A 62,242-nucleotide genomic window follows, 5' to 3' on the forward strand; every position below is an offset into this window, starting at 1 on the left:
CTATGATGAAGGCAGAACAACATGTCCTGTAAAATATGCAGCAATGCCCATCCAAGTGGGAGGGCTATAGGAGCAGGTAGTGTTCTTCATTGTATACAGATATAAAGATTTTTTTTTAAAAGAAGAGTATATTATCTTCCCTCTGCTTAAAATCCATTATGTGCTCTTATATTTTTCAGTCCATTTACTTGTGGTTATGGTTGTCTTTACACAGGGTAAGCCAATAAGTGCCTTCTCAGCACGCATTTCCTCATGATTATCAAAATTCTCTACTGGCTTGTACAGTGAAATCCTCTTTAATGTATACATGCAGAAAAGTTCTTGAAAGAGGGAATGGCCTGCTAGGAAAAAAAAAGTGTGTTTTATAATTTGACCTCCTGTAGTTTTGAGGTTAAAATGCTGGAACTCAAGGGATGTATATTACTAATTCTGCCAGAAGCTGCCTGGATGACTTTAGCCAAGATATGTGACGTTTTTATTCTTCACACTTTAGCCTGTGCAATAGGGCTGACAGTACTGTTCTCCCTTCCTGCACTTGAACTACTGACATTTTTCAGAGCAGAAGGGTCTTCTACAATGTACTTGAAAAGTAGTGGAGCCCCAATTTTGACTGGAGCTGCCACAGTATACATACTTAGTGAGAGAGAGCTGCTGAGATTGATTGCCACTGCAGCATAGCACTGCTATTTGTCACTCACTCACCTTTATGCATTGCATCTAACAACACTGAGAAAACCTAACTTATCTTCAGGCACAAGGTTCTCTTTTCTTGCTTATAATAGGGAGATGAAGACTATGCTCTTTGTTATCAAATGCCTTTTTGCTGAATACCTTAAAGAGAAGATTTCAAGAAAGATGTTTCCTTCCCTTGACTGGCATCTGAGAAATGAGCTATGCCATCCCTAAAATGTTAAAATGCAATAATAAATGTGTATCTAATTCCACTTCATCTCTGCTCCCCAACCAAACTCTGAATATATGCATACACAAACTGGAAAGACAAAGGCAGGCAGTGATTGATGGAGGGAGCTAGTTAGCTGGTATTTTTATAGTGCAGCAAGCTCTTTCATTGTCTGTTCTACTAATGCCCATGTAGGTCGAAGGAGAAGCCCAGTGAGCACTGGGAGTACCTTAAAAATAGCAGAGTTTTCGGTCAGGAAGTACAAGGCTTGAGTAGTGTATGGACCGTTTCTAGCTTTAAAATAGGGAGTAATGTTGCATGTTACTGAAAAGGGTTCAGACCAAGTGCCTGAGACTTTACCCAGCTCTTTCTATTTCTCTGCACTTCCTGATTTCCTCCAATACAATTCATGTCTGTGTAATATATAGTGTGAGTTTTGTACAGCAATTTGTACTGTGGCAGGATGGGGGCTATTTTGGTTGTTGATGTTACTGTAGTAAAAAGAGATGGTAACAGTCAATTTAGATGGACATTATTAGAGATTAATTTGTAAAATCTGACTAAAATCTTGCCCCCCCAAAAATCCTCAAAAATCTATTTTGTTGCTCACAGATCTATGAAGTCATTTGCATTGTAAAATAGCACTTAAGGTTCCACATTACTGTTTACCACTGACTTCTAGTCCTTTTGAGTAAGTGATGCTTTCAGAGACCACTTGCCACTTCTTCAGTTGGCAGGATCGAAGGGTACTACATATTTAGCCAGAACTCTGTGCACAATTTATTCAGCTGGGATAGTATTCTGAAATGGCACATCTTGTGTGGAAAGAGTGTGGGCTCCTCCTGCTCCCGTCAGTTCTGGCACCAGATTGCTTTGTCACTGGAGCCCAGTCTAATACGGTATAGGACAACTTAGAAGCTTTGTGACTCATCACCTTCTCTCCCACCCTTAGTGACTGAGTCACAGCCAGATCTGAACAGTGAATCAGTGATAGGAGCAATCCTAGGCCCTAGTATATGCTATATATTTTTTTATGTGTATACATACACATATATATATTGCTGCAAACGCAGCAGGAGATGGATATATTGCAGCTAATAATTGATTCCCCATTAGACTAGCTGTAGAGAGGATAGGGCTGGCCTCTTAATCGTGTTTCAGTTCAGTTGCTATTTTCCTTTCCTTATGGAAATCAATATTTGAGAATACACAGCAAAATCAACCTCTGTGACTAAAGGAAGAGCCTGGGAACTGAACCAAGCCCACTACACAGTATAACAGTTCAGCTCTTCTGCAGTTGCTTGGCTTTCCATGAACTGCTCTGGAGGAAGAAATAGAAATCCATTTATATTATTTGTCTGCAAAATCCTTATAATCTCATTCTGAGTTATTATTCTAGATGACATATCCCAAAGGCCAAGACAGGTAAAATGAGGCCAAAAAAGCCCATCAGTGCCATTTGTCACACATGTGTTTTCATTCTCATACTAAGAAAGCTCAGTCAATTTCCTGATGCACTTTCTGCTTCTCAGTGTGGCTGAAAATTAAATTAGTCACTTTACCACAAGTATGTGATCTGGTTACAGTATTGGCTCCTGTTTACTTTAACAAGCAAATCACAGAGACAGTCTAATCCTTTAGTGCTTCCATCAACATTTTTCATGTCAGAAAAAAAAAGAATCTACAGACTTTTTTAATGGGTAAATATACATAGTGCACAACTTGTGCTGTTCCAGAAGGTTGAAAGCCATATGACTGATAGATAATACTGTTCTTTTCCTGTTCCAGTTCTGTACTAAGAAAAACTAAATAAATGTTTGGAAGAGATGTATTCCTATTTTTATTGTGGTAGCATGGGGGAACTCCAGTGTTTGTTAAACTTAGCTTTCTGCATGTACCTAAGCTGTCTTTATTCAGCAAAGCACTTATATATATGCTTGACTTCGACTTGCACGTACTTAAAATCAATTTCACATTTGAACTTTTGCCAGAACTAGGGCCCAAATGAATAAATTTAAGATGATCATCAGAGTTCATTGGCAGGGAAATGTGCCCTCATTTTTGATTTGCTGAAAACGACTTGTTAGAGGTAGATGAGAACATCTTTCCTCTCTAAGAGTATTGGACTTTAGGGAAAGAATCATGACCAAAATCAAAATGAGAAAATGGAATCTTGACAAAGTGAACAACTCTAGAGCAAATAATACAGATCAATCAAAGCATGTTTGTTTTCTACATATATTTAACTATTATTTACCTTGCATCTCCAGAGGAAATAATAGCACTTTAGAACTAAATTTTCTCATTTCGTAATAAGACAGTGAAGCCATGTAGAATTTTTCTTCTGAAAGAAATTTAGAAGTGAGAAATTTAGTAAAGCCTCTTATCATTTTTGCAGACTATTGTAATATATCATTTTTCTGACACATATGCTTGTGCTGAAATATTCAAGACAATGCCTTTTGTTTTGCAAATACAGAGGAATTTGCTATGCACTGATGGGAATTTCTGTGTTTTCTTCCATTTTCTGCCTGTAGTCTGTGTGTCTGCTGGTGAAGAGCAAAGTGAAATCTTTCTTGCTACAGTGCACACTCAAAATTAGAAAGTGAAGCATGTCTTAGGGAACTGAAGAATCAATGCAATCTATAGAGGAGACTGCACTCAGTGAAGTCAGTTGTGCCACAGATATCAAATCGAAATTCATCCCACTTAATTTAATTCAGATGGCGTATTGTCTTCCTTACAGCAACATAGCGTTTTCATCACTGCCTTTCTTTTTCTTTCTTTTGTCCATTTGGCCCTTCAAAAGTGTTAAAAATGAGCCAAAGATACCTATATTTCTTAATTCCCTTATCTTTCCTTAAAGTCATCAATTTAGCTATATAACAAAGGAAATAATAGCTGGCTAAGTATGAGTATAAGTATATGGTTTGTATTCAGCAGTAACATTGCCATTCTCTGTGACAAAGTCCTGCCAGCCACACTAATGCTCTAATTGATTTTATTCTATAGGAAGCCAAATTATCTTCAGGAGCACTTTGAAGGAGTCTGCTGCTCTTCACTCTGAGCTGAGAGTAAAATCTGGGAGCATATGTTCCTAAGGGGAAAAAAAGATAGTACAAATTGTCAGTAAGACCAAAATAACATCTTTTCCATGCTGTGTTTCTGGAGTGGTTTCTCTATGACTGTATCCATTTGGAGAGGGCAGATTCATAATAAAGCAGGCAGTCTTCCATGGCCTGACAGAGGATTTTAGCACTGTAGAATAAAGTAGAAATTGGTATAATAAATATCCTCTGCTCTTACATCTCTCTGTAGATCTGAGACTTTACAAAGGAGGGCAGAATCATTATTTTCTTTTTATACACAGGAAGGAAGAACAGGCTGAGGTGTGATGGCTTGTGAATGCCACCACGACAGCCTAAGCTGGATGTTGGGTTCTTCTGCAGGAGCTATTTGCTTAATCGGGACTTCATACAATACTCTGCTATATAAAACTGATGCCCAGCCAAAAATGACTGGCAGCAATATGATTGCAAAACCCAGTAACATCACTCTTGTGGGCTAGATTATGCTTTCAGGATCTCTCTTGTGGTGTTTGTGGAATGAGTTTTGTTGATACTTATGCTGTTGGAATGGGGCCCACAGAACATATACTGGGTATAGTTACAGAAGGCACATCTTGGAGGTTTTCTCATGGAATGGTTTTCCGTTGGAAAATACCAGCTTCTCAAAACCCAAACTTTTCGTTGGAACGCGTGTACCACAGGCAGCAAAAACGATATTCCTGGTCGCAGTGGGAGAAAAAGAAAATGAAGAAAAACAAAGAAAGAAGAGGGGAAAAAAATCTTCACTATCCCAGAATTAGAAAAATCAATGATAATGGTATGTACATGATATGCTGAAGTCCTGTTTCAGTAATAAAAACCAGTCAGCAAATAGGGAAAATCATCTGCACAGGTCCTTGACTTTTCTAGTTGAGGTAACCTAATATGAGCACAAAAATGTTCATAACATGACAAAAATGAAACATAAGTGGAACAGAATTCAAGTGATCTTGACTACTTAAAATCAATCCATTTCTCCCATAAACAATAAGAAGCAGGAGAACATTTTTTGCCTTTTTTTTTTAATGCTCCATATATTTATGATAATTAAATCAATAGGAATGGCTGGAAAGTTATGATAACAGAATGGTCTTATTCCCAGAGAAGAAAAATGGAAAAAAGTAACACCAAAGTCCCCATTTTTGCAATTGATATGAGAGATTTAGTTTTAAATTTGCAGTTTTTCAATTGGACTTCCTAAGTGTCTGAAGAGTCACCCAAATTCTTGTAGGTCTCATTTGGAAAATAGCCTAAGTGACAATGTTGAAGGCAGTAATTTGTCAAGTAACAGCAAAATAAACTGAAATAGGAACAAATGAAAATAACCTTTATCTGTAGAATGCTTTTTGATTAAACAGTATTGTTTATATGCTGTCTGGGACATAAAAGAATTAACCTGGATAAAAACTAAAGCAAGTTAAAAAATTAGAGAAGAATGTTTGGGTAAATTTCTGGCATTCAGAGTATTTGAGGAAATTTAATTTAGCTTTTTATATATCTTTGAGGGACCCTTACGCCCTAAAATTCAGATTTAGGTTGTGAAAACTGTCAGTGAGTTCCCTGGAGGGCCAAACAAATCAAGAAAAAGCAAAAAGGCAAAATCTATTTTGGAAGTCTTTTTAATACTTAAAATTCAAAGAAGAAAATGTCAACAGTCTTCAAGATTATCATCAATAATGCCTTTAAGATGAGCGAGCATGGATTTACACCATTACTAGATCAAGCTTACTGAAATCAGTGAAAGATCCCCATTGACTTTGTTGGCTTTGGGATGTGTTTCTGGATCAGGTGAAAATGAATACATTTCTTCACATAAAATAAAAGATTAATTTAGCTGACAACAAGGTCCAGAATTTTATATAATGCCTATATGATAGGCTGTTGCTGCACTGCAACTCACTATAGTCTCAGCCCCCCTTTCCACCCACTCACGACATTTAACAAGAATTTTCCCAGCATTAGTTTTTTTATACTTACCCACAGCCAAAAGTTAAATAATTTTGGAACACCAAATCGCTGGAATTAAACAAACTAAACAAACTATTTTCATTTAGCTTAATCTAAGTTCATCTTTACCCCCATAATCATCAATCTGGATTCTTCCAGTGGGTGCATAAATCTAGTTTCTGAATGCCTGCCACTGAAAAAGCACCATGGCATACTTAAACAATCATTTGTCAAACCCTCTGTTTTCTATTTCATCCCACGATTCATCTTTTAGTGAAAGCTGGCTCTCCTGCTTACTTAGTAGCAGAGAGAAGAATTAGCCTGTTAGAGACATAGGAAGAAACCGCTGAATGACAGGTGCCATCACCTACGGCACTTAGGCTTTCCTGTGAAGTCTCAGCTCTCAAGTCTGGATGTGGTTTGATCTATAAATGACAAAAGCCCACTTAGGATTTTCCAAATTCCTCAGGATGTGCACTGGCTAACGTATACCTGCTTTCATGTATTGACTGACTGTCTAATGCCCGGGGCCATAAAGGTGATTAGAACCTTAATTCCTGGCAAATTCTAGGCATTTCACTGCTACTAAAATGAGTAGAGCTTGGGTCATTAAATACTTGCAGATTTGAGCTTAATTTGCTTAGTTTTGATTGAAAATCTCAACGTAAAGTATTAAGTGACTTGGTTACAACATAAACAAGGTGGCATAGGAATGAAATGATCACAGGTTCTTGACAGACGTGCAAGAACATCTGTGTGTAATTTCATACAGCCATTAATGTCATAGGACAACAAAGCTCAAATTGCCTGAAACAAGGGCTCCCCTTAGTGAGGTGAGGATACCCATATGTCAGCTGTGCATTTAGGTGATGGAGTGAGCAATTTCAGAAAGGTATTTAAAGGTTACTAGATATTGTATATTGCCAGAAACAAACTGTTTTGAGGAATACTCAGAGCTCAGAAAAGGCCATCTGGTGGTAGAGCTCCCTGGGGTTTTAAAAATAGCACAGTTCCCTTACAGACACAGTTCCTGATGCATTTGCATGCTGATTAACCATCTGATTTGTTAGGCATTTAATTCTGACAGCTGCTTTGCAAAATTTAAGTGTGTGTGTTAAGCACTCATAAAAACACTTATGGACATTATTGTACATCACACACTGTACGCGCCAGGCAAAAAATTAGCATAACTGGATTGTTATTGTCTCCAAGCAAAAAGTATTATTAGCACCACTGGAACATCTCCAGTTCTCTAGCCAATCACATTCAGTTCCCACTGCTAATAGGATCTTTCTCATTTTAGAATGAGAAGCAAGACGTATCAGCATGACGAGAGCATACACATAGATCTCATAAATGCTGAGAAAACTGTTTAGCTATATAAATGCTAGATATCAGATCCCTATGATCATAGCAGGATTTGCTAAGAAGTCTTCATCTTCAGTATGACAGAATAACTGAGGTAACCAAGACTATCTTGGTGATGTTATCATCCTCCTCATTATGCGTGCTTGTGAAATCTCAGAGCACTATTAGCAAGATTTAATCAATTCATTCTTCTGGAATATGGGCTTACTTTCCCATATCCCATCGGAGTAGTATATGAGGAATTCATAAAGCAGAGACTGACTTTGCTTTTGGCTTTCTAACATCATTGAGGTCAGTTCTTGCTTTCATGGCCTCTTGCAGAATCTGGCAGTGAGAGAGAACATCCATTAATGGCAGTGAGGAAAGTTGCACAGTTCTATGCTTCTGAGCAGCTTGGCGCCATGCATTGCAAATGTGCGTGTGTCTGAGAGTGCTGTTAAAAGACTTCAGAGTGCAGTATTACTGGTTTTGGAACTATACTTTTTTGTCTGATCCTGGAAATTCCCCAAAATGTACACGTGTTTGACAGCACTGAAAAGCATGGTTTGCCTGCTTTATATTCCTGGCAAAGATAGGCCAGTTGAGCATGTGGTAAAATGTCCTTTAGATTGGTACATACCATTCAGAATGTTCCAATGCATAGGGTGCACAACCAGTGCGGTTTTGTCTGCAGCTGAAGAATCAGTCTCAAAAAGCTTTTCCTCTTCAATCAAAAACAGCAAGGTCAGAACACCATTTTATTGCAACCTTTACAAAACCATTGCAACCTTTATAAAACCATAGAGGTCAGAAAATACTACTGGAGACAGTCAATGCTACTGCTTGCATTGCAGTCACAAGGGATTAGTTTTCATGTCTGGATCCATGGTATATTGTTCATAGTTTTCATTGTCTTGAGCTACCATAAATTAGAAGTAGTATTGATGGGAGAAACATATTCAGTGGAAGTTTGAGCAAATAATGAATAGAAATTGGGGGGAGGGGGATCAATACACCTTTACCAAACAGCTTTTTCATAGTCTTGGCCAGTTTTTCCAATTTCTCCTCTTTCTCTTCTGCCATCTTTCTCAGCACATTTAGACATTAAACCTGTGTTGAAGAATGATATGGAGAATTCTTTCTTTTACAGTAACAACTGTGATCAAAGCATCTCTATCTCCACATGCAGATTGAAAGATGGTAGTATCAATGACCATGACACCAATCTCTATCCTTGCTTCTCTTAAAGCCCTTACAGCCTCCAGAAAGGCTGTGTAACTTTCATCTCTGCTAATAGCATCTAAATTTCTTTTTTGCTTTTGTTGTTGTTGTTTTTTTGTTTGGGTTTTTTTTTTTTTTTTTTTTTTTTTTTTTTTTGCTTTTTCTCTTGAATGGTATGATGAGAAGTTTTGTCTTATCGAATGATTTTATTCCTTACCTATTGCCAAGCTCTAGCAGTAAGCAGGTGACAACCATCAGATGTTTGAATGCTTTAGACAAATCGTTAACTAATACTGCATAGTGGCTGTGAGTCAACTAAAATACCAGACGAACACAGTGGTCAACCAGTCATGGTTAGTTAAAAGGAATTCCAGAACAATTTTGAAGCTGCTTGTAGTGGGGATATTGGACACTTTCTTTCTTTCTCTGATTTAATCAAACAACAGAAAATCAGCAAACAATAAAGTTGGCAATTCCCAGCAATTGCAGTTACAATACACTGGGAGGATAATAAAATATGGTTAATATAGTATAGTTCAGAGATAAGCATAATTGTAATTCAAAAGACAAAATTCTCCATTTTACAGACTGTTATTTATAGGGAGCCAAACTGCTAGACTGTGTTTCAATTATCACTCAGTGCTAGTGAGAGGGGAAATAATGAGACTTTATCTTAGCAATACAGAGTAACAGCATCATCCATTCCATTGAAATTACTGCTGCAGAAGACTACAAGCCAGATACTGCGAATGGTGGAGAGCCGAATATATGAGACAGGGCAGAGGAGCTAACCTAGACTTTGGGAAACAGTAGGACGAGGGGTTCCTGGCTATTCCTCTGTAACTATAACATGTGCATACATTTTTTGTCTCTCATTTTCTCAAGATTATCTGGGTTGAAGAAGATGAGAAATTCTGCTTAATCCAGGTTAAAATAAAACAGTATCAACGTGTTAATTTTAGAGAACACAGCACATTGTACCTAACTCATTAGAGCCAGTCCTAAATGTGTGTTTGATTCTTAGCCTAACCTGTTTTATTGAGAAACACAGAAATAATTGTCTTTTCACCTGTAGTTGAATCCAACAGACTCACATCTAGCAGGCTATTGAACAAAGTAAATGGAAAACATCCCTAGAGAAGCTGAAAGTTTTGCCTTTTCCATCAATTCATATCTAACAGTCAGGTTTGTTTTTCCCTTTGTTATGTTGTTGCCTCCAAATTATTTGCAAGCTGCAAGTTAATGCTGTAAAATACAAGTCATGAACTCATGAAATTTCAGTCAGGCCTGGGGCAGGAGGGATTTGGGAATGCTGTCTGTAAGGTTGCAGATGCTTTCAGCTAAAGTCTGGGCTAGCTGGAACAGATGCTTGTTTGGCCACACAGCTGTTAGGGTACTGGCATAAAGTTAACATTAGGCGAATGGGACAAGAAGTCCCATCTTCGAAGATAGTTGCATGAAGTGACTTCTCATCTTACTGAAGTCCATGGGAATTTTGCCATGGACTTCTATGAAGTCATGGTTTTCTCCATGAAATCAGAGCTTAGTCAGTGGCTTTATGTGCTGCATAAGCAGTCCAGTGAATTTATTCACTTTCTATAGAATTTTTATTTAATATAGCAAATGCAGCCAAATATTTATGATGATTTCACAATAGTAGTTGCATATACTGCTCCTCTGAGGCCTAGGAGTCTGCCAAAATATCATTACTGTTAATTAATCAAGTCTATTTGAGCCAACTTCTGTTCCTGCTGAAATCAATTGCAAAGCTTCTCTACATTTCAGTGAATTCAAATTCTTTATAATTTAGCCTTTTTACTACTAGGCTCTGAATTTCTTTTGTTCCATTAAGCAAGGCTGCCTTTCCAGCAATTCCTGTAATTTCTGCTTTATTTTAACAAGTTTCTTCAAATCAATTTCAAAAGTATTTTAGCTAATATATTACCAAATATAACATTATATATATTATACAAGACAGCATTTCATTTGCATTCTAGCCTACAGGCCCTGATTGTGAGATCGCTGTGGCCCCAGGTTCTGAGTCTATTCCCTTTGCTAATGTCCTATGCCTTGTCTGAGGCTAAGTTCAGTAAAGCAGGTTGCGGTTACTTTTGTGTATTGGATCTAAGGAGTTTCTAGAACAGAGCTTTGTTTCACCCATTTCTAACTTTCTAAGGAAAAATACATCTTTCATGCAAAATCTGTGGTATATACTATGTATCTGGGTACCACTAGGTAATAATGTTAGGCGTGTTTCTGAATTAGAATAGACTTTGTGTTATAGAGGTAAATGCTTTGCTCCATGGAGGCCTTTGAGCTTTTGCTGAGTATATTGGTCAAACACCCTCAGTGTCACTACTGAAGAATGTTATCTAAGCTTTGTAAGTGCCACACTGTACCTTTTTTTGTAGACAACCAGAGCATTTTCAGTCTCAAAACTCTGCCAGCACAGCTCTTCTTTGTACATATAAGTACAAACAGAAGAAGAGATAAATGAGGAAATCGTAGATTTGTTTGAAAATTTTTTCATGACAAACATTAAACACTCTAGGGCAGTATTGTTTAAGAGAATTTTAGAAAATATAGAAGGACACAGTGTTTTGTGTTCCTCATCTTCTTGCTGGCATGAGATCATGTCTAATCAGGCCATGCACAAGCTTTCATGGCATCTGATCAAAAATAGACCCAGAAAAAACTGCACAAGTTCTGTTTCTAGGTACAAATGTGTTGTCTCAGGTTAAGATTGAAACCCATAGGAATCTGTTTCCCATCCTTTATGTGCTGTCTTCTCAGGGTGGAATTTACCCTTGATATGGACTGACTGTGCATCAGTTAAGACAAATCCAAGGACTTACTTTGAAAATTAAAGTGCAGAGGACTTGTACTGGTCTTCTGTGCAGTGGTGAATTTCACCTACAGCAGGTAAGAAGGCCAGCACAAATTGCTGAGTCAAGCAGGTCAGTATATAGCCCAAACCTGCAGTAACGAGAATGCCACCAGAGAAGTAGGTGAAGGAAGCAGCAGTGGTCAGTTGTGGAAAACATATTTCCGGGGGAAAATAAGTATTTCCTAAACTGATGAGTTTCGATCTCCAGTTGTTTATTGTTTTGTTTATTTTTAACAACTCATGATTATAATATAGAATGCTTATTTCTCTAAATGCCTACTTCTTCTTCCTCAGTCCTCCCAAATGACCTTGGTGATCTTTTGTGATGAGGACTTAAATTCTCTTCTGAAAACCTCCAATGGGTCATGAATGTTTTTCCTCCCTTCTAGACTAGAAATAGCTATTGCATTCTTATGATTAATTTACTTACGTATCACTTCTTAGATGACTTGATTATTCATCTACAGTAGCTATAACTTTGGAAAAAGTGAGCCATTTTCATTTGTGTGCTTTCTTCCTGTGTGAGAATGAAGGAAAGGGAACAGTAGAATATTCTCAGCTATTTTTGGATGATGCACTTCAGTAGTTTTGTATAAGCTGAAGTCTCCTCTCCTCTTCTACATCTATTTCACATCTACATCTTCTACATCTAATCACCCAGTTAAATGGTTTGAGTTATCCAAGCTAATTTCTTGCCTAAAAGGAATACTCACATAGTTCTGTCTGCCAGTTGGCAGAGAGAAACCTTTGCTGAACGTGTGTGTAACTTTCTGTCAGCAGAAATCAAATATTCCTCCAGAGTTGAGCATATTTACGCTTCCTCTGCAGTCACTGCAATATTACTGAGCCAGCCTGAGTCTGCTCGGGTGTTGATGGTGGTTAAGGTCAGAGAGCAGCAAGAGCAGGGCTGCTCCACAACAGAGGATGAGCCCGGAGCCAAGGGTGCTCTCACCAACCAGGGTGCAGTCCCTCAGCAGCTGAAGGCTGTGGGCAAAGCAGAGGGCTGGTAACAGGCTCTATCCTGAGACAGGTGAGACCTCAGACAGGTCAGATGGTGGAGTTCATTCATCCCCATAGGAAGATTTTAAAGGAGTGTAGTGGGAGACCGTCTTCTCTGTAAATTTGTCTTAACTAAAACTCTGACCCAGTGAACCTTTGTTTTGCTGTTGGTGCTTGGATGAAGAGTGAAAAAGCACTACCATTTAGGATGATAAATTAAGCAAGGACAGATTGTATATAGTCCACAGGCACACCTGCTGCATACAGCGTACTTCATGCTGACTTGTGTTCCCAGGATTACTCCCCTATAGAGACACCAACAGAAACCAGAATACAACAGTACCTGGTAGATTAATAGAAGTGCATCTTACTGCTCAAAAATAGGATGTTAAAAGATCATCTTACGCTACATAAGATATATGCAATCTACAGATATCCAGTTTAAGAAGGGAATATTTTAATGTAGATTCTTTTTAGAGCCATGGAAAACTAATATTGCTGCTTACTTAAAAAACAGTGGTAATATCAATAACACTGTATTTCCATGGAAGTTTGAACTCTGAGCACAATGCTACTACTTACCTCGATTTATTTTTATTTTATTCTTTAATACTGTATATCAATTATCAGCTTTTTATGCTCTTTTGCCTAATCTTGCTCAAGTTACCTGCCAGAAGTTTTCACCTTTTCATAAAAGTAGTAAATGATGGAGTTTTGAGGAGCAGACAGTATCTTCATTAGCCAGCAGGGGGGTATATGCAGCCTCTCTGTAAGGAAAGCATGGGCAGCAGACTGCAAGCAGCTGCTTTATTCATGCATGGGATGAGAGAGCCTTAACCAGGCATCACTTAGTTCACAGAAAGCAGGCAATGTCACTTGCAAGATACCAATTTCATATATCTGAGCTAGAGAAACTGGGTTTATTTGCACTTGGTACTTACGCTGACCTCTTTAAAAATAATAATAAAAAAAAACTTTGCAAATTGAGTCTAAAAGAAGCATCTAATTTCTGGTGCTCTGTGTAAGAGGAGCTCACTGTTGATTTTATCATCACAGGCAAGTTATATGTGCAAGTTAGGTGCACTTAAACAGAACTAAGCATGAAGTGTAAACTGCAGTGTTTGTTCAGTATATTCACATATTTTCATACAGTATATTCAGTATATATATATTATATAGAGAATATATACTTTTTTAATGTGATCTTCAAATTGTGGTGGAAGGGGTCTCATTCAGACCTCATAAAAATAGTCAGGAGGCTTTCTATTGACCACCATAAGCTGAGAATCAAGCGCTGTGACTTAATGATTATTGGCTCTACTAGACCTGCTTCTAAAACCCTGCAGTGATGATTGCTGAAAGTGCTACAGTAATTGTAGCATTACTATTGGAATTGTTGTGGTGGTTATGCAATTATTTTCATTGCAGTAGAATCCAGAGGCACGGAATTAAATCAGGGTCTGTTGCTAGGTCATGTGAGAAAACCACAAGACTCCTTCCTAAGAATTTGTAATTAAAAGGGCATTTCAATTTTGGCAATATACATTATCAGTATGACACAGAAACCTAAAACAAGGTAGAATTGGAGAAGAATGCTGTTTATAAAGGTCGCTATTAACAAATTATTAAGAAGCAGTCTCATAAGCCTGTATTTTATGGTATCTGTTTATTCCACATACATTAAAATCTTGCATACTGGTAAAAAAAACTAAGAATTGTAAGCCTCCTTGGACAATGCAGAAATACAACAAGGTGTCTGCACCTCAGGTTCATGGAGGCAGTGAGCTGTGGGTTAGTGCACTGACACTACTTTATTCACTTACTTCATTTCACTGGCATACGCATAATTAAACAATTTGCTCTTGCAGGCAGAGAAGAGATCTGTCACTGTCAGTGTGGAACAGATTGGCTCAATCACTGTCAACAAAATTATTTGGTTCGTGTAACAATGTGAAAATTTTCACAACCTCTGCTAAACTTTGTATAGTTGGGAGTTAAGACCAGGAGTGCTAATAGATAGGTAGAGTGTACTCCCAGTATATGATTCTGTCTCCCTCAAGAGTCTAACGGGTTTGAGAGAGTTTGAGCTAAAACAGCTCAATCTTTTACTGCAGACATAAAGCTTTGTTCAAGTTAACAAAAAACAGGGTTCAATCCCTTCTACCAAAAGTTCCCAGTATAATTCCAAATGGATTCACCCCATTGCTTGAATCGGCTGGAACTGAACAGGGAAATCTGTTGCAGCGAGAGTGTTCTGCGTTGGTATTGGTAGACCAGCATGTTGCTTTTGTGCTCTCTTCTCTGTCCTGCACATACATAACAAGGACAAATCTTTTCAGTGCCAAGCTCTTCCCTTTATCCAGCTGTATAACAAGGGAAAGGCTAGATACCTTGCAAACTGAAAGAGCTGCTTGCCAAGAACAGTTGGCTCTATATAGCTTGCTTATCTGTTTTTAAATGACCATGTACAGGCTTTGGTTTTTAGGATTTTAGCTGTTGTGAAATTTGTATCCATAATCCATTCCCTGGATATGTCAGCCCTGTTGACTTGCTGTTCACAAACCATTTACTGTAGCCATTACTTTGAGGCCTTGCTATTCATATCTCATGCTTCAGCTCAGAGATCTCCATGGATTCTCTCTGTTGCCTGGATGACCCACGTCCTCATGATGATAATAGCACAGAGTAGAAATATATTCTATATTTACCGCTCGCTCCTTTTTACTGTCTTTCTTGGCAAAACACTTTTGTGCAAATATGTTTGAAAAGCAAATAAAAGCCATTAACAGTGCCATCCAGCAGACTGGCATTTTTCTATGTAAGTTCATGATAATATATTAATTTTCTTCAGTATTCATTTTGTTCACACTGCTAGCCTCACAAAAGCAGGACATACTTAACTGCCACAGACTGAGACAGATGTATGAGGCACATGCAGAAAAAAAAACATTAAAATTAATAGAGGACTAGAGTAGTGGATACATTTGGAGCTTTAGGAGAAGCATGTTTACAGAAGACAGGGGTCTTCAGAGGTGTTTAAATGCCTAGAGATGATGTTCAGTGGGAATCAGGCACCTCATATGCTCTTGAAAATCCTTGAGATGTTGATCTATATCTTTAAAAGTTTCCATCTCTCTCTCACTAGCTAGGCATCTAAACAGTAACCATGTTTTTTAGCATACACTGCACCCTGTTGCTCCTCTTCATTATTTTTACATGCTGCTTTTCCTTTGGAAGGAGATCTGTCATACCATCCATTCTGAAAGAAAATGTTCTTTCCTCAGTATTAACACTTCTGCTGTTTGGTGCCTCCCTTGGGAGCAGGGAAACCTCTGAACCTGTATTTGCCACTGAAGGAATAGAAACATGGAACCAGAGGTCTACAAGGTTTTATGCAGCCATAATACTGAGCTCTTTTGAAATAGATATCCCTTTATATTTATAAAGCGCCTTTCATCCTGAGAACAGAAAGTTCAGGGAATTACTATTAAATCTTAAACTGTAATGCCAAGGCATTCCTAGATTGTACTGAATTATCTTCACGTTTTAGTAATTTCTTGAAGAAGTTAATTCTTGAGGATTTTGCTGTCAAGCAGCCGATAGGACTCATAATTAATCCATAGTTTCCTTGATGCCAAGCAGCCAGAGGAACCAGGGGTATTAGGTATACTTTTGTTCTCTTTTTATGGTAAATAATAGCAGCTCTCGTTCTCATAAGAATTCAGACGGATCTGGCTGACTAATAAAATACTCTGAAAAAACAACAAGGAAAGGCCTGAATACAAAGGCACTGCAGTTTTGCATTATTAGAAAAGAGAGTTTGAAACTCTGTTAAAACACACACACACACACACACACACACACACACACACACAAATAGAAACAAGTTTGCCCATGGTCTCTTGGCTCCAGTGAGCATCCTGCAATGCCAAAGACTTGTCATCAGAACCACCAACGGGACATGGGAAGAGCATGCTGCTCCCCTGCTCTTGCTGCTGCTCAAACTCCTGCTGCTGTTGTTTGTTTGTGTCACTAACTTCTGGAATTTCTACCGCTGGCTCAGAGTTCATGAAAGTTGAATAAAATACCCGTTGGTGAAATAAAGAGTAGATTTTCTTCATATAAAAAATCACATCAGTAAGATTTCTCTTAAAGAATCACAGCTGAATGTGGTTAAATCATTCAAAAAGTGATAAGTAAATATTTTCAGTTCTCTGCTGCTCATGCAGTCACGGGAACCAGTGCCTGAAAGCAGTGGGACTACTGCTGGCTAGTTTATTTAACTTGTTTCCTGTATGCCTTGCTTTTTGTGAGAATATTTGCATAGCCCCCAGCTTAAGTGAACTTTGACACCAAACTTTATTTTTTCAGTTTCATCATTTGTCACTGAAGCCTTGATTTAGCTCTTATTCTACAATGGCGTAGTTATCAAAACACTACTGAAGTCAATGAATTTATATCAAGGCAAAGCCAGTAGGACTGAGATCAGGACTGTATTTTAAAGACCCCACATAGCAGCTGCTGAAGTCAATGGCAAAACGTGTTTGTTAGCTTTGATTTATTTAAGATCAGACTCTAAAAGAACAGATGAGACCTGCCCAAAAAGGAGTTTGGAAGTAGCTAGAGAAGCAATACACTGAAGTGTAAGGCAGAACAAAAAAGAAAGTTAGATCAGAATGGATGACTGACCTTTGTCTGAAAAGGTAGGAAAAAAGAGCTGACATCTATATATTCTGCTGTTCTCTGTCTCTCCATCCAACTCTTCCACTTCTTATATTAACACCTTCTAAGACACCGAAGAGGGTTTATTCTCATCCTGGCAGTACAGAAGAATTGTAAAGTGGCTTTATGTTTACTAAATCTCTTCACACTAAAAATGCTTTAGTGCAACATAAATGTCTCTTCAATAGCTTTTTCTTCTAGTCTTTCAAGTAGGCATATTCTAGTCTTTCATCTTATCTAGTCACCCACTGTAGACTCTTAACTCTATTTCATTCAAAGTTACTCTGCTTAGGAGTTTGAGAGAAACCAGGACTCTGATTAACAAATTTGATGTCAGTGCTTCATACCCAATATAGCTTTTTATGGGGATATATCATCCTGCTGCTGGCAGCTGCCACTCCTACAGCTATTACCTGCTCCTGAAATTTAGTCAGGGCTTGTTTTGTTGGGTAGCAAGTAAATTCTCTGTGAACAATTCTATGAACTACAGCTGAAGAAGAGTAGGGAAGATGCTTTGCATGACTAATTCATCTTCTTTTGGTGCTTTCACTCTATCTTTTACTCGTCCTCCCTCTTGTCTGTTTTAGGTTGCAGTCTTTTCTAAGCAGCACTGTACCACTCCTCTGTAGAACATCTGGTGCAGAGGTAGTATATCTCAAATGATGGTATATTGCCATATTGAGAACATACAGGTTTTACATATTTCCACAAAAATAAAAGCAAATTCATACAAACTGATGCACTGTCTTTAATCCCTTGTCAGTGCTAATAAAAAATAGGGGATTTTTTTTTTAGCATTTGCTTTTTGCTATAGGAGCAATCAGCAGTGAAACTCCAGGTTCCATTATTCAGCTAACAGAGCATAAGAATCTTTGAGAACACTTCACAATTTAGTTATATTAATGGTTCATGCTGTGATGTAGATTGTGAAATATTGGAGATTAAAATAGCTTCTATGATTGTCTTTTTTGATGCCTAGAAATTACTTTGCCATAAACTTACACCTGCTCAAATACTATTGGAATAGATTACTGCTGGTTGTCTCTTATTATCTGCAAAGCTTGCATGTTTTAGAGAGAAGAGCTTCCATTTTATTCCCTTTGCAACTGCAAGAATTTCTCAGTATTGTGTCACTTAATTCTGCAGATAAATTATCCCATTTTCAGGTTCAGTCTTCTTCCATTTTGCCATGACTCTTAAAGATGACAGAAATCTCTTAGACTCAGGTGCCAAAGTGCAGGGGCAGAAGAATGAAGTGAGATAACCAGCTAGTTTTGAGCCTCCTGATGAATTTCTTAAGCCTTCATTTTCATCAAGTTGACAACTCTTCCCAAATGACAAAAAAATTTCTCTGGGAGTTTTCTGTATGAGGTGGTGTAATCTTCTATACACTGCAATTCACAAAGATCAATAGAAATAAACTATGAAATAATTGGTTCCACTATTTCTCTTGAAATGGGTTTCCCACATCTCACTAGAACAGGATACGCTGTCAGGTGTCTTGGAAAAGATGATTAAAGCATCTTCATATAAAACATTTGTATTTAAACTTACCACAGAATTTGTAGAAGGGAAGAAAGGTTGCATATGTTCTGGGAGAGATGCAATAGTTAATCTACATATTCTTCGACTGTATAGATACACAGATGGAAATAGTTAAGTGAGTTACATCAGTGGTTTTCCCCACATTTACAGATGCTGCTAACAAAATTAAAAAAAAAAAAAAAAAAAAAAAAAAAAGATGCACAATTTCTACTGGTGCAGCCTGTCCAGAAGACTGGACAATATGATGGGAATCTAGTTAGCTTCTCTCATACTTTCTCTGCCTTGTCTGTTTTAGGTTGCACCCTCTTCAGAGCAAGAAATCCTGTATCATTTGTCTATAAAATATCTAATGCAGAGATAGTACATCCCAAATAATGTTATACTGCTATATTGAGAATCTCCATTGGTTGCAGTCCACGTGTCAAGACTGCCAGGCTCTCTTTCTGCAAGATATGCTTCTGTACCTCATCCGGTACTGCATGATGACCACAGCCTCTCTGGGCACACACCGGAAGGGTAAGCACTGCTTATTTTAGAACTGCACACTCTTGAGACCAAGTAACTCCTACGAAGGCAGCAAAATAGGGTGTTAATTTTGTATGAAACCTCAGATCCTGCCCCTGTTAGGCTTTGAATATTTAGCATCAAAAGACAGCTTATCTAAATACAAGGAGAATAACTTACATTGTGTTAAGAGACAGTTAACCTGGATACAATGTGTCCCGTCTGTGTCCTACTCTAATTATGGCAGATGTCTCTTTGCCTCCAAAGAAAACCTCTTTGTTGGTTCTGCCTGCTCTTAGGGCAGCACTGTTTGTTCTGTGAAGCTCAGAGGATATGAATCATTTGGTGTCTACAGCTTGTGGCTCTGCTAGTTTATTAGAATCTAACCCTCCCAGGTCACACTTCTAATCTAGCACAGCCAGCTGTTCACAGCGTGGTATTAGCCGATCAATAGCAAGTGACCCAGGAGAGTTGTGGACATTCAGTACTTTACACAGTGGTTGGAAGCGTCTGCTGATCCTATACGAATCATTGTGAAAGCTTTTTCTATAAATAAAATAGGCAAGCATTGTTACGTCTCATTGTGAGCGGCAGCAAAATAAATGAACAGCTCCATCTGGGTTTTAGCATCCTCTCATATAATCAGAAGAGCTGGTCCCAAAGAAGGCCCCAAAATACTCCAGAGGGTCTCAAGGAACGACGTACTGTGGAAATTAAAATGTGGCAGTGGGTATGAAGTTGAATTTTATTGCTGCGTTGCTGCAGAAAGCCTGTGATTGATTGTGCACAAGTCTCTGAGTGATTTTTCCCATGCTCAGAGAGAGTTACCTGTTTCACAACTTATCCATCATACTCAAACATTTTTGTTACTTATGTCTGAAATAGCCCTTCTCATGTTTGTGGCTTCTTGAAGGTCTTGTACCACACAGTGTTTACTAGCCTGTAAATACCAACTCAGATGTACATACCTGCTGTCAGCTGTTTGTAAGAGGCATTCATTTTAAGATCAAGACATACATTATTATTATTAAATGGGATTCAAATATGTGCAGAGCAATGTAAAGCTCTTCAGTAAATCGGTGTAAGCTCTTCGGTAAATCAACTCAAACTTTTGTTGTTTTATTTATATTGTATATGGACAGGTGTACATTTACCTGGCCATTAACCAAATTCCATTGTAAGAGGAGGGGTTATATTTATAATTTTAAATGACCACTGACATAGAATTAGATGTAGTTACTTCATTGATATACTCTGACTTCAAAGGAGAAGTGTACATAAACATGGAAATAGAAGACAATTAGTCAAATGCGACTGTAAGTGCTAAGAATAAAACAAAAGCTCCTCTGAGTCCAAGTAGCGGACAATTAAACAGAAGAGAATATCATTGCATTTTTCATAAATAAACAAAAACTTGTGTTAAAGGTCAAATCATTTGATAAAAAATTTTATATGATTAAATTTGAAAGAATTTAAATATTCCTTTTATGATCTTTACTTTCAGTATTTCACTAAGTGCAAATAATTGCAGTAGGCTGAACAATTTATGTTTGCTTTCGGTTAAACTAACTTTCCAGTTACTAAGAAATAGTGCAGCACTGTATAATATAGAAAACTATTGTTGGTATTTCAAAGTATATTTTTATTTGACTAACGGTATTATGTGGCAGAGCATCTTTTTGCTGAAAACTGTTTATAGCACATGTGATGTCTCTTTCCTTTTAAAAATAACAGACTTCTTATAGTAAAGGCTTGAAATTCCCACATAGCTATTGTAAAGGTGCCATGGCAGGACCTAAAAGCTTTCTAAATACTTTCCAAGAGCAGTAGTGTGTGATAGAAGGGCTATCTTTACTACGAACACAGATCAGAACTACTCATGTGAGTTCGGCATGCTAAGAAATATCTCATTTTTATTAGCCGAACCGCACTGGCATGGTAACAACAACCAGGCTGTGTCTTGTGGCACGGTAGGTTCACACACTGCATACATAAGCTCGGTAAAACATGCCGGTTTTCATTGTCGGCGCAGTGTGACTGGATGGAACGCTGTGGCCTGCTGCCTCATAAAATGTTGAAACAGAAGTTTAGAAAGTACAAAAGAAAATACTAGTTGATTTCCCGTGGTTTCTTGAGCTTTCTTGCCAGAGAAAGAGAATCAAATTGAATGTCAGCTGCTAGCAAAATCTATACTCTTTTATCTGATGCTTCAGGCGAGGCCATTATATTCAACTAATTAGTTTAAAGAAGATGAGGCCAACAAACTTTCTTAGAAAGTTGGCACTGATGTTGCAAACTAGCGCAACAGAGTTAGCAATACAAGAAGACATTCAGCTATCCTTTTCAATAATCTCTGTGTTACTGGAAGCTCTTTTGCTAGCACAATAAACAAGAAAAGCAATGCCTCTTCTTATTTAGATAATGAATACAAATTTAAAAAATCATTTCACGGTGGCTGAACAGCCAACCTATTTATAGCTGTGCTATCATAAAGACATGGTAAGCCTTGAATCAAAATGGGAAAAAAATAAAAGGAAAGTTTGGGCAGCTTGTACTTTTGTATTTTTTACTTTCTTCCACGATCTTTTGCATTAATTTGGAAGCTCCCTGTAATAAATGTGAAGGTTTCTCTTCCAGTTTAGTTAATGTGACCAATAAAGGCCAAAGTTAATGCATTGTATTTCAGGTTGGTTTCCGATGGGTTTAACCTTTTGGGAGTATAATTGTCTGCATATCTCTTTCTCTACCTGTCTTTAAACCTTGATGGAAGTGGTTTTGCTAAGAGTAGGCTGTCAAAGATAACCTGTCCCTAATTATAATAACTTTGCAGACACAACTATATTTATAGCTGGCATTAAAGTGGAATTGAATAATGAATTCTGGTATGTGCATCCTTTTACCTCTTCTGGTATAACAATGGTATTTTCAACAGATACTATGAGAATTAGATACCCAAATCCCACTTAACAAGAAACTACGAGTCAAGTATCGGCTGCTTAACACTGCCTCGGGAAATATTTTAATCAACATTAAATCTAGTGGTTTTGAAGCTGCCTGGTCTCAGCACTGCAATGAGTTCATTTCATTGAATGGGTTTAATTATTAAAGCCCGGAGGGAGAACTGTACAAGCTTCTGAGTAACGTCTTTGTATCCAAACTGATAGAGCAGCAAAGGGAAAAATACCACAGATGAAAATCATTCAAATCTGTAATATGTTAGCACAGAATACAAAAGATCATCTTTGGGATTTAGCTATAAAGAGCTGAAATTTTCTTTATTACTTGTCTATTTACTAGCCTTAGTATCTCTGTGCTTTTGTGCTTTGTTACCTAATGCATTCATTCTTGCCTGGCTGCTTGGGGTTCTTTACTGAAGTCTACCTATTCATTTCTACTCAGTTTATGAGTAGAAATATAGTTGTGATGATTTAGTTTGGAGTGATAAAATGCAAGACAGCTGCCTGAGACAGTTTCCAGGTCTGAAGTGTGCCTGAAATAGGCTCGTCATTGCTAACAAGGTAGTTTAAAGCTCAAATAGTGTAGGGTATACTTACTTATTCAGCCTTCTGGTCTTTGTAAATCAAATACAATCTACCTAAAATCTGCTCTGTCAAAATATGTGTCCTGATTTAATATATTGTATTAATAAATGCTGTGACATGGTCCAGTTATTTTAAATTCATCAAGATCATTTTACGTAGAGAAATACCATCCTTCTCATAGCTGAGTACTGCTGGCTCTGTTCATGCTGAAGGTTATAAGCACACACTATCATAGAGATTGGCATTTGGGATAATTGGATGGTTGGGACCATGCCATGGGAGGAAGTGACTGGAAGCAAGGCTATAAAACACGGTGGCTATGACAACCTCAGTGAATGATTAGAGAGGACTGGAATGGCTTCATTTCAGTCTCTAGTCCAAACTTAGTCACTGTAGCCATCTACCAGACTCAGTGCTGATAAATGAAATAATTAATTTCTAGCTTGTAGAATAAAGGTCTTAATGATGCATATCTGTCTTATAGCTGGGAACTGTCCTGTGTGATTTGGGATTTAGTTGTGGTTACCAAAGGCTTCTTTTATAGGCAATGGAGAGAGCAAGATACTTCCAGACACTGATTTATCTCACCGAATCTGGAGGTGTCTGTGTGTCTCTATGATGTCCAGGAGTCCAGGGTGACAGCGCTTCTAACCGAGTCAGCTCAGGTTAGATGAGAGGAATCACTCCGAGGTGTGGAAGTCTTTCACGTCTGTAATAGCGCCATACATACAGCTAGGTGTGTAACTTTTACAGGCCAGAGGGCAGCAGTGCCAAGGAGGTGTCAGAGCAAAGGAGGATTTCTGTTGTCTCAAATAGCATTAAAGTAACGCAACCTTGTTTTTTAAAAGAAATGCAACAGCAAATATGTTGCGTTTAGGTAAGTGCACATGGTACAATCTTCCAAGATAAGACTGATGTGTTATGACTTGTGAGGCTGGTAAACACTGATGATGTGTAACTGCAATACATCAACCATAAATACTTATAAAGACGCAGATGCCTGAAAACCAATGTCACACTTTGTTATTAGTGGAAAGTAACTTATTAATATGTATGTCATGCACTTATGAGTCAATGCAGACTAGAGCTATTAAGCTCTAAACACAGTTTACCATTAATAATACGAGACTGACCCACATCACTGTCTCCATTATAGCTACACTTTAATGTCCTTTTCTGGTGGTATATTACCATTCTGTGTTGACAGCAGCAGGTCTGTGACTGATGGATTAAATTGAATGGCTGTAATTTCTCTAGAAATATTAATGAGCTGATTAATATAGTGAAATGGCAGGTAAGAGACTCAAGGTGAAAAACGAAAATGAATGAATGTGGATTTGCTAGTATCAAATAGTTTTCCTCAAATTTATTAGCTTCTACTACTGCTGAGCAAGCAAGAATACCATTTTATGTAACTGATTGCAAATGGTGGCTGGAAGAGAAAATTCAGAGAGAAAATACTCCAGCCAGTCACAACGAAGCAAGCAGAAAGGCTGATGTCAGATATTTACTATTGTGCCATGAAAGCCTTTTATACAGATAGAAAACCTCGCACATTCTGTGTCAGTGATCTTTGAGGCTGTATTATTTCTGGCCATATGGAAATCAACCTTATAACATTATAAGCAAAGAGGAGGAAGAAGACGATATGCTACTTGGCACTTTCTTGCCCAGATTACAAAAATCTGTACAATTTAAACATTTAGAGGGATCAGTAAATGTCTGTCCCTTTTATCTAGTTGTGTAGTAGGTCCAGTGTAAGGGTGGGCACATATGTTTTAAAGATCAGTTCAAATTCAGTTTCAGCTACCATAAAATCCCAAATCCTGTCATCATGAGAGCTGTGAGAACTGGGACTTGCTAGAGCTTCTCCTCTCCTTAATATCATTTGATCTCTTTTCCTGATAGATCTCTCCCCATGATACCATCTCTACAAGGTAGTTTCTGTGTCCTGTGGCATCCCTCTTTAGACTACCCAGTAGCCTCAGTAATGGCAACTCTAGGTCACAGAAATATAGCTTTGCCTTTTAAAAGAGGGATTAGTCAATCAGCATTAACCTTTCCAGATGTTGTGTTATTTTTGTTATGTACAGATAAAGATCTAATAACCATTTTTTAAATGTGATCTGTGGTCTTTGAAGAAAAGGCTTGGTGAGAGAATTGGATTAAAACAGAACATTTCTTTCTTTCCCATGCTGTAACTGAGGTCATAAGAGAGCCCTTTGGTCGGGAAACTGTTCTTTTTGCTTAATTATCTTCCCACAAAGTGGGAAAGGTAATATGAGCTGTACGATCTCCAATTTGTTGATAAAAATTAGAACTCTCTCTTCACTTTTTATTTATGTGTGCATGTGTATCTTTGTGTATGGATTATAAAGGCAACCGAAGCAACTAGATGAGATAAAAGCACACACATTACAAAGATCAGTGCAATGATTTAGGTGAATGTACTAATTAGCATTTACCTTTCTGGGAAAGAATAACTAAAGAGTGACGCTTATTACATTTTGTTCAACTACACTTCCTTTTCGTATGAATTTGCTGGCTTCAGGTCAGCTTTAGCAGTTGGAAGCAGCACAGGAAACCAAACAATTTACAGGTCATTAATAACTCTAAGTACATTCTGTCAGGTGTCTGCTTTCTTTTTTTCCTTCTTTTTATCAGCTTGGTTCTGGAGTGACTGAACATTACATTTCTCCTGAGTAATTTTCAGGTCTCTAAGGTTTTGACACCGGAGGTTCCCAAATCAGTCCCATTACTGAAGGATCACAGCAGAGGATCACAGCAGAAGATCCATGTGATTTCTGTTGCTTGATTTTGCTTCCTTATTCTCTCTGAATGACTGTGGTTGCAACTATTTACCATGAACTTAAACATAGACGTATTTTTGGCAGAATCCATTTAGCCAAATTCATTTTTCAGCTTAATGCATTGTTAGCTCTACAATGCATTTTGCATTCGGAAGCATTTATTGCTGAAAGAGCTTAAAGAAACTCATAAGAAGGGTTTAAACTGTTCACCCAGATGCTAACAGTAGCCTGTGAGTCCTGGAATGGATCATTTGCAACAGGTATTGAAATTTTTCCTGACTCTTCTACATTAAACATCTTTGTCATCTCTGATCACCAGTGTTGCTCTATAGCAACTAAATAAAGTGCTGATTTCTTCCCTTTTGTTGACTCTCTAAAGATATTATTTCCACAGAAAGTTACTTGTACAGTCCTTTCCTCCTCTGCAGCTGACTCATCTTCTGTAGTATTTATTCCTACAATAAGCTGTCTCACTATGTAGTATAGCGTTTGCTGGTAAAAGGAAAAGAAAAGAAAGCTGGAACTTCACCGATGCCTGAGCAGATTTTGTACTAGACAGGTTATTTTTGCTGTTTAAAACAACCCCAGTTTTCTGAGGTGGAGAGAGTTCCAGGTATCGTAACAACATGGCAGAAAATCTACGGCCTCTTCACAAAAACACTGAGATTTACAGATCCCGTTCAGAATGCATAGATTAAACAGAATCTTTTTTTTAGCCTCTGAGAATTTTCTGTGGTAATTACATCCATCCCAATGAAATGTAATTGACTTTATAATATGTAAAGTGGCACGGCAGTTTTGAAGAGTGTGTGCCTGGCATTTAATCCCTAATTTTTCAGTTCTTACTTCAGGTTACTGCCTTCTCATTTCATTTCCTTCTTCACATTATGGGGCCCAAGTGGTCATCATGATGATAAAATATCTAATCCAAGAGGCTGCCAAATAAAATTTTAATCAAAGGCATTTTGTAGCTGAAAAAATGGCTTTGGGAAGTGATCAGTATCTGTTGATGGGAAGAGCCTGAAAGAAAGATAATTCTCTTTGCTTACTTCCCTATACTTTGCCCCTTCCCTATCCCTTCTAGGAGTCTAGATCTGATCTGAAGTACATAGGATGGCTGAAATCCCAAAGCACTCATTTGAAGAGTTCTTCTAAGCTGTATTGTTAGTTAGAACCTGATTCTGAAAGAGCTGTGGGAAAGAAAAAGCTATTTCAAAGTGGAACAGGGAACGTAAAATAGCAAAATTCTCACCAATTTCAAGTACCTACAGTTCGTTCTTTGCCAGATTTCTGATGTCATGTGCACATTTAGCTCACATGTGAAATTAAATAGTTCCACACCTCTCAAGGTATTTTATCCATTCTCCATCAACGTAAAAAAAATGCAGCACATCTTTCCTATTGTCTCCTCGAAATTATTGAGAATTCATGCTCCATGCACGAATAGTACATCAGAGCACCCAAAATGCAAGTGAAAATCAAATCCCAGGAAGATTTAAAGATCAGATGTGCTACTGAAATGTGACCCAGGTCAGACCTCTTCAGAGCTTGGACAAATAATATTTTGGTTTGAGGCTTTTTGCTGGACCCCACTCTAACAGTGCAGTCCAATATCTCTTCCATATTTTGGGGGACGGCAGTAATACTACTGAGGAATGGACTGATACATTAGCCAAGTTATTTTACGGAGAACAATAGTGCAGTATTGCTAAAGCTGCATTTGTATACTTTATCTATAAACCAGCTCCAGGAAGGATTCTTAGATACAATGAACCTACTATATAAATTTGCTACAGATGCTATTGCAGACAAACAAGCTTTAGGTTTTCACAGCTCTGTTCACCTTAACAGTAAATTTTAAAAAGATGAACATGATAAATGTGAACCAGAGAAGCAAGGAAGTGATGTGTAGTTGCTTAAAAAAAAAAAAAAATGCTCCTTTCTTTGCAACCCCACCTCATACCCCAGATTTTCAAGACCCTCTGGGTTTTACATTTGCTTACAAAGCAAAATCTCTCTGTGCCTCAGGGTGGGCTGGAAAGATCTCACAAATCCTGGTTGGAGGCAGAGGTTGGTCAACAGTCAGTAATATAAATCTGCTTGTGTGAGCACAGGATTTGTGAGCATTCCTGCTGCATAGCAATGAAGTTTGCTTTTAAATAATATTCAGAAAAATTGAATTCAGCCAGGGTTAAACCACAGGCTTTTCAAAAGTCTTCTAGATGCCAACTAAACGGTCGTTGTTGACCCTGTACCCTATTTTCTTTTCTCACTGTCTCACATTAATAGAAAATGAACCATTCCCTCCAAGGTGGGAAGCCTTGGAGCAAATGAAAGTCAGGCATTTAATGTATGTCTCAGCTACACTCTGGAACCAGTTATTTTCCCTTAGGTTTAAAAATAGATAATTACAGTTGTCTGTGTTTTGCTTTGACTATTTGCACTCATTCTGCCTGTCAGTAGAACCCCATTTTGACTTCAAGGCATCAGTCAAAAAAGAAGGTGTGAGACAGCCCTGAGATAGTAGAAATTACCCTTCTTTCACTGGAGATCTCACTGTTTTCTGCATTGGCTTTTTTGTCGAGTTCTGCCCAGGCAGAGAATTCTCCCCAGCTCCTGATAAGCAGTCCGATCATGTCCTTTCCCAAGCCTGAAGTTTTGAATCATTAGTGATGAGAAAACTCCAAGTCAGGAATCAATGTCAGGAAATACCTTTAAATGCAGAAGTAGTAATTGTATCAACCATAAAGTACTGCCTTATCTATAAACCAAACTGATCTGAGTTTACCACTGTGCCTGGCTGCTAACCAGCAAAATTGTAACCCCCAAATATACCAGTGCCCTGGGAGTATCTTTAAAGTAGCAATAAATTCATGAAAATGGAAAACAGATGCCTTGCTTTTCTCTCTTATATGCCTCATGGACATCGTTTAATCCATTTCTTCCAGCAAAACCTGCCTTACAAAACCAGAGGAATTTGGAGTAAATGAATGGATCCAGTCCCTGCTTGACTGCAGAGCATTAGTAATTTTGCTTAGCTACATGCTTAGATTGTTCTTCACCCAAGAGAAATTTACTGTAATATCCAAACATTATTTCTAAACAGGCAAGGAACATTCCTACAGATGAAATGCAATCTTCTAGATCACCAGGAAATGAGGCAAAGGCTTCGTAAGAAGGAAGTTCGTAGCCAGACATGCTACGTTGTTGTAGCAGGCTACATGCCCAGGGTGGCCAACACCCCAGCTGAATATTAAAGAGAAACATCCTGAGGAGGAGCATTTTACACTGTGCGGTAGGCTGCCATGAGAAGTGGTGGAACTCCTGCCCCTGCCTCTTGAGGTGCTTCAGAAATGGATAGGTCAGAGAAACAGAGTGTGTGCTGCAGAGAATAATGCTGTGAGCAGAGTATGGAGCTGTTGTTGCTGTTGTCCTGCTGTGATTTTTGTGAACAAACCAGAACCTGTAAGCTTTTTGATGGTGTATCTATCAAATTGCGCTTTGGGCAGAAGTACTGATTTCCTTAGGTAGCAATTTTGTGTTACTATTTTCAGCAGGCGTTTGGCTGTTTGTAACAGGAAAGGCAGTATGAAATGCCCCAGAAGTCGGATGTCTCCTCTCTCCCCAGAGGCATGCACTGGAAGAAGAAAATTCAAGAATCCCTAGGAGCGCTAATAAATTATTTTTTTTCTGTGTATATCAAATAAAAGACTGTGAAAGAGCTTGTATCAGTACTTTTCACCCATTTGACATGTTAGAAGTGTTTTAATTTTTTCTTCTTTTCCATCTTGTTCTTTTCTTAATGGATTTAGAGTGAAATTTTAGCCAACCACAAATGACCAGTTTTTCTTAAAAGTTAAAGCCTTAAAATGGCTTTAAACACTAGAGATTCTAACTTCCTTTAAAACAGAGAGATTCCCAAGACACCACTTCATCTGTGACAGGTCAACCTGCTAAAAACAGATAGAATCGGTAAGGTTGGAAGGGACCTCCGGAGATCATCTAGCTATTTAACGATCATAATAATTTCATTCCTTGCTCCTTCTTGCTGTACCATAAGTGATTTCAAATCATCGGGCAGCTAGTGAATGCTGAGACCTTGTGAGTACAGACCTTCAGACACACAGTCAGCAAGTGCTTCTTTATGGCAGCATAACTATAAAAGCAGCAGTTCTGATGTGGTGATGAAGAAGCCAGCAAAAAGATGAGTGATGTAAATAAAATAATGAAGTAGCTCTGAGTACTATATTGTATGCTTCGTTAGGACAATAACACCTCACAGATACTTAGTTTAGCTTGAGAATAGCCCTTAAGAGAGAAAATTTTTCTCTCCATTTTACAACAGAAGTAGAGATCAACTCAAGATCTTGGCTCCCCCAGGCCCAGCGCTATATCTAAACCATAAATCTCTTTTTCATCCAATAATGCTACACTTATTTTTTTTTATATTGATCTCTAATAAGTGCCATATTTGTGAAAGGTACTATAGTATAAGGAGAGAAAAAAATATAAGTATATATCCAAAGTATAACGCTAGCATCGACTGTTCCTTACACTGTGCCAGAGTTCCTTAGCACTGAATTTAAAGACATCATGTTTGACTGTGACAGGGTCGTCCGGTTGCATGAACCAGCTGTTTTTAAGTTTTGTTGAGAATCCGCAGCAGCAGCAGCAGTTTTATAGATAGCTGCAGACATGTGGCACTGAGGAGAAAGGAAGAGCCATGAGGACTGAGCAGATGGTTATTTGGGATGTCTGGGATCAATTCTCTGCTCCCAGAAACTTTATTTAATCTCTGTGTCTCAGGTTTTTTTCCACATTAAAATAAGAACACTTTCCTACTTTGCAGGGGCTGTTTCTCTTAATAATCATGCAGCTCTCAAATACTACAATGTTAGAGCTGCATCCAGGGTATTGGTGCCATATTCGTATTTTCTGTAAGACACTGGATGCTGTGTGATGGGTGTGACTTTTGGTCTTTTGAAACATGAGATAGAATTAAGTCATCTGTGGATGGCTTTATGTTGCAGCATCAGTTCTCTGAATCTTTTAAACTCCCAAGTTGGACTCCTGCTTATAAACCAATGACTTCCAAGAGTTGATTTATTCCAGATGCTACGTTTTTTTCTCTGAGGAACAATGAATCATCAAGGGGATCAGAGTATAAATATATGAACAGTGAATGGCCTGTTAGTCTGAGATTATGTTAACCCCTGTCCTGTTGCTTTCCTATTCAGACCACAAATGGAAGGTCTCGGGTCAAAGAACAGGACATATTTTGCTGGGCTGAGAGTGCTGATTTTAGTGGTCACACCAAAATTGATTAGAAAATTAAAATAATTAAAACAGTGACAAAGCAGATGTGCCTGCACTAGACCATGTTCCGGGAAGCTCAGGGAGCAATGAGAAAAGGGCAATACTGAGGATGTGATGCTTTGGTAGTACGTTAGTTGTGACTGGGTATACCAGATCCAGAAAGGGATGTATTAAGCAAATTTTATCAGGACAGGACAACTGCATTGTAAAAACCCCTGACAGCAGTTCATACTAAAGGCCTGTAAATGTCAACCAGGCTTATTGTGCAGGCAGAAATTCAGTAAAAGATATATCCTGTCTGAATTTAAGGTCTGATTGATGGCAAGTTTACTGTTAATCTTTGAACTTGCATTCAAACTCTTCTGCTTTCTTCCTCATATAGTTGCCTTTCATGCATTTTTTCTATCTTGCATGAGCTTGCAGCAGCTACAGGGATTCTGTGTTGCTGAATAGGTTTCAGCTTTGTCAAAACATTACCTTTGCAAACTCTACAAAAAGATGAGGTATAGATGCAGGGATCTCTCAATTAGTATAAGGCAATTTCTTTTCAGCAATTTCCCATTTGGTAATTTCCCTGAGATCTGCTTTTAAAGAAACGTTGCATTAGCTCCAGCTGTGGCAGGCAAAGCTGCTGCCATACACAGCTTCTGCGTGGGAGATCACTGCATCAAACAGCAGGACCTGCCTGCTCCCTTGGATGGAGAGAACAGTCGGAGTTACTTGGTGTCACTTCAGTGTGTGTGCACCATGATAGGGTGCGTGTCTCATAGGTAGCAGAAACGTGCTCATATCCCAGAGCTGGACTGCTGTCTTTCATTTGACCAGAATTAGGTTTTGAGGATCAGTGCATGGGATTCCCTCTTCCCATCTCCAAATCAGGTAGTAGGTGTCACCCCAGCGTGGCATGTAGATACTCTGTTTTAGGGTGGACATGATAAACTTTCAGGTAGAATATGGTGAGCTTCACTTTCTGTTGTGTTCCTTTTGAGAACTGCTAGGAATAATTCAAATGAGAAATTTCAGTAATGCATTTCAGTAATGCTAGTACAGTTTGTTTCTGTTTATCAGGTAGAAATGTGGTGATGATTAGAAATCATCAGAAATGAGACTGTAATTGCTGTCAGCATTGAAATGTCCTTTTTTTGTTTGTTTGTCTTTACTTGGATCTAGGGGGAAAAGTCCAAATTTCAAGAGTTTTTGCAAATCAGTTGTGGAAGAAAATAACTACCTGATGTCAGCTGAAACATTTCCTATCATTATCCCAGAAAATTTGATTAGTATTTTCACCACACTAATTTCTTTTGTATTTTAAATAAATTAATTCTGCAGTCCAATTGAAATAACCAGCTTTTCCTCTAATTCGGTTTGATATGATATACTATTGATTTTGTTAGCATTATTATTTTTGTGTCAAAAAATGGCAATTTTCATAGAAAGCTTTCTTACCAGCATAAACGTTTGGGTCTGTGCTGCTGTCTGTACTTTATCCTCACACCTCCTTGTATTCGGTACCTTGCAGATGACCAGTACAGACTGGTCTCTGCCATTAAGGACACAATACTACAGATATATTGAGTGCTTGTAAATAGGAAAAGTTTTACAGTATAAAAATATGAATGCACTGTTTACTCAATGAGAGATGGCTTAAAAGCTTGGGAACTGTTTGAACACAGACTTAGAGTAAAAGCTGTGGATGTTGGTGGAAATCATCCATTTAGCTTGCAGAGGCCAAAAAGTAAATGCTATGGCAGAAACGCTTTGGTTTGCCTTGTATAGAAGTGAAAGGCGGTTGTTCCCCAGTGTAGCTGGATTTTTTTACTGGCATGGAAATGGAGAAGCTGGCAAAAAAAGGAAACTAAAATCAAGTCCATCTGCTTGGAGTTAGCTTATGAGTCTACGCAATTCACTGTGCAGTGGTAATGCACAACAGGAGTCTTATATTACAGCTGATCAGAACTTTTTCAGCTCAATGAAATTTTGAAAGTGAATTTTTTTGCAGTGACATGCTAGTTGTAACAGTTTTTGTCAAGCAGAAGCTTTTGTCTAGAGCATTTCAGTCATTTGCTATTTCAGGCGGACTCACATTGGAGGCGGAGAGTAAGGAGAAATCTGCATGAAAACACTCAGGTTTTGTAATACAGAAGTAGACTGATGTCATTTTGGTTTGGAGAAAGATTTTACTTCTATTCTAATGTGGGATGAAAGTGAAACTTGAAACTTCAGCAGTCATTGCAAAATGGACTTATCCTCCCTCACTTGGCTCTAATAAGACTATTTTTGGATAAAGGTCAGGAAGAGGATTACGTATGTGTACAGGTTCATATGAAGACTTTAAAAGAGAGAATTCCTCCTGCTTCTGCTATTCGGTAGTGACTGCCAGGTCTCAACACAAAGCCTTCAACAATTCAAACCGTGTTTTGTAGATGAAAGTACCTACTGGAAGTTACCATGGGTAGTGGATAGCTTTCCTCCTGAGAGAGGTCACTGCATGAAGTTAGCAAGGTTTCTCCAAGACTGACTCACTGAAGTGTTAACCTGCTCTAGCAAGAGCCTTTCTGTCTTAATTTCTCTTGATGTGAAATATGGATGCTGCATATCTTTCCAGTTCCTATTTCTCCAGTTTGTCTGTGAAGCATCTTAAAATACCATTCATACAGGATTGGAACTGGTATTATACAAAAATCCTGTACTTTTTTGCCTAGCATTCAAATTTTTTTTTTTTTTTGAAAATAACACACATTTCTCCAGATAATCAATTTTTGAGAGAACTACTGCAGTTCTTGCCAATCCTGATGACTTGAGAGTTTTGTGATCTAGTGTGCTGTAGAGAGTGGGAAGAAAAAATTGCAAAGGGCAACTTGAATTAATTTCTAGTTTCTCTATCTCCAAAACATTTATAGTTCAGTTCACTAATAGTCTTCCACATCTAGCTGAAAGAAGAGGAACATTCAGTTACATAGGTCTTACCATTTAAAAGAAAATGTAGCTTTCACAACTAATTTTTAAGAAGGTATATTTTTCCTGTGGTTGAAAAAGAAACCGCTACAGGAAGCAATTAACTTCAGATGATATGAGCAAAAGGAATACATTTCCAGCCTCTGAGAGATGTATTATTTAACATGATTTTTAATGTATTGCAAGGTAATATTACTTGGTTATTGTAAACACCGGGAAATCAGCATGACCCTAGTTTAAGTATTGCTTTTGTAAAGAAATGCATCTGCAGAAAAGCATACTGCAAGATATTACTGGGTCTTTACTTGCTTAAGTGAATTAATATACAGCTTTTCTCACTGAAGTGTTCTTCCTTTCTTACTTTAACCTCTATACTAAAGTGAGCCATAGTTTGAGCCCCAGGATTTTGGAGTACTGTGAGTATAAGGTTCAGTAACACTGTGCCCTGAGATACCAGGAACTCTGTTATTGGTTTTCTCGTGGGTAGCCCAGGCATTGGGCAAGAAGGACATTCCTTTTTTTTCTTAGGGTCTGGGGTTGCTAAACCAACAATCAAATACGATCCAAAAGGAGCAATGCTCCCTATACTACTCACAAAAACACGCACATACTTTCCAAACTAAAATCTCTTCCGGACCATTGCTCTTTGCACGGGATTTTCCAGTCCATGAGACAAGAAAATAAATTAGTCAGTAGTCTCCTACTCCAGGTATTTCGAATTGTGTAGTATGTGGCTCTCTCTGTTGCCTAGATAGGGAGTTAGGCACCTAAAAATAAATGATGTGACTACTTCCTCCAAGCTCCCCGTGCCGCATTAAGTTTAGAACAAAGTTACATACCAAAATCCAGCACTTGTGGCTGGCTTCTCTGACGTGTAGTCACAGGAATTCTGTGTATTGTTTGTGCATGGAAAATGTTGGAGGAGAAAAACGTTTTAGTTTGGGTCCATTCTTCAGTATATAAAGAACATTATGCCCCACGTTTCTGCCAAAAAGCAGTGTGCACTGGCACTCTGACATCAGCCAGCCTGGGAAAGTCTGTGCATTCTCACTGGGGCCCAGTCTCAAGGTAAGAGAATAGCCTGAGAAATTCACACATTCCCTTGCTTGAATTTTGCAAACTCCAGGGAACGGGAATTTTCTAAAGCATCGATGTGAATTAGAAGCCTATTACACAGCATATTATGCTACACATATTATGTTACACAGCATAGTATGTTCCAGAGGAAAAGTCTGAAATGAGTGGAAGGTGATTTTGTCTTCAAAGTCCAGTAAACGTCCAGAAAGTAGCTAGAGCACTCGCTCAGTGTTGATATAGCCTGCAGTGACCACAGGTTGCTTTTTGTTTTCTTAATTAACACTAGGGAGGCATGTGCTAATCAAATACGTGCCTGTATTGATAAACGGATGCCAAGCGGAGGACATAGCAGGCATCTCCCTTCTGTTCTCAAAAAATAGATCATACCTATGACAAATCTCTTCAAACATGTTGGTCTCTGCTAATCACATCTGGATTTTGATGCTAGAGAAAATTTGAGTGAACCATTACTCCTTAGTGGCTGGGATGTGGACCAAGAGAAAGGAGCTTCTGCACAACAAACAAAACTACCGGCAAATAAAGCGTAATTAATTTTTCCTCCATTTCAGTGGCAGATCAAGCCACAGATGAAGCTACTGACCTGCTTTTCTCGCTCTCTTTTCAAAGGTCCTTTCCTGCACTATATTTTTTACTGCAGTCAGAAGCAATCGCATGAACTGCAGTAACACAGTCTGACTCCCGGCTTCCACCAGCTTTCTTGGTCTTTGTGTGCAGCTCAGTATAGACAGGAGAACACTGAGCCCAGCTTGGAATTTCACAGGAAGGAACGAGGCTCCTGGGAGCAGCTGGCGATAACAACTTGACAACAGTGACTCCTCAAAGGATTTTACTTGAGTTTCTAAAACGTCCTCAGCAAAGAAATAAACAAGTAAACCTGTAAAGCTACTGCTTTGACCTTTTTCAAGCCCTTCCAGTGGACTTTGTTGCCCTGCCAGCCTAGCTCCATCAGGCTGATTATTTTGGCCAGACAGATGGTAAGCTATGACTTCCTCTGCTCGAGTTAAACTTACTCCCTTCTCCCAGCGTGTTTGCTTCTTTGCTTGTCCGTTACATTACATCTCAAGCAACATGGGATAGGAGCTGCATTTTTTACTTCGGATCTGAACAGAATGGAGCATGCTGTGTCCCTAATTAAGATACGGAGGTATTTCCATAATACCAGCAACAACTGTCTGAATTATCTTATTTTCCTCTCTCCTGATGGGTTTTTCTCGTAAGAATCTCAAATCAAAGAAGTTAATTACTTCTATGTTCCTAGTATTGCAACAAAAATATTGCCTATTTCTTCTTTTAATTCCATTAATTGAATCAAATTATGTCTACAGAAATGTATATTGTTTATATCTCAATGACATGCCAGTAGACATAGGTGTTTGAGAAATGCTAGACAGATTTATATTCCCTTAAAGCAACAAGCTGCAGTTTTCTTCCTATGTACATGAGCTTTTTACTAATATGTTCTTTCTCCTCTCTCAGATTTTTCTGTCTCTCTAATTGTTGTTACTAAAATATACACACCAATAATTCCCTTCCTCCAAGCCAGACTCTGAGGACTGCATAACATAATTACTACAAATTAGCATCTCCTGAAAAACAGAAGCAACAAAAGCCCAAATACGCAAATAAACCCTCCCAATTGCCTGACATTTAAAAACTTAAAACTACTTGAAACACCAACAGGCATGAATGGTAATTACATTTGCAAAACAAAATGCTTTTACATGTTAAGGACTTTATTTCAGCAGTGCTATACATTTTGTTTATGCTCAGAGTCTGTATCCCTGGAAGCCTTGCATGCAAAGCAAGCCCTAAGCTGGATACCTGGAGATGAGATAGGTGAAGAGTGAGGCATGGGAGTAACTTGGAGGACAACCACAGAGAGAAGTAAAGCAGCTTTAAGATTACTGCCCCTTCTCACAGGAAGATCAGAAACATCCTGAACCTTCTTAATGGCAAAGCACTAAGAACCTCTCTGTATCTTGGACACTTTCAAAGAAGAAATTCTCAAAATAATTATAGATGAAGGAACACCTTAGTGTCCAGAAGAAAGAAATAAACTACTTCCCCTCTTTTCTGAAAGTTCAAAACAACCCTGTATTAAATTATGAGATGTCAACAGGGAGTTATTTATATTCCTAAGTACAAAGATGTAAATCTTCCAGCACAAATTCTCCATCTCAACATTGGACAGAGCAGAAACCTCAACTCCAAACACGCTTGAACCTTTGATCAAACCCAGCTATTCTTACTGTTTGTTAAAATACTTATGGTTCAATCATGGAGGAAAAAAAAACTCAAAAAAACAGATCAAAATATTTCTAGTCTTGAATTGCTTTTTCCTTACTATTCAATCCTCATTTTTAGAGTAGGAAGGTAACATTAAAATGGTGCTAGGCTAATTTATCAAATATGAGCTTTTAATGTGAATTCCTAGATGATACGTGATGGGCATTAATGTCACTAAATATGGATCCAATACATGATTTGAAAGATTTTCTATGTCTGTTTCTAACATCACATGGATTAGAAAGTGAGTTAAAAATAGGGCAAATTATTAGAATTAGTCTCAGAAGCTCCAGTGTTCAGGCAAGGAATAGTCTTACATGAAGGTGATGGAGGAGGAATCTAAGAAATTGCTCCTAATTTGGTACATCTTGTTTGATCCTGCTGTACAGGCACACTGTTTATATAGCTGCCTATGGCAAATGTGCAGGATTGTTTTTGCCTTGCTGATGAATCATGGAGTATAGCTGTATTTCTGGCATCTTCTACTGTCACAGAAATTACTAAGCAACTTAAATGTGAAATGACAAAGTATTTGGGTAAAAGCAGAATAAAAAGAAATAGGTTGTTTATTGCACTGTAAATCCATTTCACAGAGTACGGATGATGTGTTGTGCTATTTTTTGCCCTCTAGACCCAAGTATAACTGCAAACAGCAGGCTTCCCAAGAAACTAAGAATGCATTTAAAAGTAAATATGTATTTCCTCACTGATTATTTCTAAAGAATAATCTGGCTACATATTAAGTGTAATTATAAACTTGAAATGAATCAAAGACTCTTCCACTGGTGTGGATAGGTTATTATCAAAGAGTAATGGAGCATCTTGTGCTTGCAGTAACAGAACAGGATTGTGATTTGCTTTGTGCACATGTATCTGCTGGTGTCACGTATGTGAAGCAAGAACTATACCACTCCTGTAGTGATTCACATTCAGGTGCCTTTGCAAAATACAATTGGATGGAGCATTGATTTATTCTGGTGTGGCAGCTTCTATCTGTAAGAGAAAGAGCCCAGTAACTTCAGCAGACAAGTTTCTGGAACTCCAGCTATTGACTGCTGGGACCTTTGGATCTCATCCCTTCCCATTCCAGTGGTCATGCTGTCATCAGAGAGCCTCTTCCTGTACCACACTACCAAGAGTACTTACTATTTCCACATTTCTTTTAAAGCTGCTGATTTCTATTATCATCAGTTTGGGCTCCTTCCGTTTCAGGGGGATCTCAGACAAGAGATATTGTGGATAAATAATGAGAAAGCGTACGTCTATGGAAAGATTGATAAATCACTAGCCTCATAAATCCTTTCCCATTCTTTTCCTAAACAGTTTTCTGTAATGTTGCTAGCAAAAAATTGCTGCCTGGAGGTGGCAGCACGTGAAATGCAAGCTCCTTGTAGATGAGAGGCTCAATATATCAAATATAACTTATTGTTATGCTCTGAGCTGCTTAAAAGATTACTTGGACAAACGCTGCTGTTCAAGTACCACAGGGAGGCTTACCAGAGATGACAGAATTATGTACTGAGTCACATGGCAAGAGAAATCTAGCATGGCTGCAACAAGATGTCCTGTACTAGGACAATCACCAAGAGTCACAGTGACACAAGGGGATGAATAAGCTCATATTGGTCCCCAGACCCACTGGAATAAGAGAACATTTCTGAATAAATGCAAGCTTTCTTCCCTAGGATTTTTCAGAGCTGTGGTTCTCTAAAGAAGTCAAGAAATTCTGTGATGTGTGCTTTGGATGGAAAAGAATTTTTGCAGGCCTGCGGTGAAGCTAAGGCACAAGACCAGACCTAAGTCTAGCTCAGATCTGGGAATAATGAAGAAGCACACTGGGATTATTTCTGTCACAGTGATGTTAGGAGGACTGCAGTCAGGACTCTTTTGCGTAAGAAGTTGCATGTGCCACACTGGAAGCATAGCCAGAGTCCTGGCTGCAAGGAGAGTCCTGCCTTGCCAGACAAAAGTTACACAGAGAGATAATGAAAGATGCCTCAGGAAGAAAATCAAGTCCATGACAAGAAAGCAGGAGCTTCAGAGCATTGGATCTCATTGCTTCTTAAATGTAGGCAGGCAACGTGTGAATACCCGGCTGACATATTTAAAACACACAGTACAAGTTAGGTTGCTTTCTGTCTCTATGGTTTAGAGACACTTACCTAAAACCATTTTACATATTAAATATTAATGTCAAGCTAAAACAGAGGAATGTGGTATAAACTCCCATGAAGACAAAGTAGCAGTAATATCATGGAAAGTATCTGTTGTGAAATGAGGAAGTACCATTGGCTTGAATTAAGGTGTTTTGTTTATGCTCCATCCTTACATATTTGACTTCTAGTGTTACATTAAGCTGGTATTATCAGCATAGCGATGGAACGGTGTAAGAGCTCTCTTCTTTCCTAAAATTTGGCAGTCATGCCACAGATGACAGGTGAAGGAGTGCTTAGCTAGAGTAACTAATTGTTTCAGGACTGAGGACATGAACTAAGGATTGTCTGTTAAATTGCAGGGGGAAGGAAACTTTCTTCGTTGTTACGTACGCTATTATTCAGGCCTAAACTTACTTTCCTGAAAATGAGTTTTCAAAAGCATGGCTCTTGTTTACCCAACAACTGGCCTATGCTTAAGTAATTTAGAAACATGGTGGAAAAGTCCCTATGAATCCCAAGGCAGAAAATTTTAGCCATGTTTTAATATTTGGGTGTCTCATACCTCTTAAAGTGAACATGAAATGAACAGGCAAATCTAGCGTGTTTGGAACTTTCAGCCCTTGTCTTTTTGTTCAAGGCTTTTCAATCCACTATTTGTGTGCTTGTTATTTTGAGTGCTTTGAATGATTCAAATATCTTTCACCTGTTTTTCATTTATGTAGTACATACAGATCTTTCTATCAACATATCACCTCTAGATTTAAACATAGTAGTACTTGCAAATGAGGCTGGTAAGGAAAATTAAGACATCAGTCCTGAGCACATACTACTCTCTTCCAAGTCTTAGATCAAATACAGCAGCATACTCCAAGATCCGTATTCTCAATGCACATTGATAGTCATTAATGCACGAGCAACTACAGCTCAACAACAGTTATGCTGGGTTGATTTTTCCTCCTTTTTAAAAACCCAGAGTTTACAATTTATTTTCAACTCAGCTGTGCTGCAAGCTTCAGGGTCTTCAAACCTTAAAAGAGATAGGAATGTGTTTATTTCCTGATTAATTTAGAAGCTTAATAAACAACATTTAATATGACTTGCCCTTAGCTGGGTTTTCTCTTTTACCTAGGTATAAGCAAAACTTATTACTAACCCTGAGGGATGATTTCTCAGTGCAATACTTCTCACTGCTTTCTGAAAAGGCGAACAACTCTAATCCTGTCAAGGCCTATAGTACCTCCAAGAACAAGTTATTCAAGCTCTATTCCCAGGCTCAGGCTGCCTGCATGGTCTCGCACTATGCTAAGCAGTTTAACGATAGCTCTTTATTAAATGGCATTGGACACACATGCAATGTGTAGCCAGGCCTTTGTATGACACACTTGTAATGAGAAGATGACTCTGGCCAAAAGCCAGTATTTAAGCCTCTGGTTTTAATGAAGCTGGCAAATAAGAAATGGTCATAGGCTTATAAATGACTGAGCAGCTGCACATTATTTGCCTGTAGGTCTCCACTGGGAACCCTCTCATGTTAATGAGTATAATTTACAACACAAGAGATCCTAGGAGGTTGTTTGTGTTAAGCACTCTCTAGACACAGAGATCTCCACTGCTCCACAAGGACTGCAGTCTAAGTGACTAAGATACAAGGATGAGGAAAGCATTGTTATCTTACTGCGCCGATAGGAAAGTGAGGCGGAAGAATAAACTTGCCTAAGATCACCAAGAAGGTAGAAACAAGAATGCCCCAGGATTCATCTTCTCTGGTGCTTAAATGTAGAGACTTGCCTTTCTCTGTAAAGCTTAACTGTAAAAAATGGTATTAGATGGGACCCTACAGGACATTTAATCCTTACACAAGAGAGGATAAAAGTTAAGTAAAACACAGCTGACAGACCACTTTCAGTGTTGGATATTCCACCCCTTCTATACGCGTTACCTGTCTTCAGGGATGCAAAGTTTTCCCTGTGTTAGCCTAGATTTTGCTCTTGCTGAAAGCTCATCATTCCCCTGCATACCTGCGGTGAATAGTGGACATATTTTCTAGACTTCTGTCATTCTTTCCTTTCTCTTCTGACCACTTCTTGATTATTCCGGGACTTATAAACTGGACACATGCAACTCCACTATAGGTCTTGCCACAGCCAAGAAAAATGGCTTCATGCATCTTAGATATGACCCTGCCTACCCTGCCCAGCTTCATCTGATGACATACATTGACCACAGTTTGTTTAGTGACTCTTCTGACCCTGAACTGTTAGTGTCATTCTGTGTACATGAGTTCTTCACTGCAAATACGTTAATTTTTCCCTGAGGATTTTAGGGAAAAAGCTACTGTCTGGCACTTTCTGCTTCTTCTGCTTCTTCTTTCTGCTTCTCTCTCTTCCAGAAAGGTGTCCTCTAACAGCGATATTACTCATAGCCGATACTTTCCCGAGGATAGTGTTAACAACAGAAGCTGTGAATCTATCTTTATTTCCATTGTGCAATTAAGAGCCTGGAACTTGCCATCAGTGTGAAGAGGCTCCTATGCATCAATAGAAACAAAATCCTGCATGGGGTTCATCTCTCTTCCCTCCACCTGAGTCATCTAGAATCATTTTCCATTTGACGGAGTGAAATAAGGCGTGAGTTGCCTCTTCTTAAGATAGACATCTAAAATAGGTCTGATGAATCATGGCCTTTAAGGGCCTTCAGTAACTCAAGCTTTCCTTTATTCATTTAATTTTCAGCCTCTCCCAATATTCTTTGATACTCAGGGAAATAAGGACCATGGTACAAGGACAACACTCCAGTCTGTGCAAGAGGCTCAGTGTCTCAGTGTTAGCTCAAGAGGTCTGAACAGCCCTCAAAAACAGGTTGAAAGAGAACCATGTTTGAAAAAACAACAAAACAACAAAAAAACTCTCTTTACAGCATATTCTACTTAAATATTTCATACTTAACTTTCCAAAACATCCATTTAAATCCATTTTTTTTTTTACCTCTTAGAAATTACTCCAATGGCTCTCACTCACCTCCAAAGAGATCAAGAGAAAACAGGAGGAATCCACAGTGTTCACAAATCTATGCTTTCCCTGTCCAAGCAAGGAAAGCCCTCACCTCCAGGTCAGCTGTGCTGCCTACACTGGTGCTTCATTCCAGCATGCAGATTAAGTGGTCAGTGTGGTTGCTATTCCTTTTTATTTTCTTCCCACTCAGTTTGCCTGGCAGACAATTCTTTTTGTATTCAAACAGAGCTACAATGTCAAGGGAATATCTCCCCTCCTCTGTGTAATTTTCAGATGATTTTGTGCATTTATCTTCAGGTTACTTGTTGGCCTGTAAACACGATCTTGCTAGCTAGCTTGCAGTTTCTAATCTCTGCAGGAACCACCAGTTTGCATGGGAAAAGTATTTAAGACACCCCTTGGCATCTGATTAGTGCTCTCTCTTTCTGAGCAATACGGGAATGGCAGGGGATTACGGTAATGGCAAGGATACTGCCTGCTACATCAGCAGAGCAGTAAACTTACTGCTGCTCCTTGGCAGCGTGGAGCTGAACACGGCAACTGGGGAGGGGAGGGTGCTTTGAGGGATGCTGGCATCAAGCCCCTCGCAACCATTGGGATACAGGGAATCAGTGCAATTGTGAGTCATCACAGTACTAATGGGGAAAGAGAGGGAGAAAGAGCAGTGGATTTTCAGGCAGAGTCCCACCCCTGCGCGAAGAGAAGAGCCTGCTGTGTTGTGCTGTGAATCTCCTTTCCAGATGCTTAGAGGAGCTGTGCTGCCTTCTAGAGACTAAGGAGGTGAGTGTGGATTGGGGCAGGCACTAGGTTCTGGGATACGGTCTTCCTCTGAGCCGTATTCCTGCACAGGTTGAGTGTTATCTGGTTGGTTGTGAGTATAAATACCTATCAGTCATTTTTTGCTGCACCTCCTCAACTTCCTAGGAAGTTTTATATTATGTGCTTCAAAATCAAGTTTGATTGCTTCTTAATTTTCAGGCCACCATCAACCCTTTTAATGACCGTGATTATAATGGTTAGAGATACTCAATACTACAATCACTATTCATTTCATTGTCATGTTTATTAAAATCTATCTTTTCCTTTCTTGGCATTATTCTTCAACTTGTTCCCTCTTTTGGAAAAGAATATATAAAGATCCAGTTTTGTATCACTGCAAAAAAGGCAGATTCCCACAGTGGAATACCTTTTCCTCTCCCTCTATCCCACTCTCCCTACTTGTGAACTAGGAACCTCAATGGTTCAGAATAAGAATTTTTAAACATCTGTGCCTGCACAAAAATATACAGCTTTGAGATTCAGCTATATGACAGTTGTTGCTGTTTGATGCCTGTGTGAAGTGCAAGTTGAGGAACATATCTGAAAGACTGAATACTAGGGTCCTGTCCATTGGCATTTAGTCTTACCTTTTCTCAGATGTAGTGGGAGTAGTGGCAGTGGCAGTTTTTCAGATGTCCATTCAGTGTCTTGGATAGGAAGGCTACACTCATATCTGTGTTGTGAGAGGCTTTCAGCTGACACTTGTAGCTTTCCTGTGTGCCCTCTTTGTGTTAATTCCCAGGCTTCACCTCACTTTTCCATTGTACGTACCTTTTCTCCATATTTAGTCAGCTGAGGCTAAACTCAGCTTCCAGATACTCTGAAATGTTGTGTCACTCAGTAGGAAACTTGTTCTTTGCAACATCTGCTTGGTAGGAATTGTTTTTCCCTATAGATATCTAAAATGGGCTGTTTATTCAGACTAATGAGCAGTCCAGTGTGTAATAGAGTTGCTTAATAAAGAAATCTTAGACTAAATTTTGGACTTAAGTCTGTTTCACCCTTCGTAATCCTGAATTGTGTCCTGCAGGGTTCTATCTCTTCCAGAACTGGTCTCTGCAGGTAAACTGATAATTAGGATTGATTGTTATCCCTAAAGCAAAACATATTGCTGCTGAGAACATGGTGAGAAAATCCAGGCAACAAAATTTATGTTGGTCTCTTAGTTGCTAAACAATACTGGATTGAAAAAGGTTGGTTCCACGGGCTGGAGGCAGCCTGAGGAAGGCTCCCTAAAATAGCTTCCCACTCTATTCTTATATGGGAACCATAGCAGTAAATGAACATTGCTCCTGGGAATCATACTATTTGTGTCTTTTTTGTCTCCTTTAGGGGGTGCCGATCTGAAAAGAACACAACAGCATGTGTCTTCAACATGGCAAACTTCACTCTCCCATTCAGAGCTAACCAGAAGCTGATGTATATGAACTTCAATTCCCAGTCCAGGAGCTCAAGTGGCAATTGCTCTACAGCATGTAGAGGTTTTGATTGGCACTTCAGACCCCAAAGACCTGCAGTAGCAGATATGTCAAGCAAGTTTCTCAAATGACATTGCTGAGGAGACAGCATCAGCAGCCACCCACCTTGCCAGGTTTCTGCTAAGCATGTTGTAAGGGAGAATCAGGATTAACACGAGACAGTAAAAGCATTATTGAATTCCCCTGGGAGAAATCCGAATTCAAGATACTTTGAAATATTTATATTATTTAAATATTGAATCTTCCCAAAAAGGCAGAAATGACTTTAACCTGTAATTCCAATACTCCTTGTCAAGTTATCCTGGGAAGTATAAAGAACAGTCTGAATTTTATGTAGCCTCACTTCTACATCCCAAGAAAATGCAAAAGGCGTTTATTTGACTGTGAAATGGTGGTTGTGCTAATGTCCCCCTATTAACTAGGGGAATGATAAAACTTGGGGAGAAAGGTGGATTTTCTAATATTTCTGGACCCTTCTCCTTGTTCCTGGTGCTGCACTTCTAAGATGTTCTTAAACTTTAATGTTGCCTATAGGACCTTCTGAAAACTAACCTCACCACTCTTTACCAGAAAAGGGAGTGAAATACACCAGCCTTGCATGAACATTATTAGCTACACACCATGGTTTTCCTCTCTGGAAATTCATCTGATTGCTCCAACTGCACCCACTCTGTGGGGCCTGTGAACATTTCAAAGGCCATTTTACTAGGCATTATTCTAGGGGGGCTGATTATTTTTGGGGTCTTGGGTAACATTGTGGTTATCCTCTCCGTAGCCTGCCACAGACATCTTCAGAGTGTTACCCACTATTATATAATCAACTTGGCTGTAGCTGACCTCCTCTTGACTTCCACTGTCCTGCCCTTCTCAGCTACCATGGAGATTTTGGGCTACTGGGCCTTTGGGAGAATCTTCTGTAACATCTGGGCAGCTGTTGATGTCCTTTGCTGCACTGCTTCCATTATGAGCCTCTGTATCATCTCGATAGACAGATACATTGGGGTGAGTTACCCACTGAGATACCCAACTATAGTGACAGAGAAGAGAGGCCTCCTGGCTTTATTTTGTGTTTGGGCATTGTCTCTGGTGATATCGATTGGACCGCTTTTTGGCTGGAAGGAACCAGCACCAGAAGATGAGACCATCTGTCAAATCACTGAAGAGCCTGGCTACGTGCTGTTCTCTGCTCTAGGCTCCTTCTACCTCCCCTTGACTATTATCTTGGTGATGTACTGCCGTGTGTATGTAGTGGCCAAAAGGGAAAACAAAGGTCTGACTTCTGGCCTGAAGACTGAGAAATCTCATTCTGAAGAAGTGACTCTACGAATCCATCGTAAAAATGCTCCTGAAGAAAGTAGATCTGCATCTAACTCCAAGAGCAAACATCATTTCTCAGTGCGTCTCCTCAAATTCTCCAGGGAAAAGAAAGCTGCCAAGACCCTAGGAATAGTTGTGGGATGCTTTGTTTTGTGCTGGCTTCCATTTTTTGTAGTAATGCCTATTGGTAAGTAAAGCAAAACCCCCTGCTTTTTATAACCCCTTCTTTGGAGGGAGGGCTGTATTTGTGCCTGTGTACAATAGAGTTGATCAAAAAAGCTCTGAGGGAATAATTTTTCTGTTAGAAAGCTGTTAAAATCAAAACACCCACCATTACAATATGGTGAATGAAAAAAACTGAAAAGTCTCAAATCAAATAAAACATCCCTGATCATAATTCTTTTGAGAGTTAAAGCATAATCCTTTTCATTTTCAGAAGATTAAGTAATCTCTTTCCATACAGAGAGTATTCTTTCAAAACTGTGACTTATCTCTGACTAACTCTACTATAGGAATGATATCTTTAGGGGTATGTGTTTGTATCCAAGTTTGTGGCCAGTTCTTCAGCTGATATAAATGTGTAAAAGGTCAAGATATAAATATTTTCAAGGTCAAAGTAGCTGTTTACAAACTCAGAGCCAGGTTTCCCAAAGTGCTCAGCACCTAATAATTCCCACTGAGGGAATATCAGCCTCACGGTGAGATATTGTACTGTAATATCCCTCTCTCAGCTCCAAATGAGATGAATGTTGTATTTTTAATTTATCATATGACCAGTCAGAAGACAGCCGTGAGAATCCTTCAAACTAATTTTGTACTTCCTTGTTCATATCTTATGTGAAATGCCACTGAACCCACTGGCCAAACGCTGGCTGCCATTTCACCCATCTGAATATGAATATTTATTCATCAGTTTTAATCCCAAAGGGAAGGAATGTCTGGGGTTTGTTTTTTGCTACCGTTCAAATACAAAGCCTTGCTAATTCACCTGTGCTGTGATTTCAGAATTTAAAACAGAATACTAATTTTATACCTGTATCTTCCCGTGTAGTAAAGTTTGCATTGTGACAGTTGCACTTAATACAAGTTTATAAAACCTGGAATCTAATAATTTGCCATGACCCAATTTCAATAGCTTTTCTTACCAAAAGAGGTTTGTGCTGTATAGGAAAATGAAGTAAGATTATATAAAAGTTTTAGCTAGCAATGGACCGGTCTCTAGAATTAAGAAAAAACAAAGTGTTACTTAAATGCTAAAGGATTGAGGGTTTTTTTTAACCCTTACAAAAGCCTGTTCTTTTTCAATTTACCCATGTCAGATTTATCAAGATTATCAGGTTGTTTCATGAAATCCTGCCACTAACATTGCCACATGAAAACAACAAAGCTGTTGTTTCTGTTGTTCTTTTCTTTTGGTCAATACGGCAAAGTGCTGGAGTGAAAGATGTAGATGTTTTGCAAGGAGGAGCCCTGACAGGCCTGGCTCGTGCTGTCCAGGATGTCAGCATGTTGGAATGTTGGTTGCCAAGATGTCTTAAACATACCCAAAAAGGGTTTGCAAGAACGCTTTAAACAGACTTTTCATCTGCAAATGTGGTTGCCCACACAGAGCTGTTGTTAATTAATTTGCTTTGGATTTAAGAAGTATTCTGGATTCAAGACTCACTTCATATCTTTCTTTGATCCCATATAAGGAAGCTTTCTTGAGGTTAGTTTTCCTATCTTCGTGGGGTTACTATGTTATTTTTAAAGTGTATAATAAGTCTTTTCAAAACGTATTTGTTAGCTTTAAGACAAAAACTATTAAATAGGAAGGCAGCACAAAGGTCCATGTCTTTGAAAAAATAAGGAAACATCTTGATGTAGACTGTCCCACCCAAAGACAGGACTCACCCAAAGATGTTTTTACGTGATACTCTACATCTATACAATACAGACTACTTTGCAAAAGAGTAAGCATTTTCAGAGCTATTCTGCGGATAGGTGAAGTCAGGCAAAATGAGGGGACACCATTTGGCCAAAGTCATACAGCAGGATAATGGCCAGAGTCTGCTTTTTTCAGTTGTGCAGAGCACTCCCCACTCTATTGTGGGGATTAATGAGAGTTGTGGAGTTCACAATACAGCTGGCTGGCGAACAAGAATTTTGTTGTGCAAAATACCACTTCTGCAGCTTTTTTTTTGCAAAGAGACAAAACCGTAAATGGTTCTATCAGCTGTTGCAGGTCATTTTAGTTACTGCAGGAGGCACAGCCTTTCAGTATCAGACCCTGAATGAAGGGTACCCCATGAGACAAGTACTCTTAGGCTTGGCACACAAACTGCTTCAGATGACTCGTAGGTGCTTGCTACTCTGTGTAGCAGATGTTCCCAGATTGAGGGTTTATTTGGCTGCATTCTACAACATCTTCAAGATCCCCACATCTATTAATATCAACAATACCAGCTAAGAACTGAGGTAAAGCAGGAAACACAGGCTTGTTACAAGGCATAAGAAATGGAGATGAAATCTTTAGGTGTGGGAGCAGGACTGACAGAAGGCTATCAAGACGAGGATAAAGGCAGTGCCACCGTATCAGCAGATGTTGCTAATAAATAGAGAAACAGCTTGAGCATCCCTGCCATAAGACAGGATCTTAATTGAAAACAGTATGTAAAGTTGCCAGTTGGAGGACAGGTTTGCAATCTGTGTGGGTAATAATGCTTTTCTTACCTTCACTGACGGATGGAGTTTTCATTCCAGGCAAAGGATTTATCCAAATGCTTTATCTGCATAATAGCTGAGCAATATTTTCAGCCCAATACACCTTCTTTTCACTTGGCTTTGATGTCAACTGTGGAGTGAGCCAAAGAATGATAATCCTGCTGCATGAAAATAAGAGAGGTTTTAGGATTTATTCTTCATTGCAACCTGGAGCATAAACCCAACCTTCACAAAATTTCTGTAGAATGAAAGTGCATCAAAACAGCTGATTTCCCCTGGAAGAAGTCAGGTTTTCATTTCTGAATGCAGACTCTTTTTAGAATTATAGACCCACCCTTCATCTGTAGATTTCCCTATAAAAGCTTTGAACTCAACATGTCTTCATAAGTTATTTGGGCTTTGACTCAGAAGTCTCTGTCAAATATGTCCCAACTGTATATGCACTCTTCATATTCCCTTATTAAATCTCAGTTTCTTTCCAGATGATCTAGTTGGGAGGACTGGCAGGCAACAGAGCTGCGTTTCCATTTTCCTATGTTAGCCAGAACCTTATCACCACACTTTTTCCAACTCTCTTCACAGGGGCTTGATATTTTGCTAAAGTTAGAATTGGCTCCTAGAGAAATTACCACATCAAGGAGCAGCAAGAGCTGGTCTGCTGCACAAGGAAGGACAATCCAGAAGTCAGGGGTGACAACCGCACAGGCAGCAGCCACGCTCTCACCATCGGGGTGTAGTCTTGCAATACCTGAGCAAGGCAAGCAAAGGTGGCAGCTACCACAGGTTCAGCTGACAGTCCAGTGATCACCAGACAAATGAAAAGAAACATATCAGAATCCACAGAGGACTGGCTTACCTTCAGGATAGATCAAAACAAGTTAGAGATAAGAACCTGACCTTATCTTCAGCTCCCCAGCCAGTGGGCCAAGGCCCCAGGTGGATGGAGGCCACAAATGAGGCTGGTCACGGCAATTAAAGCCTCTTAGTGCACTCGGGGTGCTGACAGTCCGCAGTGCTGGAATAACAGCCACTACACATCATGTTTCTTCCACTCTATTTTTGTTTGTTTTCTCCTTGCAATTGCTGGCAAGAGAGAAAAAACAGAAAGACAGATGGACAAGCACAGAGAGAGATACTCAAAGCTGTAAGTGTCTGGAAGTTCAGTGCATTTCCCCAATCATGGGACCAATTTGCAAAGTGGATGAGGTTACATTTGACAGATTAGATCTTTCCCTGGAATTGGAAGATGCTAGGTGCTGCTCATAGCGTATTTCGGAAGCTTCCTTCTCACCAGCAGTGAGTTCTTACAGTACTTAGTGATCACCCTTAAAGACTCCATTGGGGGGAACATGCACAGAACTGATGGGAAAAAAAAAAAAGAGGCTTCGTTAATGACAAGAATGGTGCTAAGTTAGGATTGATGGCTCACCTTAACAAATCCTCAGAAACAAGCAAACTGCTTCCTGTGGAAAGCCAGCTTGAATTTATGTGGTTGTAACCGGTGCCTTCAGACCCAGAAAGAAAGGGAAGATCTGAGCCAGGAGGCTGAGGGAGAACATACAATCCAGAATGCTAAACTTAGGCAAAGACAAGGGGGGCTTTTAGCATTTGTCAGTCATTCTCATAATGAAGAGAGCAGAGAAAAGGATGCTCTGGGCGGTATTTACATTTGTAGCAGAGTAGTAAATTAGGCTTGTGAACTGGCACAAACATTGTCAAGGGAATCCTCTAATTCCATCTGCGTGCCAGTCTGCAGCTGTTTTCTAATAATTTTCTGTGGTTATGCTTTCACTGGCCACAAGGAGAATAACTCTCTACTGTCACTAGAGATGAGCCAGAAAAATACAATGGATTTTTCTGTCTCTGCTATTGATGTAATGTCTGAAGACGTCACAAGGTAGGGAGTAGGGAGAGGCGCTGACACCCCGTGTTTTCCTGCTAGTCCTGCATTTTTCGATGTATCACTGCTTGCTATATGTTTTAATGAGGTGGGTGATTTGACTCTAGTGCCTTGCTTGGGCTCCAGAGGCATGAGTGCACACACAGTCAATTCATTTGTCAATGGAAGATTTGTTTTGGGGTGTTTAAGTCAAAGCCTATGTCAGAAATTTTAGTCAAAGGTGGCTAGATGCGATGGAAGAATTTCGGCCTGCTACCAGGTAGAGAAATTCATCTACCTTAATCATGCTGCTTAAGGCATGATTGACCTGTCCTCCTTTATTCTGCAGTGCTGGAACTGTGCACGGCTGATTTCCCAAAGGCTTTGCTTCAAGGATTCATCTCCTTTTTACTACCAGGAAAAAAATGTACCATTCCTTAGGTACAGCTTGATGGTCACTTGCTCTTTTCAAGATTATCTGACTCTTGTTTCAATACATTCCTGAAGACCTGAAACATGGTGTCCCACTGACTCATAATCCAGCAAAGCCCCTGAAGAAATTGGTGCTATTAATAGCCATTTAAACTGTAAACAAGAGATTTATAGAATCAGTTATGTTTCATGATTCATATGCAGTATCTACAGCTTTCTTACATGAACTACCTGTCAGAGAGAAGGCATGTGCTTGCCTTTAAAATGTTCTTGCCTTGTATAGTCACCACTCTCTAGTCCCTGAAGTAAATGAACCAAGAAGAATGTCATTTTCCACTCACTCTTAAATATCATCGTGCCACTTAGAATTTGTTAGAGTTTGAAAGGTAATGTGTGATTCCTCCACTCCACCTGGCAAATTTCAGGATTTGTCTTCAATTTTTATTCATAAGGGATAGATTTTCAGCATTTGCCAAAGAATGTAGTTCCAATATTGCTAACCCTCAGGACTGCAAAATCACAACTAATAACACGCCGTGATAAAATCGTGACACAGGCTGATCTTTTCAAACTATTCTCTGAACCACTAGCTTTTTGTTTTTTAAATGAAAGCTAAGATTTTATTGTGAGAACATGACTGAGAGCTAGGGTTTGGGAGGAATATCAAATATTTTTAAAATTCTAGCAGCAAGATCCAGAATCTTTCCACTGCAGTGATAGTATGGGAGCTAGAATTTCACCGATAATACACGACTTGTAAATCAATGGGCTTAATCAAGATTTACAGGGGTAACGAAACCTCAGTTTACCTTCCAAAGTTTTTATCAGCTTTTTAAATCTGCAGCTGCACACAATGAATCAAGCAATAGTCGCCTGAGATGTTTGCTCATTGCCAGAAATATCATCCACTATAAGTGAGTACAATATGAAACAGAGCAGAAATTAGATCTGAAAAAATTCAAATAATCAGAGCATCATCCCCAGACCGGCCCATTCCTGTTGTCTGTCCTTTCCATACATCACCTTGACTGGAGAAACATCCACACCCTACTGAGTGCTCCAGAGCTCTGAATTCAGGCCTTGTGAAGACAAACAACGTCTTCTCTTTCTACTGCTGTTTACTACAGTTCAGGGATATTTAAAGACAAATGCATTCTGGTTTTCCTCTGGAAACAGCCACAGTATTCTAGGCCCTAGGACAGGCACATTTGTAAAGGTACAGGGCTTCACAAATGTGAGCTTTCACCATTCCCCATGTCTATTCTTACCAAAACATAACTGCACTGCTGCTCTCCATTTATTATGTTCATTTGATTGTACAAAATTCAGAAGCATTTCATAATATTCAAGAGTTCTTTGATCCCATATTTGTTCCCACAGAAGATACTTTCCATAAGGAAGCAGCAGGGTGAGACATGCTGGAGGAGCATGTATGTACAGAACACAGCTGTTGCGTATCTGCAGCAATGCATATATATATATCTATATATAAAAACACAATTTCCATGGGATGTTTTCTGTTTGAGCTGAGACGCACGAGTGCAGTCTCACGGAATAAAGTTCAGTGCTAACACTGAGCTTGGGAACACAAGATGAAACATATTTAGCAACATTCGTAGTACAGACTGCCTTGCAGGAGATCTAGATCACTGCTGGTACAGAATCAGTCCATGTGAGGAAATCAGTGCTCCTTTGTGCTTTGCCCTTTAGGCTTTTAGGGCAGGCACTCTGGAATAGCTGTCACCCTCTAACGTGATCCCTTTAGGACAGACTGCAGGGCCTGGGCTTTAGGCTTGGCCTCTCCGTAAACCACACTACTATTGCTTGGAACAAGCACGGCTCTATTTTCAGTTTGTTGTGATTCTAGAGGCATATTTCATAGGCATTAGAGGCAAGAGATGGCTAGGATTTTTGTTTGACTGTTATGCAAGGTTTTAAACTTGCACTTTTCCCCGTTCCTTCAGACACTTTCAGCAGTGATAAAATAACACTGTTGCTCAGCCAGGGCTCAGAGCACATTTTATTCCATGCACAAACGTCCACAGAACCAAGCAGTGCTTGGTAGCTCTTAGCCTTTCTGCATGCTACAGGAGACTTGCTCACCTTGCCCAACTGTGTCTGCGTGGTGACACTGTGAGTGTACAGTCAAGCACCTACACACCTTCCCTAAGAGGAGACACAGTGCAAGGAAAGAAGCCATTTGCTATGGGGGAAAGGGGAAGAGACACGCTGAAGAACTCTGCCAAGAGAGCAAGTTCTCTGACTTCTTGTATGAACAAACTTTTAACTTTTTTCCCAGTACAGTTCTCCATATTTCCAGACCTTTTAAGGCCTGAGGGCAAATGAGGTCACCTGCTCCATCCCCCTGTATACCACAGACCAAAGGATTTCATCTAGTTACTCTGTATTGCCTCATTGCTATATAGGAAACAGACACTTTTGCGCTGAACACCTTAAAGAAGAGAGAATTCACCACTCCACTCTGTTGTTTAGTCTCATGGTTAATCACAGTCAGTGTTTAAAAAAGCAACCCCTCCCCCCCCAAAAAAAGCCCCAAAACAATGTTTTAGTTCTACTTTGAAGTTGCCTGACTTGAACTACAAGCCACTGCCCATTTAGAGATTTTAGCACACTAAACAAACCGCTTTATCACCAGGCTTAGCAACACCATTTGAAAATAACTTCTACTTGCTACCAGGTACATCAATCACTGATACTAATCACAACAGCAATATCACAGAATATGAAACAGCTGGAAGAAAAAGACACTATGTAACAGGTTCTGAACCTGGGGAATGTGGTATTTTTCCCCCTTTTCCAGATATTCGATAGCCAACAGAAGAGATTAGGAAAAGTTCATGAACTGTAGGTATCAAGGTGTCTGCAACAGGCTGGAATTGCTTCCTTCAGCTCTCTGAATGCACAAAATAAATACAAGTGTAAATATTTCGTCACAACAATCCTGAAAAGTACAGAGAAGATGCAGAGAGTGAAATTATTGCATCCTATGCAATAATTCGGTGGCTCAAGGTTTTGACATGCAGAGTTTGATTTATGTTGCTCTGGAAGTTGATGATGTTTTCAGCATCTGAGAGGAGAGTGTCCAAATTATTTCTGCTTTGGTTTTACACCTACCTCTGTTACATATTGAGTCCATTGACCATCAGTTCCAATTTCAGTCTTTTCAAGATGCCACTTACAATATCTTTTCCTATTGATGTTGGTACTGTTTCATTCACAGGACAACATACTGTTTTAATTAAGCCCATAGATAGAGCTTTAGCTGGTGTAAATTTATGAAACCCCACCAACTGTCATGACCAGATACATGGCAGAGCAGAGTTCCTGTCCTGAAGCCCAAGTTACATCTACCATGGTGATGAAAAAGTTAAGGATAATGTGTAATGGGGTATACAGATGGCAAAGTTTGTATGCTGTTAAAATTACTCCATATCCTTTTCCCTGGCACTGTGTTGTTCCAAGACAGGAAATCTCTAACTGATCAAGCAAAAAAAAGTTACATTAATAAATTAGCATGCACATTCCCCTTCATCTCTTCCTCTTTCCCCCCACCCCCCAAAAAAAAAAAAAAAAGAAAGAAAGAAAAGAAAAAAAGAAAAGAAAAGAAAAGAGCAAGAGAAAGATTCTGACACTGGCTATTTTCTATTTTTAACAGGGTTTGGCACGGCATTAGCATTCCATTTAAGGTGAGCTAGAAGTTGCAGCAAACAGGAATTGTTATTGTTGTTTATCCGTTATTACACTCAGCCTCATAGTGCTGACTGCCAAAACCGGATTTGTTTCACCTTTTGCCTTTACATTAATTGGAAAAACAGTGGATATGATGTGGAAACAGAGAAACAATACAGTGGGATTTGGGTAACTAGAAGCCTTCTTTATTTTTCATCCACTAATGACCTGGGATTGTTTTCCTTAAAGGAAAGCAATATTAATGTCCTAAGAAAAATTCTAGATAGTGGACACAGCTCCTAACTAATGCTTTATTATGGAATAATATTTTCTTTCTTCTGCACAACATTTTTGGTCTTAAAAACTGGTCCATGTTAAACTAATAGTGAAACTGCTCTACCTAGATGGCTTTGAGCAACACACGAGCGATCATGGAGGCATTGAGACTTGTATTTGATGCCCAAGCTATAATTGGAATTGAAATTAGAGGTTCAGCTACTTGAATACAAATAGCAAGATCCTTTGGTGTGTTCTTCATAGCCTTTGGATATTCTGACTCAGTCTGTCTAATCTATGTGCAAAATAGTGGCTGCTCTAACATGCTACAGATGGCCTGGGTCCCAAGGGACCTCTCCCAAGTCAAAGTTAACTGGAGCACTTCTCACCCTGCCACACCTCCTATTTCTTTCTTGACAGCAGCATGTCCTCTGGGCCCATCAGTTCCACTCAGAGAGCTGCTACCATGGCAAGAAGACATTGCTTCATGTTTCACAACTGAGACTGTGTTCAGCAGGAGCAGAATGAGCAAGTCATTAATCATTCTGCACTATTTGTGTCTCTGGTTCAGGCAGTATTTTGATACATTCTCACACAGGCAAAAACACCCTGAGAATTCCTCTCTGGCTTTTGCTACTTGAAAGCATTTTTTGCACTCTCTGTAGCTATGTTTGACAAAGATGGGAAGAAAAAATGAACCCTGAATTCAGCAGCTCTCAGCGTTAAATTAGAACTCAGACTGTACTGTCAGCTTTTCAAAATCAGGGGAGGTCCAGCTAACAGATCAAGCCCTGTAATACTTAGGATCTGCTTACAGACATAAATAAGTAGTAGAGGATGACAAATGTATTGATACCTTAATCTTCCACAGTATTTCTTCCAATATATACATGCTTATAATTTTTGTGGACGAGGCAGGAAGGCAAGCATTTGTCAGTATTAGAAGTTCTATTCATTATAAACTTGACTATAAAGCCTAAAAGAAGCCAATTATGTTTTCTGGGAAATTACAGTGCTTCCTATGCCCATGATAGGCTATCCAAACTAATTACTGACTTTTAGAATGATAGAACCACATTTTTTTTAATGGAGCCAAGCAATGAAAGTAATTAACAGCTTTTCCCTTGACAACATACAGGAATTTTTTTTCTCTTTATTCGGTCCTAGAAGATCTGTTTTGAAAAATTGGTCCTAGAAGTACTGTTACTACTTATTCCCACTGCAATATCCCATGGAGTTCAATTTTCTGTTTCATTCACATTCAGACAATATTGCTTTTATTTCTAAGCAAAGAGAAGAACCAAATAAGAGAATTACGGGATCTTGTTACAATGGCTGGTTTCCAGAGTCATTCAGGAAGCAAGAGCAACAGATTCCTAAACAATTGTCCATAAGCAACAGCGGTGACTCTTTGGCATCCTAAATACATCTATGTAGTTTTATAATAACATGAGTAAATCTTGTAGGCATCCTGTTCAAATCATTTAAAGTTAAGCACTTGCTTATGAAAGCAATACTGGGCTCAAATTGTAGTTAAAAAATTGGCCTTACAAAAAATGTTCCCAATCGTTGCGGTGGAGAAGAGCGGGAACAGATTGTTTGGGAAGGTTGGAGCATCTCCGCAAGGTTTTCAAGGTTTGAAGGTTTTTAAGAAGCGTTTCAGTAAGTCCTTCTCAAGAGCGCTATACACTGAGATGATCCTGACTTCAGACAGGAGAAAAACAAGATGAATTTCTGCAGTCACTCTAACCCTATATTTAATGACTCTACATTCTTACATTAGCTAAATTTGGTTTGTTTAAGTCCATTTTGTTTCCAAATCCTTAGAAAAATGACATGTCATTTTCTCTAGTGATTCATTTCAACATTGGGATGGTCTACTCTATATGAGACAATTAAGGAGGAGAACATCTGTCAAAATTTGATTTTGGCAAATATCAGAATTGATCTCCTGTCATTGGAACAGAACCAGACTAAAGTTTCTGAGGTTTTTAGTACATTATTTTTAATGCACATTCATGAAACAGTTTTCCACCGAGTATTAACCGAAGAACAAGATTTTAAGTCAGCAGATAGCTTGTATAATTGAATTCCATGTTGTCAATTATATATTGTAATCTACTTTTTAAAAAGAAATTAGTAACGCTATTTCATTTTCAATTGACATGGTCACTTGCAGCTGGCTGTTGTACCAAGATACTGAGGACAAATATTTTTGCCTCTGTCATTGACTTACTGAAGAATCTTTGTGAACAATTTAAATTTTTTGTATGTTATCCTGCAATTTATGGAATAAATAGACTTACAGTACTTCTTTAGTAAGAAGTCATCTAGCTCTTGCTCTTTAAATTGTCTCCGTGGGAGATAGATAGCCTTGCAAATATATGCCAGTTTCCATGAGACCTGATCTAGTGTTCATTGAAATAAGGAGACACTTTTCCTTTAATGTTTCTGAATTTTGGGTGCCTTTCATGAGGCAGAAAAATGTAGAAAATGAAAATTTTCAAAAAGTTTCAAGGGAAACGGAGCACTTTCTATTATCTTGTAAGACTCTTAACCGGAATGTGGTCAACCCAGTAATTCTACTTTTCAGGTGCTCTGGCTTCTGAAATGGTAATTTTCTTGACATTTCAAAACCCTTTTGATGACCTCCTTGATATGATTGTTACTTGGCTAACTAATCTTAAGTTAGAAGTCCTGGAGGAAGGACTTTTTCCTTTTCATTTGATATCATGCCTCTTGCTTGGCTTTCAGGCTGTAAATGGGAAGACACAATGCTTGTTTAATAAAATAGATGTCTTGAATTGATCTCTGATATAATATCCTGTAATTGTACAACACCATACCTTCTAAAAGACTCGTTCCTGAAAGAATTATGCTTTGAGTCACCAGTTTTCCAGAACGGAACTGAATCCTATTTATTTTTTTCCAGTGTTTAAGTTTCTTTGGTTACCCGCAATTTTTCATTGCCTTTGCTTTAATACTCTGTATATTTTCCATTTTAGGTTCTTTCTTTCCTGCAATCAAACCCCCGGACACACTTTTTAAAATAACATTTTGGCTTGGCTATTTAAACAGCTGCATCAACCCCATAATCTACCCTTGCTCAAGTCAAGAGTTTAAGAAAGCGTTCCAAAATGTCCTGAGAGCCCAGTGTCTTCCAAGAAAGCAAACAGCAAAGAAGAAATTCCCGAATTTCAACCTCAACCATCCCGCTAGCCAGAGCATGGAGAGTGATAAAGGTGTGGTCCGTATCCCTGTCGGCTCAGGAGAAACCTTCTATAGGATATCCAAGTCCGATGGGGTCTGCGAATGGAAGATATTCTCCACTGTGCAAAGCATGCCTACAAAAAATGCAGTCTCTAAAGACAAGTCTAGCTGTACTGCTGCCAAAGTGAAAAGTAAAGGTTTCCTACAGGAATACTGCTGTGCAGGCACTTCAGGGAATGTTCTGCAGGAAAATCATAAAGTGCCAACCATTAAAATACATACCATCTCCCTCAGCGAAAATGGGGAGGATGTCTAAAGGACTGATGTGACTAGTAATGTAGGCTGGCAAACTCATGGCTTTGCTAACGGGACGTTATTCTTTTTATTGGGAAGTAGTAGTAGATGCTACAACAGTTTAGAAGGTCCAGGCGAAACAAATAGCATGCTGTAAAGCAGGGCCAAATCTTTTGAGGAGTGATGTCTTTAAGTGCTGGTAGCCCCTTAAAATCCGTGAATGACTTAGTGGATGGTGAGCACCCAGTGCTCTTCCAAAAGTCTGTCTTCTGCAAAGGATTTGCTTCACATTTAAAGGCCTTATTTTTCACTGTATTCCCCTGTTATAAAGTTCCATTTGCTCTGATTTTTAAGTGTAATGGGGAGAAAGAGAGAGCAAATTACAAAAATCCTATGGTGATTTCAGCACAGATACTTCAGATACTTTCAGACAGCTCCAACTTCACAGCCACTTCAGTGATGTAATTTTGTTTTTTTTAAGCTAAACAAGTTGATTCAGCAGCCAAAAGAGCTGAGGTGGGAGGGTCAGGTCTAGGGTCAGTGTTTACAGATCCCTGCTTACTCTTCAATAAGGGACTTGAACAAAAATATTTTTCTACTATGTCTTGCCTCTCTTGTTCATCTCCAGGTCCCAGTTTGGAGAGATCCTGCACTCCTTGCTGAAGAGGACAGGCAGCTATTTAGATCACATCTTCAGCTGGGCAGCCCCATTGTCCTCATTCCTGAGCTGCACCAGGTGGGGATTTGGTCCTCCATAATGCCCACAAGTCTGCTTGCCCTCAGCCTGTCTGGAGACACAGTCCATTCAGCTTACAGGGCTGGGCAAAAACATTCCCTTGGCTCTTGCCCTGCTTGGAGTCACTCTCTAAGTTTCCCTTTGCACTTTGGATTTCAGGGAATTCCATTGCCAGGAGAAACTTGATCCAAATGACTGCATTCCATCTAGTTTCAGAGACCCGCCAGAATTTTTCTTTTTTTTTTTTTTGTACAATCAACCTCCCAATCCCCACATAAAACCAAATGAAATTTTGCCATCATCTTATGTTTGTTTGGAAGGTCTCTGTGCTTTGATGCAGATCTAATAACACTCAAAATTAGGTGAGACAGCATTAAGTGAAGCTCGAAGAGGTACTCAAACATTTATTTTCCTTATTGTTCTGAGATCAGCAGAGAACCATTTAAAAACTCAAAATCTGCTTACTCAGGTGCTTGCAGTAGTCAGATCCTAAGGTACTGCAGTGCCATAGTCACTGGAAAAGCTGCATCCGTTTTGCTGCTTCCCTGTCAAGTGTTATGCCACATTATTCTTCTGACTACTTCAAGGCAAAAAATTAAACCTTCTATGATGCCTAGGCACCCTGGAGTCAGGAACTTTATCCTCATTCAGAGCGGTGGGAGTTAAATGACCTAAGGGTGTACATCCCTCTGAGAAAGGACCATCTCTTGGGAATTTGGGAGAAAAGCATTTGAAAGCATGCTATATTTTAATATAGCTAATCCAAATAAATAAATAAATCAACAGTCCAGCATGTGGAATAAATAGTGGGAGGAATTCTTTGTATAATATTAGAAATAAGCAGCCCTTGACATAACTCCTCCTGAGTCTGCCAAGTAAGAATGCAGCTTCCTTGAAACAACACATACGCCTTTACTCATGTCTCAGTGTCAGCTTCTGTGCTATGCTGAATATCTACTGGCTTGAAAAGGGAAAGGCTGTAGGAGAAGGTTAGCTTTTGTAGGGCAGTACCTTGAAAAGGCACCTTGATATTGATGAGGAATCATTGTTCATTCATCTCTCATTCAGTAGTACATCCCCCAATGTCAAGAAAATTTTAGTCTTCTGTGTCTTTTATTTGTGCATTAGTGACACTTTTTTTGTCTTGCAAACAAATAGTTCGAGCTAGCATATTGTCTGAAAAATGGCAAAAGTAGGGTCTGATTCTTACAGTTTTTTTCAGCACTATTACTTTATATAGCTCTAGAAGCATAAGGGATCCTTAGGTGTAAACACAATTCACGACTATAGAAACAGCATTTTACATGGCCCAGATGCCAATAAAGCACTACCATTGTAAAGAATTTTTGAGCTCAAAGTGAAAGAAAAAGAGTAGATCAGCCTAAACCTAGATTTCAGATCAAGATCACCTGGTTAATTATGAGTAGGTGTTGGCATTTTCTTTCTAATATAATAACCAAGAACCCTTCAGGTCTCATATGTGCCTGTAAATTTTCCTTGCAACCTCAATTTGCTGCCTCAAATATTCGTCTTACAGACATTTTCAGGTGCTAAAAAGTCAAATAAAACAGGAAACTTGCTTCTCCAAGCCTTCACGTAAATCAGTATGCAGTGATATGGAATATGAAGCAAATGGTTCTCAACTCTGCCTGTAGTGGTCCTGAAGACATTGAGAAGATGCTTGTATTTGGAATTGTGTTTTTCAGTTTTCAAGCTTTTGTTGTGTTTTCTGGTCCCATAAATGACACTTTCTAGCTCTCCTTATACTTGGAGAATGAAATGTCTAGTTTAGCTGAATGGCTTAAGCAAATAGTTATTTGTTCTCCCACATGAATACTGTGTAGGAAAGCTACAGAATGTCCTAAACAGGTTAAAATTAGAGATCGCTTCAAATCAAAACCCTGGACCCAAACCCTTATGTATTTCCAAAGACATGCATTTATGGGCACCAAATCTGTTATCCCATTTTTAGCTTAAAGAAACTCACTCACCCTTTAAGCCTTTCTTAAGTTTTTTCAATAATGACTAGGATTTGAAACCAGAAGTGTTGAGATACCCAAAAAAAATTATTCTCATGGTATTTCAAGCCAAGACCAGAAGCAGAAAAGCTGGAAATCTCATAAGAAAGTGATGTGAGACTCATAGCCAAGGTTTTCAGTCTCGTGGGATTCAAATACGTGGGACATTTATTTGAACCAAACCTGAACTCTGAAACATTTGAAAAGTGTCTATTAAATTGAGCAAGACTAACAAGATTTAACATCCTCACTGCACACATTTGCTGTTCAACCCTATTTGTATACCTATTTTGTAACTTTGGATGGACCAGTAAGGTCGTTTGTGCCGTGTCTCTTTTGAAGCTGGGAGATTTACACAGTGGCTCTCCAATAATTTTAGATTTGTTGAGGTTTCATGCTATCTGCCAAGGGGTTTATTGTGAAGCTATACGTAGGCTGAAGAAATAATTAGTCATTAACAAGCAACTCTGAAATAGCAACATAATCTAAACCTGTGTGGTTAAAGATGTCAGTGTGCTGGTGGCAACATCTAGATAGGCAAGAGGGAATGGTCACCTCGGAAGCACAGTGCTCCTACAGGTGAGAGCCAGATATGAGAATAATTTAATCTTTGCTTCATCTTCATCCTTTTTGTTTTTCATCAAACAGAAGCTGAAGAACCTCTCCATGTCCAGAGACAGACTCAGATCGCAGTGTCAAGCAATCCTGATCCTAGCCACACCTCTGCTTGCCAGCAAGAGTAAATATATAATTTGTTTGGCTCGCTCAACAGAGAATCTCTGCACGAAAATTGCCCTGTTCCCTCGTTGCAGGTAGGATTACAGGCACTTGTCATCTTTATGGACATTGGGACTGACAAGTTTCAAAAAGGAGAGTGCAGATTTAAACAGCCTTTTAAAAAAAAAATTAAAGTGAACTTGGCACTAGTAAAAGAGTTACAGTTACAGAAGCTGAAAGTCTCTGTCAAAAAGCACTAGCGGTACAATAGATTCCCCATCGGCTTGCCAGCTGTCATTGCAGATAAAATCCTTCTAAG

General features: G+C 39.0%; 1 protein-coding gene and 1 long non-coding RNA gene across 2 annotated transcripts; one reads left to right on the plus strand and one right to left on the minus strand.

The window, feature by feature from the left end:
* Positions 1-3,125: 3,125 nt before the first annotated feature.
* Positions 3,126-48,971, minus strand: LOC134151889 (uncharacterized). Its single transcript, XR_009960925.1, has 2 exons — positions 48,681-48,971; positions 3,126-3,998 (listed from the first exon to the last, which is right to left on the minus strand). It is a non-coding gene; the product is annotated as an uncharacterized LOC134151889 (long non-coding RNA).
* On the plus strand, positions 45,225-58,646 carry ADRA1A (adrenoceptor alpha 1A). The gene is made up of 2 exons (XM_062596797.1): positions 45,225-46,155; positions 57,954-58,646. Exons 1-2 carry the CDS (start codon positions 45,273-45,275, stop codon positions 58,472-58,474), a joined length of 1,404 nt encoding a protein of 467 aa, XP_062452781.1. The 5' UTR covers positions 45,225-45,272; the 3' UTR covers positions 58,475-58,646.
* Positions 58,647-62,242: the final 3,596 nt, after the last annotated feature.

This window comes from Rhea pennata, chromosome 28 (genome assembly GCF_028389875.1).
Source record: "Rhea pennata isolate bPtePen1 chromosome 28, bPtePen1.pri, whole genome shotgun sequence".
In the NCBI taxonomy this organism is placed as follows: domain Eukaryota; kingdom Metazoa; phylum Chordata; class Aves; order Rheiformes; family Rheidae; genus Rhea; species Rhea pennata.

Coding starts and splice junctions, on each gene's coding strand:
- ADRA1A (XM_062596797.1), top strand. CDS start 45,273: ATGGTTTTCCTCTCTGGAAATTCATCTGATTGCTCCAACTGCACCCAC. Junction 46,156..57,953: donor TTTTGTAGTAATGCCTATTG/GTAAGTAAAGCA, acceptor TTTCCATTTTAG/GTTCTTTCTTTCCTGCAATC.